This window comes from Pipistrellus hanaki, assembly GCF_964339955.1.
Source record: "Pipistrellus hanaki genome assembly, chromosome: 5".
Taxonomy (NCBI): Eukaryota; Metazoa; Chordata; class Mammalia; order Chiroptera; family Vespertilionidae; genus Pipistrellus; species Pipistrellus hanaki.
The window spans coordinates 37,971,558-38,043,646 of NC_140507.1; the positions used below are offsets into that span (position 1 = coordinate 37,971,558).

Below are 72,089 nucleotides of genomic sequence, written 5' to 3' on the forward strand. Positions count from 1 at the left end.
AACTAACTATAGGGAAAGTTACACAAATGGCTGGAAAGTCTAAAATACAGGCTTCTTTAAAATAAAGTATTGTTACTTTTATTTATGTTAGTTTATATTTATATGTACTTGTACACAGATGCTACAGGGAAGTATGTAATGTGGGTTATATGAAAGAGTCTTAGCCAATTTCTAGCAACTTTTCTGTGATTATTTCAAATTGCTTAGTTGTTGTATCCAATGCCTGATTTAACACTGCAGTGTATGTATAAACTAAGAGCATAATCTGTTTTAATAACTGCATATAGGTGATTTTTCATTATCATAACTTTTCATTCTGTTTGTTTCCTTTATGTCAAGGGAAATCCTGTGTTGGATAAACTAGAGGACTATTTGCAAGGAAAAACATGAAAACATTTGTTTCCTTTCATAGTTTTCATATTCCTCTCTCCAATTTTGTTTACACTAGTAGTTTGGGGAACTGTCTTTAAATGAGGCTTTCTCCTACTTAGAAAACCTTGTTCCACTCCCATGCCCTCCGAAATCATGCAACCTCAGTAATGAGTTTTGATTGTAGTGTAAACAAGACAATAATTCTGATTTTTCCCATCATTTTCATCACCTGGGCATCAAAGAAAAGCACTCGGTTACCCATTCCCACTTCCGGAAGAAGCTCAGTGGCTGTGCATGCTAATGCCAAGGCCAGATCAGCAAGAACTGGCTCCTCTCCAGGTTATTTGGAGAGATGTGCAGGAAGGTGTGGCCGACATCTGCCCACAAGATGGCTCCTTTGGAAAGGGTTAAAGGCAGGCTATCAGTCTCCTGCCACTGTTCCCAGCATTTGCATCAGTCGTGGGAAGTGATGTCACACACCTGCAGTGCACATGCAAACTGTAAACACTTCACGGACAGTGAATGTGGGTCTCCCACCCAAAACCATGCCCGGCTGCTCACACGGGGCTCCTGGGCTGCCAAGCTTGCTAGTCTTCATAGCACTGAGAAAATGGATGGTTGTATGCTAACAATAGTTAAGTCAGTTCGAGTTTTATACCACCAAGCTGGTGGCGCAAAACTTGCTTTTTACTGATTGCTTCTTGCTGTTACTAGAATGACAGAGCTGGGGTAGAAGAAATATTAAGGATTATGCAACACAGCACTCTTGTTTTGCAAATAATTAAATCACAGCCTTACTATATCTTTCTTTCCCTTCAGAGTCAAAGGCTCTGGGATTTAAAGCACTTTTCCATTTCCAGAGCTTAACAGATCCTCACATTAAACAAATGAATGGGTGGGTAGATAAATGGAAGGATGGATGGATGGATGGATGGATGGATGAATGGGTAGGTAGATGGATGGATGGATGGATGACTTAAAACCATTTCACAGAGCCATTCTGGATTACTTAAAACAGTAGATGTGGGCGATATATTCAATTTTTCTAAAGTTGAATTAATTTATACATTAAATGAAAATAAAAATAGTATCTTGTTCAAAGGATTGTTGTGCATGTTTCTTGAAATAATAGTGCTTTACAAAAGTTTCATACAAATCCAGGCACATAGTAAGGATTCCATGTATATTAGCTTGCTGTTATTTTGCTAGTGGTTGTATATCACCCTCCATGTCTCCTTGTTACTTCACTCAACCAACCTCTTGGTTCATGCCACGTAGGCGTCAAGGGCTTTACCCCTCGCCTATGGTCTTTCTCTCCTCCTATCTACTGTCAGTCTGTGTGACATCAATTCATCAAGCCCTGTCTTCACACTCTGGTCTTTCATCTTTAGTGACTTGCACTTTTTTTCTTTCAGTGATGTGTCCCATGGCCATACACAGACATTCTCTCTGGAATCAGACTTCTTGGATATGAATTCTAGCTAAATAGAATGAATTTGCTAAATAGAATGATAAAGACACTTACCTGGCAGTGTTTGTCACTCTATATCAGGGGTCTTCAAACTACGGCCCGCGGGCCACATGCGGCCTTCAGAGGAGTCTGATCCAGCCCGCCAGGTTTTTTGGGCAGTGAGCGCAGCCGAGGTGTTACAGTAGGAATTAGTAGTTCATATAGTCCGGCCCTCCAGCTCTCTGAGGCACCGTGATCTGGCCCCCACTTTAAAAAGTTTGAGGACCCCTGCTCTATATATTAAAAGCCTAATATACTAGGTGTCCTGTTGTCCAGTCATCCGTTCAACAAATGAAAGCATAATATGCTAATGATATGCTAAGACCACTCAACCACCAGCTATTATGTGCACTGACCACCAAGGGGCAGATACTTCAACTGGTAGGTTAACTTGCTGCTGGGGTCCAGCTGACCAGGACTGAACAAGATGGGCCAGACATACTCTGGAGCCTTCCCATGGTTCCTCCCTGGCTGGTCAACTTCCCACGTCCCCCTCTGGCCCTGATCATGCACCAGTGGGGCCCCTCAGCCTGGCCTGTGCCCTCTTGCAATCCAGGACCCCTTGGGAGATGTCAGAGAGCTGGTTTTGGCCCAATCCCACAGGCATAAAAGGCTGATATGCAAATCGACTAAATGGTGGAATGACAGGTCACTATGATGTGCACTGACCACCACAGGGCAGGTGCTCAATGCAGGAGCTGCCCCCTGGTGGTCAGTGCGCTCCCATAGGGTGGGTGCCGCTCAGCCAGAAGCCAGGCTCATGGCTGGTGAATGCAGCAGTGGTGGCAGAAGCTTCTCTCACCCCTACAGTAGTCAGACATCCCCCGAGGGCTCCCAGACTGCAAGAGGCCGCAGGCCGGCTGAAGGAACTTCCCCCCCTAACCCCCCCCACCCCCGCTAAGTGCAGTAATTTAATGCACTGGGCATCTAGTATAATAATAATAATAATCAATTATTGTTAGATCTTATTATTCTCAGCACCCAAATGATACCACTATTTGAAATACTAAACCCCAATACTAATAGGTAATGCATGAATGTTTCAGTTATTCCAATCCTTCACTACTGTAAATAAGCCATAGCAAAAACCATAGACTGAAAACAAATTACTAAAAGTAAGCAAATGGTTTCAAAATATAATCTTGGGTACCTCAAAAATAGCAATGATGATAATAAGAACAGTTTACATATATTAATAATATATATAGTGTAGTTAGAATAATATCTGGCCCAAAAGTGTACCAAAGTAAGTATATCGTGTGAGTTATGAGCATTTGCTAGGTACAGGCACAATTTGAAGTGCTTTCCACGATGTGTTCTGCATGTAGAAATGAGAAAATGGAGGTTCAGAGAAACTCAGTAACTTACCCAAGTTACACATCTAGCATACTGCAGAAACGGGATTCAAACCCACAGACTCAAGGCCCCATTGACAAGGCCCCATTGACAATTCGGTTCATACATGACAGAGGTGGGATTTAGAGCCAGCTCATCTGATACCATTTTTTCTCTCTCTCTCTCTCTCCATAAATTACTAATATTGCAAAATATATGCACACATACATTTGTTCAATCATATATTCATATCAAACCATTTAATTTAGAGAACAGACTGACAACTGTCAGAAGAGATGGAGAGAGGAGGACTGAGTAAAATAGATGAAGGGATTAAGCAAAGAAAAAAATTACTCATAGACACAGACAACAGTATGGTGATTACCAAACGGGAGGAGGGGTGGGAGAGGCAGAAGAGGGTAAAAGGGGGATAAATGGTGATGGAAGGAGGCTTGACTTGAGGTGGTGAAAAAAATACTATTTAATTCCAACAAATTTGCTTTTGGCTAAACTTTATGTTTGTTTCAGCCCCAAGATCCCTGTCCTTCAGGGCCAGCTCTAGCCTCTACACGCAGGGACCTTTCATATAAATTCTTCCCTGGCTTGCACAGTTGGGGCCCTCAGCCTCAGCATGTCTTTCCTGTCCTAAAGAATCGCTCAGTTCACTGTGGGTGAAGAGCTTTTTCCAGACCTAATTGAGCCACTAATGGCAACAAGCATTTTTCTGAGTGCCACTCTGCCTCCATGGAGTCAGCTCATTTTCAACGATCAGTCTGATGACAACTATGGAGGAGCAGGTTGTTCGCCACCATGGGGCAGAGCCCTGAGCTGTACAAGGTCCAGCTTGTAGATGAGAACTTCAAAGGCATTCCTTCTGGAGTTCCGGGCAGGCGCTGTCCCCAGGTACATCTTTGCTAAGGCCATCTGGCATTCATTTTTTTAGATTCCCCTCCTGAGTTCTCACCAGGACCACAAAGGAAAGGAAGTAGTAATTTTCTGTGGCCACCACAGTTCCTAAGGTGGAGTCACCTGATAGTTTTATAGAAGTAAGTAACCGTTTCCTGCTGGGTTACAAGTCTGTTAGCTGAGCTGTGTGCTGGGCTCTGGAGTGAGAAGTCAGACAGTGGATGAGGGGAGGCAGCAATTCAGTGGCTACCTGGGGTCTTCTGATTTCCTGAAGAGGGGGCATTCTCAGCTCTCTAATTCAGCAGTAATCATTAATGATAATCTTATTGAACACACTGTCATTCTTTATCAGCTTTTTCCTCTATTGCAGGACAGCATCCACCATTATAAAGGGGGAGGTTTACTTACACAAAACATTTCTTTTTGTGTCAACAATAAAGGAGGTAAAGGGGATGGAAAGTAATTAAAAGTATATATGATTTTCAAGGATCTAGTAAGTATGGGAATTCATTCTTTCAACAGTATTTCAATGTACTGAATTGTATTCATAGTGTATTTTTTCATTAAAATATGAATTTTTATCATTCACTAGCTCAGTGGTCTTGAGCAATTCTCTTAATTCTTTTTGATTTTTCAGTTTTCTCTACCTGATCTCAAAAAAAATCACCCAGCTGAGAGACTTCAATAAAGTTATCTTGATTTCACCTGCATTCAACATATTCCAAAATTTGTTTGGATTATTTGGAATCAAGTGCTAAATCAAATGGATCAAAACTATCATCAGATTGCACAAAACATTGGAAAGCAAAATGATATTAAAACATCAAAGTAATTCTCTCTTCAGCGTAATTTTTTTGCTTCCTGGAGCATGGTTGCCAATAGTTAAAAAGAAACTGAGATCTGCCATCTCTCATTCTTCCAGTGTTTAAGGAGATTCCCAGTTATCATTGGCAATCCTGAACCCCTGCTCTGCCCACTCACATTAAAGGCCTGCCCCCAGGGTGGTTGAAATACAAATACACAGTCCTTCTGCCCAGTCCCAAAACAAACAGAAAACTTTATTATATTTTTACTACTTTTATAATACCCTGCTTAACAGAGCATGACACACACACAAAAGATGCATTCACATCAGCCTCATACAATGCCTGTTATATGCCAGCCCAAGGCCTACATTTGGATAAAGGACATTTCACAAATCCCTTGACTTGAGTGTTCTATTGGCTCTTCCACCATAGTCACTATTTCTAATTCTTCTCGGTCCACAGGTCTGCTCGAATGTGGCAAAAACCACAGAAATGTCAAAAACAAGTGCTGGGAATAAGGACTGCAAAGTCCCAACTGCATGTAGGAAAGAAAAAACATGTGCATGGAATTGTCATCTAGCATGTAAAATATATTAATCCTCAATCTGTAGTGTTTGTATTCCAGAGGAATTAAAGGCTGTGAATTAAAATAATGCATCAATGAGAGATCAAAAATGCATCATTTTTGGTTCAGCCTGTCATCTGCGGTGAATCAGATTTTTTTTAAAGCATAAAAATGAAATAGTAGCTCAGAAAAGCAGAAGACAGCAATAGTTTCCTGACTTCTTAAACCTTATTAAAACATACAATTTTTTTTTTTTACTCTGCACAATTGTTCTAACAACTTTCAAGAAGTTAATATTCTCACTTGGCTTTTACATGTGCAAAGTTGTAGTACCAAATTTCTAAAATAACTTACAAATTGTGTACATTGATAAAAACTCATATTTATATTAACAAGCAACAACAGGTGTAATGTGGTACTCTATAGTTTGATTATATTCTAGAGGAGTAAGTTCTAATCCTTTATCTCATGAATCTTTAATGATCTATGTACTTCTCTACTGTCTCCTCCTTACACCCACTTTAATTTTATTTAATCTTCTCAGCAATGGGGGGAAATAAGTATTGTTACTGTCAGTTTATAATTTGGGGGAGGAGGGAAGCAAGTCAGGTTAGGGGAGGTTAAGTGACTGATTCAAAGTCTCATGATAGAATCAGTAACTAAATACAGGCCGGTTTGACTCCAACACATAGTAGATTACAGAAAAACAAAACGGTAAGTCAGCTAAGAATCTCCACTGCCTAAAATAGTAAAGCTGATTCAACTTCATCAGGACCCATCAATTTAGAGAGGTTGCCCAATGCCAGCGCTTGTACCAGAGAATGTGTTAATTAATGTCCCCTGCAGAGTTTCAGACTGAAAACAAGTCTGAACAAACAACAGAAGCCATCAACATCACTGCCCTTACAGAGGAACCTGTGGCACACAGCCCATCCTATGAAGTATGACATTCGATGTCCCTCAAATCTCTATTTTCATTATTTATTTAAGTTTTTTTTCCAAAAGCTTAAGTTTTATTCAATCTAAACTTCTGAAATAAGATGACACACTTTTCTTAATATCCTCCCCTTTGTTCTTTCTCTTCTTTTTTTCCTATCTTTATAATGCCTAGTTTTCATTGTTTTACATGTATTAACCATTCAGTATCACTAAAATCTCTTCAGGTTTTACATAACAGAAAGCATTAGTCTTTGATTTTAAATATTTCATTATATGGTAAGCATAGGGAGACAAAAAATAAAGGCCTTCAGAATTACCAATTATATTTACAGGATCCTCTGTAAGTAACAGTATTAGCTACTAATTCCGGAAAGCCTCTTGCATGCCAGGTCTCACTTTATTTCAGCTGCAAACTTTTGAGCTATTATCACAAATAAATGTGGAGGAAAAAGAACAGCTTCAGAAGTATTTAAATAACCTAATCAAAACATACCCATAGCTGGTGAGAGGACAGGGTCTCCAACTCAAATCTCTCTGACTTGTAGATTTTATTTATTTTTGTCTGCCAGAGTCAGACAGGCCCAGATTCAAATTCCAGTTCTCCCCCCTAAAGCAGTGTTCAAATTGTTCAGAAGGGCAATAAATTAATTCAAAAAATATTTGCTATAGATATGAATGCACATGACCTGTTCTGATACACCTGAAAATGCCTACTTACTGGAGAAGAGACTTCTGAAGTGCAGTAAGGTTGGGAGAAGACTGTACCAAATTGGATCAGTGCTAGCTTTGAAAACCATATGTAGTAAAACACGCTTCAGCACAGCAATTATATAATTACTATGAAAGATACAGTTAATGCACTCCAACTGCGCAAACTCCACTAGTAAGGCATTCCTAAAAGAACAGGCTATATGTTTCATTCAAACAGAGACAGGGTCTCTCCCTCTAATTCTGTGAGGTGTTTCTCCATCTAGCATCCTCTGTAGAATCACTGAATCATCAAGGAATCCCTAAAACTATCACCATTAAGTACAAATGGCTGGTGCCCTGCCCTGAACCCCAACTAATTAGAACTGCATGTGCAGAGGGTGTGTGTTTGTCCTAGTGGGTGACCACAGTGACCTTTCACGTCTGCAGATTTGGCAATGCATCTTGGGTTGGGCCATTCTGGAAAATATGCTTGATGTCCCCAATCAAGAGCTGATGTATCTGATTCAGAATGTCAGAATGTCAACATCGCCTCCTCTTCATGGCATTATTTTTATTTGTTTTTGCATTCTCTTCCTAATGTGTCATTACTGAGTCACCTACAATATGTATGTACGCATACGCCCATTTCCAATGATCTGACTCAGCTCATTGGCAGTATCTTCTCAACCGGGGTCTGGGAGTAGGAGAACAAGAGACAGGTGGCAACACTCACACAGCACCTGCCCAGGCGATGGCTCAAGCAGTTATTTTTCCCTCACTCTACAGAAAGTAAACGTATTCCATTTCCTACTTTTAAATTTATGGGGCTTTTCTTATTTTCTATTTTATACTAGAGGCCTGGTACATGAATTTGTACACAGGTGGGGTCTGGCTGGCACTGCCCCTGATCAGGGTAAGGGGAGGGTGACGGAGACAAGGCCAGCTGGGGAGAGGGACCACGGGCAATTGGCCAGTCAGCCCCATCCCCTGGTCAAACTCCCAGTTGAGCTCCCGATTGAACTCCCAGTAGAGGGGGAAATTTTCATATTAGCCTTTTATTACATAGAATAGGAGTTTTCAGACAGAGAGACAAATCCCTGTTATATTAACCACTGCACTTTGCATTTCGCATTCTCAAACCCAGCCCTCACCATCTTATCATAACCTTTGCAGGTACTGAGCAAAGGGCTACTTGGTCCATCTCTATCTCCCTGCTCATGTGGTAGCTTAATTCTAAGCTGGCATACCCAACTGCTTATAATAAGGTAGTTTTCTTTTTAAGGGACTCAAATGCTTCTCCCACCTAACAACCGAATGTCAGCTTTATCATTGTAACAAGATAAATCCATAAATGGGAGGTAAAATATGGGTGGGCAAAATAAGTCTCACATTTGTTTGTATGGAAAAAGACGTGCAAGAATAATACATGTTTCCTGTACTCACAACTGTAAACCTGCTTTTGCCCACCTCTGGATTCATGTCATTCTGGAAAAAGAAGAGGAAAAAATAGGCTTTTTTCCTAGCCCAGAACAATACAGATGTGTTTCAAAGTCAGCCTTTCAGGTATGAGTAAACTTTATTTATGTGTCAGTCTCATATGGCTACAAAGGATAAAGCCAACAATGACTGGAAAGAATCAATCGACCTAAGGCTGGAAAAGAACACAAAATAGCTCCTGTCTTTACTTGGGTGCCACTGGACCTGTGCCTACATTGTCTTATGTAAAATGAAAACACAAAATGGATAGAAAGAACTTAAGTTACATAAGATCAATAAATGATCACAGAGTAGTTCACAGCATAACTATGAAGAGCTGCCCACAGCATTCATTCAAAGTAAAAATGGCTGAGATGGCTGGCTGATTACCTAAGTCTGTATTATGTTTTAGGCCCTACCATGGCTTGATAACCACACTAGAATTAGAGCCCCAAATCTGCCTGAACTATGAAAATGCCTCTACGCCACAACCTACAGTAATTTTGTGGCTAAAGGAAGCATATGTTTTAATGAAAATAAAAAAGAATAAAACACCACAACGGATTTTAAAAGATCTCTTGCCCATCCAGAATCCCTCAACACAATTTGGGTAAATAATTATCTGTAGAAGGATGTGAACAAGAACAGAAATAAAAAGAGTGTGAGACTTAAACTTATCTCTTGTTATGAGAAATCACAGATTCTGAAACAGCAGCAGCTGTTCTATTTACAAGTGCATAATCAAGTCACCTATACTACAGCTGAGGGCATTTGGCAAGAGATGTTTGCTAGGATTTAATGCTAACCCTGAAATTCTCCCTGAGTCAAAAAGAGTTATTCCCAATCAAAGATTCTTAGTTTGGGGTCTATGAATAGGCTTCCGGGTAGCACATAAAATTATACAATAAATTGTGTGAGGATATGGATTTTTATGAATTTTCCCATGTAAAGAGTATGTAGATTTTATTAGATCTGCAAAGTGACTTATGAATAAAATAAAATAAAATAAAATAAAATAAAATAAAATAAAATAAAATAAAATAAAATAAAATAAAATAATATAAAATGTTAAGAACCACCATTTCTGGTCCTGTACAAAAGAAACCATATTATTTGTTCTAGCTTTTTTTGTTTAAGGGTCTCCCTTTAATAAGTCCAACAAGGCCACAAGAGAAACATAAGCCATTATTTGAACATTACCAAAAGTCACTAATGACCAATGACTTTTTACATAATCAGTAGATTAAATTAAAAAAATGGGTATGAAGCACAGGGCTGATACGTAGAAATATTTAGTGTTAGATAGCATGCATGCAATAGTTAAAGACATCGTTAACCTGCAGTAGGATAGGTCTCATCAAGAAAGTCACACCAGGAGAGCAAATAGACCAAAAGCAATAGGCCAGAGTAACCACACAATTCAAATGAGTAACCAACAGGTAGCAATGTCAGTGCTAGAGTGGGTTGGACAGCAGACAAGAGGCAGCACTTCAGGTCAGAAAAGGTGCAGAGTCCCATTTCAAAGAGGGGCAGCTTTGAGCAGTGGGCCCTGGCCTTCACCAGCGTCCAGGTGTAGCATCTATCTGACCGCTCTAAAGGAAACTGATGGCCCTCAGGTGATGAATGTACTGAGGGGCAAAGCACAGCATCAGACTGTATCCACCTAAAAGAATGACTCGATGCTAATAGACCAGGGAGTGGACTCATAAGAACTGCTTTGGCAGGAGCCAAAGTTGGCATAGGCATTGGAGACGAAGTTGGACCTACAGGTAGGTGTTAAGTAGTCCCAGCTGCCAGAAGTAGAAGCCAAGTACATCATTATTCTATAAACATTTACAAATGGATCCCTACTGCCAAAAAGTAACAATAATAAAAGATCTACACCATTGCCTTAGAGATTTCTACTAGTCTCCCATCTCAAAATACCCACCAGTCTACCTATTCTCCATTAGAAAGCATTCATTTTGGAGCTGATTCTTGCTCTGTCTGCCCCTCTGGGCCTTATGTTTTTGGACTGTTTCTTGCTAAGCCTCTATCAACTGACTTGGAAGTTGGATCACACTTCATCTTTGCACCAATCCCTCCGAGACTGCCCTCTCGCTTTTTGGCCCTGACTATCAAGACCTCAATGTGGCTAGAGGTCCAGATTCTAACTCATCTGGGAGCAGAAGTAAAAAGGCACCCAGGAAAGGGCATTGGATTTGGAGGCCGACAAACTGGACCTGAGTCCAAGCCCGGCCATTAATGAGCAGTGTAGCTGTGGACAGTAACAGCTAACATTATTGAGCTCTTATTCATTAAATAAAATCACACTTCGCCTTCACAAAACCCTGAAGTAAGTTATATTATTACCTGCTTTTCACGGTGAAAGAGCCTGAGGCACAGAGAGGTTAGTTATGTTCCCCAAAGTAACAAGGCTAGGACATCAGCGGAATTATTCCTCAGTCTCAGGCAGTTCAGACTTCTAACCGACATGCTAACTTACGTCACCAACACTTAGCTTTGGACACAGAAACAGTTATAAAGCCAACCTTCATGGGGTGCGGGATTGTGTGCCTAAAACACCAAAAAGTATAAAAAGCAAAAATGTGATAGGGGCTCTATGTGTTATAGAAATATAAAGCATTTCTCTTTATTATTGTCTTCTCTGTATCAGTTTTAATTTTTTTTCAGTTTTTGCTACCCAGATTTATAACTAAAATCATAGTTATTTTTCCTTATTCTACCTTTAAAGAAATAATTTGTAATTAAAATATACCTCTTTTTTTTCATCTTTATAGTAGAAAGTTCTCCTTTCCATAGGTCCTCCTTTTTCCCCCCCACAAACCTCTTCCAGCCTGCCCCTCCCCCCAGGCCCTCACCACCCCATTGTCAGTGTCCATGGGTTATGCATATATGCATACAATTCCTTTGGTTGATCTCTTCCCACCCACCCTCCCCTGCCTTCCCTCTGAGGTTCAACAGTCTGTACATGCTTCTGTGACTCTGAGTCTATTTTTGATCATCAGTTTATTTGGTTCATTAGATTCCACATATGAGTGAGATCAAGTGATTACTTATCTTTTTTTCCTCCCATATCACTTGCTCTGGCACATTTAGAGATAGGGCGTGATTATATCTAATCCCCCAATACCTTTGAGAGGAATATTCTTTCCTGACTCGTGACTGTGGTTGTTTGAAAAAATATATTGTTATAATAGAGCATCCCATACAACATTTCTGCTTAACCCCAGTCTTTCATTTTTTTCCATGTTCCTAAAATGTCCTTTTGATGTCTTAAGCCTTATGTTAATACCATTCTTAGTGGAGAGGCTGTCAGCCTCCTTGACATATCTCTGGCTCCACACTCCTACTCTCCAGCATTAGGTCTGCAAACTGCAACCTCCACTCCTTCCTGCCCCCGATTCCATTTTTTCCACGGAGTGCTTTTACCCCGGGTTTTTAACTTTTTTCACTTCAGAGGATCATTCTCTTCCCACCAGTTTTTAAAAGTAGAATAAAAACTACCACTCTGAGAGAGTTCCCAAAGGCACTATTTCTGTTGAGTGAGGTTTCTAAGTGTCATAGAAATACAATTTGAGGGTTCTTTCTATGTGTTATAGAAATATAAAGCATTTCTGGCCAGCAGTGGCCAATGGGGCACAAAATGGAGGACCACTCGTATACGCCTGGGAAGAGAAGTACCAGAGAAGACAGGTCCAACTGTTTACAAGGGTCAGGGCTCTCAGGGGAATAGGAATGAATGTTCAAGGGCATACACTGGAATCACAGTCATAAATTATAACCACTGTGAGCAAAAGCCAAAAAGATGTCCAAACATAAAACCACCTACTCTGCTGGACAGGCTCAGACACAACCAAAGTAAAGGAACAAAGGATAGCTCTAAGGCAAACAAATTAGTTATGAAAATAAAGGTAATTAAACTCCTTTTATTAAAAAAAAAAAGAAAAGAAAAGAAAAGAAAAAAAAAAGAAAAAAAGAACAAAGGACTGACAGTACCGTATTTTCCGGCGTATAAGACGACTTTTGAAATGAAAAAAAAGTCAACCAAAAATGGCCAGAGTCAGAGAGGCAGTCTATTAAAAAAAAAAGAACTGGTGTTGCCTCGGAAGTGGGGGGTAGTCTTATACAGTGAATATAGGCCTAAACCTATGTTTTAACTGTAAAATTAGGGGTTCGTCTTATACGCCAGAAAATACGGTAAGTTGCTCTTCTTAAACCCCATCACAGAAAGAATGTACCAAATACTCTTACTACCCTACCTTCTACTTTATGTTTCTAATATTATATATTCCTTCCTTTCTGACATTCTTATTGACAGTTACTATAGTTTTATGTGGCCCTTCTTTATGTATATTAAGCACCCACTCTTTTTCTTACATTGTTATCAGGTGAAAATATCTAAACAACTACATTCAGCCTACATTTTAACCAGCCTTTACCTGCTTTATAATTACCTTCACTTAAACTTTTTCTGGTAGGGAACTTCAAAGTACTCACAGAATGACAGGTTAATACCAGTTCTGTCATGTTCATTTTTTTTTTCTCCCCTCCCCATAAGTAAGGGGGAAGTTGTTGGGATCCTTTAAAAGGTAAATAAAGTTTTCACAATAATATAACTAGCATAGCACTATAATTGTGCAAAAAATCACAACATAAATATTAATGAGCTAGAGGCCCAATGCACAAAGTTTGTACAAGGGGCTCAGCCCTTGCAGGCCTGGCTGCCTCTTGCAGGCCTGGCTGGCCCTCGCAGCTCCAGCTTCATCCTGAAGGTCATCTGGATGGCCGTCCGGAAGGTTGTCTGGATGGTCATGCTGCTATTCAGCCTAATTAGCATATTAGCTCTTTATTATATAGTATTGTGTAATTTCTCCTGGGTCTCTACCCACTAGATCAGGAAAAGAATTTTCCAGCACGCTGGAAGTCTATCTCTTCCCAATTACCACCCTGTACTTCTCCATAGTCTGAATTCTCATACTATAAATTAGTAGTGCCCACTTTTGAACTTTATGTGGATTCTTGTATATATTCTTAAGAGAATGGCTTCTCTCATTTACATTATGTTTTTTAGATTTATCCATGTTGATACCTGTAGGATTAGTTATTCATTGTATGCTAGTCTACCTCATGAATATACATACTGCATTAATTTATCCATTCTGGACAAATGGGGTGTTTCCATGTTTTTGCTATTATGAATAATACCACTATGGAAAATTTTAACTCGTCTTTTGGTGTATATATCCCCATTGAGTCCATATTTAGCAGGGGAATTGCTAGGTCATAGGGAGGTGTCTTTAATTTTAATGGATACTTTGAATTTCCAAAAAGTTGCACCAGCAGCACTAAGGGTTCCCATTGCTCTACATCCTCACCAACAGTAGGCATTTTCAGCCTTATATTCATATGTTTGCCATCCTGATAGGTGCTAGAGGTATCTCAGTACGGTTTTAATTTGCATTTCCCAGTTTACTAAGAGTTATTCCTTAACTCTTTGCTCCTTGTATTTTTATATAAATTTTGTAACCAAATTGTCAATGTTCACCTAACTGAAGTAAAACTAATTACACTGATTGTATGGTCTTTATTTTTTCAGCAGATAATCGGGCATATAATTTCTCCATGAAAACTCTTTCTTACATATTCCTGCTGGAGGCAGTCACAGGGCAGCCACATGTACCTCCTTCTCTCACACAGCCCTTCTCTGCACGCCCCTCCCTGTGGGTCCCTGTGCTCTGCTCCACTCCCTCCCGTTGTCTCTCAAACCACACCAGAGAGAATGCAGGATCCAGGTTGGATGCTATGGCCCTCTAGTTTCTAGTCCACCTCCTTTTTTTCTTTGAAAAATATATTTGGTTAAAACGCCTGACTTCATTTTGTTGGTTGTTTCACCTTCCGCCCATGAAAACAGCAGCCAAAAAATTGTTCAGACAAAACTCAAAAGTCTCTCTGAACTCAGAAACAAGAGCATTAGTGCCAGAATCACTTCCCCTCTTCCACAACATGAGTGTTCCTTGAACTAAGATGCCTGCTTCTTATCTGCAGCCTTTGACTGAAACTTCAGCATAAGTCACATCCTTTCTCCGAGAGCAGGAGAGAAAAAGATTGCCTTGAGAATCAGAACATCTTAGGTTCAAAGCCAGGCTTGACATTTAGTAGCTGTGCTTCTGGCAAATAGTTTGACGAGCAAAGGTAACACTATATTTTAAACTTCTAAAATAGTGCCTAGCGCTTAGGAATTTCTTGTCAACTGCTGCCTTCTATTTCAGTACAATTCTCTTTCTTACAGCTTATTTTATAGAAACTATCACCTCTGTATTTGGGGGCTATGACTAAATTTCTGTTTTCATTCTTAATCCTACCATGCTTCTCCCTTCTTTTCTATTGTCACAAGATAAAATCTCAGCATTTAATACTCTCATTGTTGCTCAATAATCTCATTATTCTCTAATAGTCTTAGCTCTAGTTATAAACTTCTTGTAGCGTTTGTTCATAAATTTTCCATTTTTTTAAACCTTTGTTATTTCTGTTCATAAGTTCTGTTACTTTCGTACAGCTAGATAATTTTGCAGATCATTATGATTGAGGCATCCTATGCATCCAGTGTTTGAAGGTTTGTCAACTCCCTCTGAGCCTGTCAGTCAGTCCTCCGTTACTGCTTCTTCTGGACTTCCCACTCCCACAAGCCACATCTGCATTTCTTGTCACCTCCTCAATGCAGCAGCTTATTCACCACCAGCCACCTCACCCGCTGAAGCCAAAGATGGACAAGAGTCACTCTATTGGAAGTTAATGTAGGGTGAACGTGTCCTCTTTAGCAAAATATCTCTCCTGATGCAGCCCACTTAGTGCTACATTGACCATATTTATCAGAAACGGACGAGTGAAAACAGCTCCTTTCATTTTATCCTGCATCCCGGAGCATATCTCCGTAATGGGTACCACAATACACATAGAAGAACCCCCTTCTCTGGATGACTGGGCTGCAGTTGTGTCAGCTCAGCAGGCTGACTTCTTCTTCCCTTAGGACGGGTTCTTTCCCACAAGAATCCTAAATTCATCTTACAAAGAAGCCCCTGGCAGGCAGGTTTCACCAGTTCCCAGAGAGACTCACACGTATGTAAATTACCTACAATCAAGAATGAACTCAACCCAAGCTCCTGTAGTACTGTCAAGTGTACAAAAAAAAAAAAAATACCCTTCTACATATATTTTATATACTCTGAGACTAGGAATGTTCTTAGGAATGTTCTTTCTCATTTGTTTCTCCTAAAATACAGTTGGATTCCCCTCCCTCACTGCCCTTCTTGTTATATATGAGGAAGGTGACATGACCTTTAATAATTTTTCCTTTCACATTTCATTTGGAATCATACACATGTACTTATCTGATCTTCTCTCTTCACCAGAATATAAATCTTCCAAACATGATTTCATTTTTAAAACATCCATATTGTGGTTTAAATAAAGAAAATTCCTACCCTGTAAAACTTTCTTCCCTTACTGATCAGCAAAAACAGCCACAACCCAGGTCTTTCGTAGACAATATATTTCCCTTTTGGTATTCAATCTTATTCCTTGAACCAAGTCACACCCCCATGTCTCTCACCTCAAATCCCCAAGGTCTCTTAAAGTCCTCTGTGCTTTTAAAGCACAAGAACACAGCATGCTCAGAACACAGGGTGTTACAGAGATCAGGAAGTTCTAAAGCTTTAGAATACACGTGAGGCAACGGAGACCAAAAGTTTAAGAGACTTGCTCAAGGTCATACAGGTGGAAACACCATCACCAGCACCATTTTATTTTCTTTCTTATTTTTTATATGCAGGAATAATATCACATCCCCCACAAAATGTGTTGCTATCACAGTAGTTAAATTTAAAGAGTACATTCATTCCTCTTACTATTGTTTGGTTTTTACTCAGGACATGGTTATAACAAGCACATTTATTTGTAGGGAAAATCTGGTATACCTGATGTAATACCAAGCTTAAGATTAAGGAGCCTTAAGAAAACTTGGGAGAATACACAAATATTTCTCCCACTTGGCCCCATCTCTCTGGCTAGAATTCTAAGGCAGTGATGAAGGCAGCGGGTCTTCTCGTCTTTCCATTAGGCTGAGACTGGAAATCCACACTGATGGATGAGAGACCTAAAGTGCTTCTCATCCCTTCTCATAACAAAAGTAGCACTGAAATCCACTATGTGAATTTTCTCATTATACAAATTGACCCAAGGTTCCACTACAAACTACTTAGAACTATTCACATTGCTGCTTTCTTCTTTTTATCACATGGTCATAGACATATTGATAAGACTTGGTTGTCCTGATAATACTTTACACAATGTGTTAAATGCATTTATTAAAAAGAGAGTAACATTCATTGTCCTCCTTTAATTTATAGTTAGGAAGTTGATCAAAGCATGATCATGGTGTCACCCTGATGGTTAGTAACAGAACTAAGACGAGGACAGAGATTCCAAATTCACACCCTAATGCCTCAATTCGTTAGAAACAATCGCTTTGATATACTTTTTATCTCAAGCTTATTTATTGCCAAATTACCTATGTTGTCAAGGATTACATGAAAATTCTTGCTGATGAAAGGGATTTGTTCACAGTTTTCAAACCAAGGACTTTGTCAAGTTTCTTAATTAAGAATCACTTCATGGCATTTTTACTTGCTCTGGTTATTAAGTCATTGTTATGTATTCTGCCAAACATCACCTACCTCACTCTTAGTTACAAGAGTACAAAATGACAATAATAACATATTCATAGCAAGCCAGAAAATATAGATTGGATCATTCTATAATATTGAAAAAAAATGAGGGGTGAAGGAAAGAGCAGGGCCATGCATTCCAACATATATGAGCAATTCTTTCAAAGACAAACCTCAAATGTAGACTAAATAAGCAAACCTTTTAGTTTATTCTAACAATATGAGGAAGGAAATACTTTTATCCATTTAGTGCCACCAAGTTCTGCATTTTACATTGTACAGTTACAATTATTGCTATTGAATCATGAGTCTCCAGAACAAGCTATAGGTTCATTTTAAGGAGTCTTTTAAATCAGTCAAGCATTAAACAAACACCTCAGCTTTAAGGAAAAAAGCACAGTTATCCAATTATCTCTTCTGTGACTTTGATTTCTTTGGATAACTGGTTTTATGAGGAAATACACGCAAAACTAGGCTTACTTAATAATGCAGATGTAAATCTAATTCTGAAAGTGCAACCCAAAAATTAAATGCTTAAACATATGCAAAATCTAGACATCATTCAATACAAGCAAAGAGGAGCAAATTCTTAACTCATTCAGTGGCTCTAGATCAGAAAGATGGCACAGTCTAATGGAATGAGCTAAAGCCCAGTGTTTTAAAACTACCTGCATTGTAATCACTGTCATTATGAGCAATTCACTTAAACTTACAACATGGTAGAGAATTCTGAAATTAATCAATATTAAACATGTAATTAGCAATAATCTGATTGCACCTAACTGATAGGTAGAATAAATGAAAGTATTATAAGTTAATTTGAGAAATATTAACATAAATGGAGTCTCAGAGTCCAGGATACGTAAATACAAAATACCTCTAAGCAACAAGTAGAAAAGTAGGAAAAGATGAATTGGGTCTCTAAATGCCTTTGAGCTTTGCTATATGTCATGTAGTTCACTAGTGAGTTCTATCAAAAATATAAGGAAGAAATAATAACAATTCTTCACAGATTCTTCCAGAAATAGAAAAAAAAAAAAGGAAGGTAAGACTTTTCAACTCATTTTAAAAGGTAGTATCACTTTGACCAAAACCAGAGAAAGATATTACAATAAAACTATCTATTATTGCCCATTATTATCATGGATGCAAAAACAAAACAAAAGAAGAATACTAGCAAATAAAATCCAGCAGCATATAAAATGATTACATCATAACCAACAAGTGTTTATGCTAGTAATGCAAGGTTGGTTCAACATTGGAAACTCAATCAATGACACTCATCATATAAACAGACTAACTATAACCAAACAAAATAAATAATGATCTCAATAGAAGAAAAAGGAGCATTTTTATAAATACATTACCCATTCATGATAAAAAAAAAAAACTAACAAAATTAGAAATAAAGAAAACTTCCTCAATTTAATAAAGAACACCTATGCAACCTAAAGCTAACATTGTACTTAATAGAAAAACTGAATGCTTCCCCTTTAAGATAAAACAAAACAAAACACATACACATAAATGATCCTGGAACAATTGAAAATCTATATACAATAAAATTAAAAAATAAAAAGTAAATAACATCAACCCATCTCTTGCACCAAGTACAAAAACTAAAAATAAACTATAGAAGAAAACACTGGAGAAAATATTTTCAACCTTGGATTAAGCAAAAACTTCTTAAAACACAGAGAACATCTATATACTATATGAAAGGCTAATATGTTAAGTGCCCTTCCAACCAGTAGCTATGACTCATACTGGCCACCAAGAGGCAAATGCTCAATGCAGGAGCTGCTGGGCTGCAGTGTCTTGGCAGTGGTGGTTCCCGGATGATGCACCCTGGAACCATATTCCTCGTGGGGCCGGGCAATTCCACCTTCAGCCGTGGGTTATGTTGTTGCTGGAGCACTGAAAGCCCCGAATCTGGTTTACTGCACACTTGCATTTGCATTCCACACCCTGTATCACAGCAGCTTCGCAGAGTGCCTCTCACACTCCGGGACCCCTCAGGGGATGTCGGAGAGCCAATTTCAGCCCGATTCCTGAAGGCCAGGCCAAGGGACCCCACCTGCCCAAGGGACCCTATTCACTCCGCAGACATCCTTCAGCCACAGCACCACCCTAGGTGTGGACAGCCGGGGAGGGACTGCAGAAGTTGGCTCCAGGGTGTGTCTGACCCATCTCGCCCAGTCCCGCCCTGCTGGCCACTTTTCAACATGCATGAATCTGTGCACTGGTATATTATAAAAGGGAAAAAATCAATCAATTAGACTTCATCAAAATTAAAAGCTTCTACCCTTTAAAATATTGCTAACAGCAATAAAAAGAGAAGTCACAAGCTAGGAGAAAAATATTTGCCAAGTTGCCCGGCTGGCATGGCTCAGTGCTCAACCTATGAACCAGGAGGTCACGTTTGATTCCCCGTCAGGGCACATGCCCAGGTTGCCGTCTCCCTCCCCAGTGTGAGGCATGCAGGAGGCAGCCAATCAATAATTTTCTCTCATCATTGATGTTTCTCTCTCTCTTTCTCTCTCTCTTCCTCTCCCTTTCTTTCTGAAATCAATAATAATATATTTTAAAAATATTTGCAAAGTATATACAGTCATGCCTCATTTTATTGGGTTTCCCTCTATTGTGGCTGATAAATATTGTTGTGTGTTTTGGGTTTTTTTTTTACGAAATAAAGGTCTGTGACAGCCTTGCATCAAGCAAGTCTATCAGCGTCATTTTTCTAACACTATTTGCTCACTTCATGTCTCTGTGTCACATTTTGGTGAATCTCATTATATTTCAAACTTTTTTATTATCATATTTGTGATGGTAATCTGTGATCAGTAATTTTTTAATTGACTTTTAAAATTCTAATCAGTCAGCAGCCATAAGAATCGAGGCAAGAGCCTCCACCATCAAAATATTATAAGTTCAGCTGAAGGCTCAGATGGTGGTTAGCATTTGTTAGCAATAAAGCATTTTTAATTTAGGGTACGCACATTTTTAGATATAATGGTATTGCACACTTAATATGCTACATTATAGTATACACATAACTTTTATATGCACTGGAAAACCAAGACATTTGTGTGGCTTGCTTTACTGAGATATGTACTTTATTGCAGTGGTTCAGAACTGAACCCGCAATATGTCCAAGGCATCTCCTGTGTCTGATAGGGACTAGTACCCAGAATGCTTTGTAAATCTCTCAAAAACTCAATAATAAGAAAACGTACAACTCAATAAAAAGGGGGCATGAGATTTTAACAGATACTTTACCAAAGAATCTATCATCTACAAATGGCAAATAAGCACATGAAAAGATGCTCCGTATCATTCATCATTAGAGAATTGAAAGGAAAAAAAAACAACGTGATACCACTACAAAAATATTAGAGTGGCAAATATTTAAAATGACAATATCAGAAGCTGGCAAGGATGAAAAGAAACTAGAGCTCTTATAATTTTCTGGTATGAATGTAAAAACGATACAGCCACTTTGAAATAGTGTATAGTTTCTCAAAAAAATTACTAGTAATCACACATTTACCATATGACCAAAAATTCCACTGCTAGATATTTAGCTAAGAGCACTGCAAACATATGTCCATCAAAGAACCTGTATGCAAGCCCTTAAAGCTGCATCATTCATAACTGCCAAAAACTGAGAACAACTCCAATGTCATCAACTGGTAAACAGATAACTAAGCTATGCATGTTTATATAATGAAATACTATACTACTCACCAATCAAAAGAGTGAGCTGATACATGTATCAGCGTTGCTTGCCAAGGTGTAGGTTGGGGTGAGGGGAGGTTGATTACAAATGAACATAAGACAACTTTTAGAATCAATAGAAATGTTCTCTATCTTGATTGTGGTGGTGGTTACATAACCAGAGTATTAAATAATGAGATCCATAGTCCATTGATTACATTAGGAATTCAATGGGAGAAAGAGAGAGGGAAAGGGAGAGGGAGAGGGAAATGGAGAAGAAGAAGGAAAGGGAGAGGGAGAGTCTACTTTCCATCAAATTCCAGGTAATAATTATAGAAGGGATAGTAGAATTAGAAAATCATAATTTGGCACCAATCTTATAATAACTTATACAGACAAAGGTAATCAAAAGATGCCAAAACTGCTGAGTAAAGATTTAATAAGGAATAGAATACTTACCTGAAGTCAAAGTATCTCCCACATAATGCTTACTAATTTGTTGTTAATAAGTACAAAATAGTGGTTAATGAACTTTAGAGAGGTAGACTGTAAATTAACATTATTAATATAAGCACAAATGGACATTACTTGTTTCCTAATATAAAGTATAGTGAAGAAAACAGCATCCTTTTTGTAACATTACTGCCAAAAAAAGAGAAAAAGTGTATTCTGAATCTAAGCATGAGGAAACATTAGCTAAAAACTGAGAGATAATCTACAAAATAATTAGCTAATACACCTCTAAAATATCTAAGTCAAGAAACAAAGTAAGGCTGACAAGTTGTTGCCCATTGAAGAAAATTTTAAAAATATGGCAATTAAATGAAACTCTTGTCCTTGAACTGATTCTTCCACCAGAAGTTTTGTTTTTCCCATAGTATGCTTTCCTCCTTCCCCTCCCCATCCCTACCACTCCTTCTCCTCCTCCTCCCCTTTACTTCCTTTTGTCTACTGCTATAAATCAGTGGTTCTCAATTTTCCTAATGCCTTTAATACAGTTCCTCATGTTGTGGTGACCCCCCAACCATAAAATTATTTTCGTTGCTACTTCATAACTGTCATTTTGCTACTGTTAATGAATGATAATGTAAAGATCTGTGTCTTCTGATGGTCTTAGGTGACCCTGCTAGCAATTCTCAACCTGTGGGTCATGATCCACAGGTTGAGAACCACTGCTGTAGAGCCTAAGACCATAGGAAAACACAGATATTTACATTACAATTAATAACAGTAGCAAAATTACAGTTATAAAGTAGCAAAAATTATATTATTGAAACAATCACTGAAATTTAAATGAGGTTTTGGCGGTTATATAGTATTCTTGAACCAATATTAACTTTCTGATTTTGATGTGTGTGTGTGTGTGTGTGTGTGTGTGTGTGTGTACTGATTATGAAAGAGGAGGATATAAACACAAATATTTAGGGATAACAAAGCATCACATCTGCAATATACAATCAACTGGAAAGAAAAGATAAATAATAGATTGATATATATATACATACATACATACATACATACATAAAAGAGGCAACTGTGTTAAATGGTAACAACTGGGGAATTAGGATGACGGCTAAACAAGATTTTTTTGTACCATCTTTGCAACTTTTCAGAGAGTTTGAGAAGTATTTCACAATAAAATGTTTAAATACAACAGCAGTATTTATCTCCCCCTCCTCAATTTTCTGTGTATGTCTTAAATTCCACAGAGATATAAATGAGCAATTAGGAAAACCCATTATTGTATTGTTCCCTTACATTCTCCTATTGTGTTTGTGTTTTTGGTGTTTTTTTGTTTGTTTGTTTGTTTTTTTGTTTTTTTGTGTGTGTATGTGTGTGTGTGTGTGTGTGTGTGTGTTTTGTTTTGTTTTTTCAATTTTAAAGAAAGGCCTAAAACCTTCAATATGATGTGAAAAAAACACTTTCTTGAAAACCATGAATATTGTCCAACTGTACTTTCTCATTTCTATGACTAGTACTGGCTCTTTCCTTCAATGTGGTCTCAGTTCAGAGTTGCAAATACATTCAGCTTTGTGACTTTCTCATAAAATCTATTAATTAAGGTTTCAAAAAAAAAAAAAAGCACACACAACAAAAATATGCACTCCTGAAGAAAGTCTTCTGACCTGACACCACATAGCATTGGGATAAAAGATATTTTTCTGGTAAAACATCTGAAAACCCACAGTCATGTAATGATGCATATGTGCCTGTTGGAACTGAAAGTATGAGCCTAGCTTGTATGAGGTTTGTGGGTATATAATTACCAGTATTAAATTATGTGTTTGACGTTAACTTACTGCCATATTTATTACTGCTATTAGAATTGCTGACTACAACATGTGACATGTTCTTCTTACGATAAATTGTGGCCCTTCCTTATCTAAAATAAAGCACTCGACTTTCTCTTTGCATGGCTCTGTGAATGAGGTCTAATAAACTGTGTAGACATTTTAGTGGTGGAAGCATGATAGGAGAAAACGCTGGTGCTGATTACCTCTGACACTAACATAAGAACACAAGGTTAAAATGTTATTTAATATCTACAGAAGCTGATTAAGTAGATAAAATAGCTCTGGCTATAAAACCCAGAGTATTACTTTATTCTAATATAATACCCATAACCCAACACAATAACTCCAATCAAAAGTAAAAGAAACAGCCTGGTCGGTTTGGCTCAGTGGACAGAGAGTCCAACTGAAGGCTTCCGGGTTGGATTCCAATCAAGGGCACCTACCTTGGTTGCCAGCTCCTCCCTGGTTCAGGCTCTGGTCTGGGAGCATGCAGGAGGCAACCAATCGATGTGTTTCTCTCACGTCAATATTTCTCTCTGCCCTTTCCCTTCTCTCTAAGAATCAATGGGGGGGAAAAAATATCTTTAGGTGAGGATTAAAAAAAAAAAGTAGAAGAAACTGAGAACATCGAATTATGAAGCTTGAGTTTTTCTTTTGTTTTCCTGTTATTTGCCTAATTTAGGGGTGTCGAACTCAATCAGAGAAGGGGCCAAAATCTAAAATCCAGCCTAAATCGCGGGCCGAATGGTTTACTGAACAGTCATAAACTGACAATGTCATAAACTGACAGCGGAGTGCAGTGATGACAGCGCGGTGCGGGCCACATTGCAAGGCCTGGCGGGCTGGATTTGGCCCGCGGGCCTTGTGTTTGACACATGTGGCCTAATTCATTCAAATGTGAAATAGCTCATACCATAGGCAGTAAATAAAGGTCTCTATAAACGTACAGTTCCTTCTGTTCACAGTGCATTGTGTTTGCTTTCATGCCGGGTGTCCTTTAAATCCAGCCACAGTCTCATGGTAAGTGCTGGGTAGTCTCAGGGGTGAGAAAAGAGTCGTGGATCCTACTACTAAGCATTTCCTAGTGCATGTCATACCTGCCCAGGCCTTCCATCTCAGTCACCACACTGTCCCTGCTGGAAGGCCGTGGGGTGCCCATTAAACAAAAAGACTCTGCGGTAGTTTTGAGGCAACCACTTTCTCAAATCCTCTCATTTTGTTTCTGTTAAAAAAATACTCTGTGGCAGAGCAGGGCTGTGCTCTTTGCTCCAGGAGGGTGAAATGCATTAAAGGCAACAAAAGCAACACATACTTGAGAAGGCAACCATGGCCCACAGGGAGAACAGTCCTAATGATTCTGTAGGAAGAGGAATTATACATCTGCACAATCAGATTAAAAGCTTTGTGTCAGTAGGATGTGCCTTCAAGGCCAGAAAGTGTAATCTTTCTCATTTCCAGTCCCGCCTGAAAGAGGCCTCTGTGAGTTCCCAGGTTGTACCTCTCCATGAAGGAGGCTTTGCCATCTCATTGCAAACTAGGTTTTCATTCATCTGGAAAATATATCTGCATTCCAAATGCAAATCAAAGGGGAAAGCACAGTCACGACAGAGAACAAAAAATGTGGTGTACACAAAATTTTTTTTTAAATTAGCAGTACTGCCACATCTCCCAGGATTCCTGTAAGACCATCAGGCCAGTCCTCAGCCACTGTTCCTGGGCAGTAATTGGCCTCTATGTGCAAGGTTTTCAATCATATCTCACTCTAAAGGCTGAGGTTTAGGAGCACTGCCTAATCCAGGAGCTGATCCTTTCAAAGGTTATTTTAAAACAATCTGGCTGGCGTGATCAGTGGTTGAGCATCAGCCTATGAACCAGAAAGTCACAGTTCAATTCCTAGTCAGGGCACATGCCTAGGTTACAGGCTTGATCCTCAGTAGGAACTGTGCAGGAGGCAGCCGAAGAATAAGTTTCTAACTATTCCTTCCTCTCTGAAATCCATGAAAATATATTTAAAGAGCACACACACACACACACACACACACAAAAAAAAAAAAAAAAAAAAAAAAAAAACCCTTAACTACTGTTCCCAGTTGAACTATATATAGAGATACGGTGCTTGATGTAGGGGAATAAGATGAACAATTATAGCCTTAAGCAAAAGAAGTTAATGTGATAATTAATTTGATTTTATTTAGCTTTCTGATAGCATAGGAATACTTTGACACAAGTTCAATTGTACCAGACTCACAAAAAGTTCTGTATCAGATGTTTTATTTCTCTATGTTCTGATGAGCCATGGAGTTCTTGAAACCTAGATGTTGCTATTGGGAACTGAGCTAAGCCAATTTGCTCTTTGTACACTTTTAGGTACTTTTTGGTAGAAAATCATAGTCAGCAAAGAGATAGCTACAGTAGGAGAGGAGAGACAGCTACTCCCCACAACTTCCTGGGTTCTAACTAAAGCAAGTTTCAAACCAGATTCTGCCCCACATAGACATCCATTAAATAAGTAGATAGAAGGATTCCTTCAACATGTTGTAAGCACTTGATGAAGTCTCAGCTCTGTCCTTTAAGAGGTCCTTGCATGGAAGGTTCATTCAAGCCAGGACTGGCTAGATGGTTTGCAGAACCCAGTGCAAGGTAAAAATGTCCTCAAAATTTATAAAAATTTCAAGATGGCAATAGCAAAGCATTAAATCACATGGGGGTCCCTTCTAAGCGCAGGTCACAGGACCAGCAGCCAGTGATGCACTCAGGACAGACACAGATTCCAGAGCCAAGAGCCTGACTACAGCAAGCACCAGGCAACAATAGATTTCCCTAAATCAATGGCTGGACAAATAATTGATTTGAAGTCAAGCTGTAAATCGGTTATATAAATGATATTTTCATTCAGACCAATGGCTCCACTGAGGTAAAAAGTAGTTGTCTATGGATGAAAGAAAAAACAGACAGGAAATGTGCCTCCTGCTGTACACTGTGACCCAGAGAGCAGATGACTCCACAGAGAGGAATTACTTGTTGTTGCTTCACAAAATAATTCTTGCTTACAAATCCAGAGTCAGCACCACAGCTTCCCGTCTTTCTGTTCTGAGATTTTCTGATCCGTAAATTCTCCCCAAACTGATTTTGCCTGAGTTGATGTTGCGTGAGACCTGCTATTTTGTTTTGTTTTTACATTCCACACTGTGCATCTGACTTTGTGGCATCCTAACCTGCTGCTTGCTCTCACACCAAATGTCCCACTGTAGGCCAGGAACCCAGTGTTTCCACCAGGCAGTTTTTCCCTTCACGTAACCAGAAGTCACATGAGGCATACGTCTTAGCAGGATTCAGTATATTCCACATAAACCTTAAAATTGCATTGTAGAAAAAATAATGTAGCTCTATTGTGCACAAGCCAGAATGTCCATCGTGTGATACAATACAATGGTAGTCGGCCTTAGAAATAAAAAGAGCCTGAGCAGGATATGTAAGGTGGTATAGCACTTGCAATGGAAATAATTATAATAGATAAGATTTTTTTTAATCACATATGAGCATCTATTCCAACACTGCCAGCAGTATGGGAGAGCAGCAGGTCATCCACAAAAATCTGCTCTGCAGCCCCCCATAAGCCAGCTGCTTACATAGGGTAGACAAAGATTTCATGGGAAAGTAAGCAAGGTGGGCTCGGGAGAAGCTGGGGTGGGACTCCATCATTTGGGCAACAAGATTGTTGATCTTTCCATGATATTAGTTAATTCTTGACTAGGAATGGACTGCATTCCAAGGTTGACTCCCAGGTCCAAGGTTGACTCCCAGGTCCCAGGGGCACACAACTCAGCCAGGTTAGAATGTCCTTTGTCTTAGGTGAGACTAAGGGGATTGCTGGGGCTGTGGCTGGGACTCAAAACAGGAAAATACCTGGCAGCACCCAGAGGAATCTCTCACTTACATCCTTTCGTGGTTGCCAGAATATGTAACCAGACAATCAATGGGTCCGTGCTGCCTGTCACTACTTGAGCCAATTAACAGAGACAGGGTTGAATCATATATGCATGCTTATTCCAATAAAGCCAGCAGTATTGGAGAGCAGCAGGTCAACCACAAAAATCTGTTCTCAATAGATAAGATTTATTGAGTACTACTCTGCTAGGCACTCTGCTGAGGATATAACATACATTACCTTTTAGTCTTCAAAATAATCCTAGAAAAATATGCTAAAATAGTCTTAGCATCTTCATTTCATAAATAAGGAAACTGAAGCCTAGAAAGCTTAAGAAAAGTGTCCAGAGTCACACATCTAGTTTGTGGGAAGGCCTGAACTTGAAAGCGTCTGTGTCTAGAGGCCATGTCCCTACAGTTCTGCAGTCTCTCAGCTGTGTGGAAAGACCAAGGAATGTTGCTTAGATAGTTTTCACCCAATGGTGAGCAATGGAAAGCGGAGAAAGGTTAAATATGACTTCAAAGTTAGGTGACAAGAAGTAGTATCATGGAAAGGAATAAAGAGAGTTTGGGTGATGTTGAGTTTAAGTTCCATTAGAAGAGCCAAGTAGATAGCAAATAAACATTTAGAAATAAAGGTCCAGAGCTCAGAGGGGCAGACCTGGAATACACATTTGGGAGTCGTCTTCACAGAGGTGAAGATACTCAAGTAAATTAACAAAGAGGGGTGGTCAGAAGATGTACAACCTTAGTAAATGCTTCCATTTAGGTGGTTGGAATAATGGAAGGAAATGAGGCCATGCTGTGCTTAAGTGGACAGAAAACTTCAGGAAGCAGAGCCCATACTCCATAAAACAGAAAAAGAAAAACTGAGATTAGTCAACTGTGCTTGAGATTTAGAAGGTGCATCAGGAACTTCAAGACAGTGGTTTCCTTTTAGTGTAAATATTTTTATAAACAATTTGGAAAAAAGCAAATAGAAGATGTATTAATCAAATGCATAGATATAATAATGATAAAAATTAATATCAATAAGTGACTCAACATTGAAAAAAATATTTAGCGCCGAAACCAGTTTGGCTCAGTGGTAGAGCGTCAGTCTGTGGACTGAAAGGTCCCAGGTTCGATTCCGGACAAGGACATGTACATTGGTTGCAGGCACATCTCCAGTAGGGGGTGTGCAAGAGACAGCTGGTCGATGTTTCTCTCTCATCGATGTTTCTAGCTCTCTACCTCTTTCCCTTCCTCACTGTAAAAAATCAATAAAATATATTTTTTTAAAGAAGGAAAAAAAGAAAAAAATATTTAGCATGCAATAGGGATAGCTAAAATTAGCATGATGAATTTAGTAGTAAGTAAAATATTGCATATAGCCCAAAAAATAAACTTCCCATAAAATGTTATCTGAAGGTGAATAATCTATAATGCATGTACTAGTGAAAATTAGGTAGATGAAAATTTTTTATTTCCCATATGCATTTACTCAGGGAAGCAATGTATGGTAGGTACAATTTTATATCCTGCTTTTTTCACTTAACATTATATAATTAACAATTTACATGCTGTATAATTATATTTAGGTTTTATTTGCTATATAACTAATTAATGCAACCTAATTTACCTGCTGATTCCTCTAATTTTAAAGATTACTTTTTTTTTAATTTTATATTTTAGATGCAGAATTACACTATCTTTGTAAAACAAACTGGTATAATTTTAATAATTTCTATTCATCAGGATAATTTATATTTTATATGTGTATTTTGTTATATTATTTTGTTTTATGCAGAAAGATTATCTGATTAATCAAATATAAAATGTAATCACCTGTAAAACAATATATAGCAAGAATCTAATTTGGAAATTATCTCTTGATAATATTTCTAAATTTATTCTGTATTTGTTGGTCTTATATTTGAAGTCTCATACTTCTTATTTAAAATTTTGATGTTTCATATTTTTTCCAGACTTTTTTAAATTTCATTTTTATATTCCAGATTTATTAGACTAGAATTACATACATATTGCAGGAGTTGGTAAATTTTTTATAAAACTCCAAGTAATAAATATTTTAGGTTTTTTTTTAACTATATATCATCTCTGTAATTAATACCCAAATCCTGCCTCAGACCACAGCTGTCCCTCGCAATAAGGTTTTAATGAAATAGACCAAAGGAAAAATTGGCTAAGGAAAAAGAGAAGAAAAAAAACACACCTTTATTATTAGTTGGCCATTGAGCCCTAAACCCAAGTGAAAACTATACTAGTAAGCTAGAATTTTCTATGTATTACACTAGAGGTTTAAAGGGCCTCTGGATCCAAACTGGAACCTCAGGTCTTTCTCTCTCTGGCCAGCCAGAGAGAGGAAGAGACAGAGAAATGCTAAGTCCCGAAGTGGCCCTGTGTCTGGTGAAGACCTGGCAAGAGACCTACATGGGAAGCCATTTGCCTAGAGATGGTATCATAGACTTTGAAACTAGGTGAAATGACCCAGTCACTGGGAAAATAGAAAAAACATATGAGGACTGAGTTCTGGGGAGATGAAGAAGTACTACCTAACTGGAGGAGTGTCCGAAAGGATAAAAATAGAAAGTATACGCTAGCCTTACAGCCAAAAGAGAAATATACTTCCAGGTGTACATGTGTTATTTAAATTTTATTATTGGGTCCAATAAGATGAAGCCGAGAAAAGCCCCTTGCGTTTAGCAACCTGGAGGTCATTGCGGACTTTGATTACCCAATGCAGATGGTAGAAGCCACAGCTTCGCCACCAACTAGCTATGTGGCCGTGGGCAGTCGTTGATGTTTGGTCTCTCAGAACCTCAGTCCAGAGATGGTGATGATGATGACAATAATTACTAATTCAAAGTGTTGGCATGCAAATTAAATGAGATAACATATATTAAGTGCTTAAAGTAGGGTCTATCTCATTATAAGCTTAAAAATCTTAGCTGACTGTTAGTCCTGAAAAAGTAAGCAGAGGCCAAAGGCAAACCACTATTCCTTGCTCATATTTTTCACATGGAAACTGAGATACTCCATAGCTGTTTCCCCACATACAACCAACTAGTCTTCATTTTCCCAACTCTTCTGTCCTTTTCTCCTCCCTAAGTCTTAAAAGTTATTCTCTCTAGTAAAGTTCTTCATTTACAAAATCAAAATTACAGCGTTTCCATGAGGCAAAGCAGCACAATGTTTTCTAAGTAGTTCCAATTGCTTTTTAAGTAAATATATGTTGGTACAAGAAATGAAGAAGCTGAACATCTCCTTTTCATCAGAAGCTCAAAGCCCAAGGTCCTATTACCAGCTAAGTGGTTTTCAATTATTACCACATACATATGCACAGAGCAAATATGCATATGCAATAACAACAAAATACGTAGCCTCCCCATTTATTGTTCCTAATAAAACTGTGTGCTGAAATGCTCTTATCTGCCCACAATATGTCTATGGTAAAAGCTGATGACCTAATTTTAAAAAAAGAAAAACCTTAATTCCCATTTGACATCTTTCATAGTAGTAATCCCTGTGCTGACAGGTGGCTGGTAATTTCAAAAGTAATTATGAAGATACTATCTGCAGATGTTTGGGAATGTATTACAAATTCTCATAAATGGGTGCCATAGGAATATGTGGGCTAACATCAGTTTTATTATAAAGAAGCACATTCTCCTGAGGAACATCTGGAAGACCTTGTGTGTGAAAGAGTTCGAGGTGGGTGACAGGGAGCGTGCAGAGAACGTTGGCTTCATGACGGCAGCAGGACACTGATTTGGCGCAAGGACTCTAAGTCTTCACCCTACGTCACTCCCTCTTGGGCTCAACTTCAGGACAAAAGCCAGATGGAAATTCCTCCCTTTTCTTTTTTCAACAAAAGGAACAAACTAGGATAATATATCATGATTATAACTGCTAACAAAAGTCAATGCATGTTACACGGATATATTTTCTTTTCCTACAAGTGTTCTTTAAATGAAATGTTCTGCATGTAGCTGGAATGTAACTGATGGTTATTCAACTTCTCAAACTATGACAGTCTCAGGAAAGGACAAGTGTTGTTTGTCAGCAGCTGCATTTTACTAAAGAAATTAAAATAATGCCTAATTACAGAAGGAGCTCAAGGCCTTGTTCAAAGGCAGCTTACTACTAGTTCTAATTCTATTTGGTATTATTTCTTAAATAATGAAATACATCAGCATAAAATAGCTCTGTCATGGTTAAATCTTTCACTGTTAATGATAACATGAGCCACATAAAATGTGTCACCAATGCATCACATGCATACTTTGTCCTCCATTGATCTATGTTTTTTGAACTAGCCCTCATTTACTTTTGTAGAGTAAAAGAGATTTGTCTATAAAAGTTCCCTGACGTCTATTAATAAGAATTATGTATCTGAAATAAAATATTTATACATTTATTTGTTGACTTACAATAATCATGTCCCTGGCTAACAATAGTTTTTACAATTTCAAGTCAAAAATTGCTAACTCAAATAGTTTGGTCACTCATAACTGCCAGCTCTCTTTCAGAGATATTGAGTGTCATAAATTACATTTCTATGAATCTCTGCAAAGCGCTTTTACACACCTTTTGTTATGTAGGTTCCAAAATGATCCAGTGAAATAGGCAGGGTTGATTACTCTGGTTTTATCACCTATGAAACTAAAGCACAGGAAAATAAAACAACTTTTTGGATTATATGCCTAATACACACCCAAACCAGGACACATGAACTGAGATCTGGTTCCTAGCAGGTCACTTTTGACTATTCATGAAGCTTCTGTAACAAAGACAAAAATGGTCACGTTTTAAAAGACAGAGTTTGCCTTCAAAATGTCCAGCTCTTTTCACAGTTATTCATATTGGTTTCTGTGTATTGAAGAATTAACCTTACTCAAAGAAAGGTCTGCTTTTGGCCTCTTCAACTGGGAAGTGATATCCAGGAAGAACGTCTTGTTGAGCACCTGACATTCTAAGACTGTGAGCTATGATGGGGGCTTTGGGCCAGGTAGTAACTGCATTACCTCTAGGAAGGATGGAGATTAAAGGTCAGCCATGTGGGAAGTCAACCATGGAGCCCCAATGAAACTCTGGACCCTAAGGCTCCAATGAGCTTCCTTGATTAGTAATTCTGTGCGTTGTTGCACCGCATTTCTGGGAAATTAATGCTGCCTGTGATTCCCCAGGAAGAGCACCACTGGAACCTCCATGCTTGGAACCCTCCTGCACTCTGTCCCACATACTTCTTCCCTTGCTGATCTTAATTGGTCTCCTTTGTCTGTAATAAACCACAACTGTTGAGTATAACAGTTAGGGGAGTTGTGTCAGTCCCAGCAAATCACTGAATCTGAAAGAGGTCCTGGGAACCCCCAAACTTGCAATTGGTGTCAGGACTATGCTCTCTGATCATGTGGACTATGCTCTCTAACTTTGCATTTGGCTAAATTCTCACTTTATAGGACTGTAATATTTCTCCATAGGATCAATTGGTTATGCCTTACCTTAAAAAAAATCCATTTAATTCCATCAGGAAAATGTCATTTATTATGAAAATAGCTTTGTGAGAATTACCAAGACTTTAATTATACCAATATGGAGAAGAATCATTTAGGTGTAATATATAATGTTTTCTTTTTCATTAGTTGTCAAATTTTTTTGCTAGAAACAAAACTATAATATAATTTCCAGTGTATAATGGCTCTTTTCTCTCTGTTACAACTAAATAAAGCTAATAAAGCCATCTGTCATTTCTACTTTCTAAGCATTAAATTGATTTTTTTGGATAAAAAAATTTGGCAGCAGAGTCAAAAAAATTAGTAAAAGAACATCCTGTAGTAAGTCCCTAAAAACACTGAGGAAGTGCTATGTATAACAAATCCAACTTGGACAGTGCCTGAGTCAGTAATTTATATATTACTTGAGCATGAAAGTCCCAAATCTATATGACACATACTCCCTCCCACATTGATCCACTATCTTCAACATCACTTAAAGCAAATACAAAAGGACCAACCAGGCAAGACTCCTGGACTGAAAAAGGAAGCTCAGCATTGGTAGCATGTGTACCCCCTTATTGTATACAAACAGGTTCAAGTCAACCTGCTATAGTCATAGTGGAGGGTATAAGATTTTACATTCATGAGCACAAACGTTTCTCTTTATAGGCCTTTTGCTTTACAGGCTCATGAATCTGTGAGAAACAACAGACTTTATGGGGATTTTCCATGGGGAAATATTCATGAATCTTAGTAATGGCTCAGTTATCATTTCTCCAACATCATACTGAGTCTCATTGTATGGTCCTCAAGGTTGGCAACTTCCTATTGGAAATGCAGACGAAGAAACTGGTACCAAAGGCCTTCAGGTCTTTGATTAAAAAATAATTTCTGCCAAATTCTTTCTTACAAAATTTTTATCTTCTGCTCTCCTCTTTCCCATTTTTTTTTTCCATGTAGCAAATTCCTGCATCTTGCATAAGACTCGGGTCAAATATTACATCCTCTCTGAAGTCTGACAAAACCCTGGCTCCTTCCAGGAGGGCATCACACCACTGTCCTCTAGTACTTAGTGATTTGATTCATCAGCATTTACATCTCTGTATTATAGTTATTTATGGTACCTTTAGTATTAAATTCCTACTTATAATAAGACAAAACTGACCACATAAACAAAGACATTTTTATTCCATCCTCAAGTTGTTCCACCATCATCTGAATAGTACTTATTATAATCTAGATGGCATAACTGATGTAATCACCTGAAAACAATATGGCCAGCATATGAGGAAGGAAAAAGTGGGTAACATATTCAATGGGAATAATCATATCACACAATAGTTCTTACAGAACTCAAGAATTGGATTCTTAGATTATGTGAATATTAAAAACACAGTCCTATTTCACAGACGCATGGAAGCATTGAGCCATTGGCTTTCACTGAGAGAGGGGACTGGAAAACAAGGAGGCAAACTGCATACAAATATTCACAAAGTGAATTAAGCTTCCCTGATTTTACAGATAAAGAAACTAAAGCCCAGAGACACTGAATGACCTATAAAAGATCACCCTTCTTATGGACTCTGGTTCCCATTACTGAAACGCAACCGACATAAACTGGAAGGTCCATTTAACATTTTATCCTGCCATTTCCCATCAGAACCAGCTACTCATAGTAGGTGTTCAGGAAAGGCCTCTCTGGAAAAAAAGGTGACATTAAAACAGAGATGTGAAATACATGAGGAGAGAGTCATGCGGATGCCTGGAAAATACAAACACAATGTCCCTGAGACTGTAGTATGATCAGTGTGTTCAGGAGACAACAAGGAGGCAAGCCTGAGGATGGTGAGAGAGGAGGAAGTGGCAAATGGCTAATGAGGCTAGGTCTTGTGGTGAGAACAGAGGGAATAGGCTCAGTGAATGCTCATACATCATTTAAGAATTGTTTTCCAGAGTCTTATGGATCACCTGGACACAAGCTGCACCGGTTTTCAGAGGTAGGTGTTTTAGAGACCCGTCTCTTCAGTAAGAGTCTTAAAATGTGGGGCACTGGGTGTGGTAGTGTCCAAATCTTTTTATCCTTAAGGAGAAGCTAGGAGTTGTGGGTTCATGCTTGATCCTATGGTTCAATGTAAGGGCTGGGATTTATGGCCAGAATATGTTTCAGCTTTTCTTACCCATTTTGATGTGGGTGTTTGTCTGAAGTGTAGGAAGGAAAGAAGCTCATGAGCCTCTCATGTCTCCATCTTACTAAAATATACGGAATTACATTTTTAAAACTCAAAGGTAAAACTTTCAGTTTTTATTTTGAAAGCCCTTCCTAACCCTGCTGAACTGTCAGCCAATCTTTCCCTATGAGTTAATGAAAGAAAATAACACATCTGTCTGAGATTGACTGGTGGATCAACCAATCAGGCTTTTTAATTCAAAGAGAGAAAATCACTTTCATGTAATTTTTCCTAAGCAATTGACCAAAAATAATCATCTTAGATTCTGAAATTACTATAGAATGTGACTGCTATATTCCAAGATTCTATACCAGAGTAGGGCGATTTTTTTTCTGCAAAGCATCAGATAGCAAATATTTTGGGCTTTATTGGCCATACAAACTCTGCTTTTATTAACTACTCAACTGTATCATTGTAGCATGAAAGAAGCTATGGGAAATATATAAAATAGTGGACATGGTTGTATTCCAATAAGACTTTAATTACAGAAATGGGCAGAAGGACAAATTTCACCCATGAGCTTTAGTTTACTGACCATTGTGCTAGGCAGCTCCTAGAACAATGTAGATGCTGAATAAATATTTATTAAGTGAACTTGTGTAGTCAGCATGGACTGTCATTACAAACCCCACAGGCTGAGTGGCTTAAACAGCAGAAATGTATGTTCTCACAGTTGTAGAGGCTAGGAGTCCAAAATCAATTGTTCAGGCCAATTCGGCATCTGATGAAGGCTCTCTTCCTGCCTTGCAGAAAGTCTTCTCACCTGGCTTTTCCTCAGTGAGCACAGAAGGAGAACTTTGGTGTTTCTTCCTCTTCTTAAAAAGGCACCAGCCCTATTGATTAGGGGCCCATCCATATGACCTCATTTAAACTTTATCACCCACACATAGACCTTCTTTCCACATACAGTCACCCTGGAGACTGGAGGCTTCAACATAGGAATCTGATGGAAGGACACAATTTAATACATAGCATTCCATACCAGGCCCCTCAGAATTCATGTCTTTGTCATATGCAAAATACATTAATTTCATCTTAACAGCCCAAAAGTCTTAATTCATTCCAGCATCAACACTAAAGTTCAAAGTCTCATCTAAATATTATCTAAATCTGGAGATATGATTCATCTCAAAGCAGAATTCCTCTCCAAAATCCCTGTGAAGCCAAACAAGGTTGTTGCTTCCCAAATACAAAGGTGTGACAGGCAAAGAATAGATATTTTCATTCAAAAAGGTAGATGTCCAAAGGTAGGAGTGATGTTTCCCAAGCAAGTTCAAAACCCAGCTGAGCAAATCCTCCTTTGTTAAATGCTCTGCCCTCCAGGCCCACTGGGATGGAAGCATCAAGCCCACAGCTCTGCCTAAGACCACTCCTGACACACTGGGCCAGACAACCTGGTCTACCAAGACTGAAAAAGAAATATAGAGGGAACCAGCCCTACCTGTTGAGCATGAGGTAGAAGGGGGAACCCGATGACCTCTGAATTACCTTTTGAGTCATTATTCCCTTTATTTGAATGATAAAGTTTGCCTCAAAATGGCTTAATCATCCTGTCCTGTAGAATGTAAGAGTCCTCCACCCTTCATTTTGCCCCATCTCTGTCCCCTTACAAGTCAGACTGTCCAGGTTTCTATTTGTATAATCCCATAAACTCTTTTTCTTCTTCTTTATTTTGCATACTTTAATTTCAGAACAAAATAATAAAAATTAAAAAACCACAATACATAACACATCCAAAACTGTAAAACATGAGAAGAGAGAGGGCTTGAGGCCATTGTAACCTGCCTTAGGGAAAGACTCTCCCCCCAAACCCCGAGGGCGATGAGGATGCCTCTTGTATGGAAGAAGTAGACTAGGAGTTTCTACTTGCAGACATTGCATCCCATAATCTCTTTACCAAGTGATAGTCCAGCCACACCCTTGGTGTTCTCTTCTAAACACACCTTCTCAATTTTATGCAATATGGACAAGTTGAAATTTTTCCAAATCTCTAAGTTCTGGTCCTTTTAAGTTACCAATTCTTTCTTCAATTTGCCTCTCTCCTCTTGGATTTTACTGTGTAAGCAGTCAGAAGGATGCAGACGGCACCTTCAACAATTTGCTTTGAAATGCCCTCAACTAAATAACCACTTTCATGGTTGGTGACTTCTACTTACTATGAAATACTAGAACACAGTTCAGCCAAGCTATTTTCTGCTTTATAACAAGAAATGCCTTTCCTCCAATTAACTGCCAATAACCTGTTCCTCAGTTCTGAGACCTCACCAGAATGACCTTTAACAGCCATATATCTACCAATATTCTGTTCTCCTTCTGGAGGCTGAATCCCAAATCAAGGTTCCAGCCAATTCCGTTTCTGGAGAGAGTTCTCTTCCTGGCTTGCAGATAGGAGCTTTCTCTCCATGCTCACATGTCTTTCCTCAATGTGCACAGAGAGAGCCCTGGTGTCTCTTCTTATAATTAAGGCACGGCTCTGTTGGATTGGAGCTCAACCTACGATCTCATCACACCTTCACCACCTCCTCACAGATGATTCTAAATATAGTCACATTGGGGTTTAGCACTTCAGTGTAAGGATTTTTGGGGACACAATTCAGTCCATAGTAGAACTGAATAGCAGGACCAGAAATCTGCTTTAATTATGGCTCTTAACTCCTAACTTATCTTTGCAAAGCACTTGAGAGTTTACAAGTCTTTTTCCTGGGCCTTATCATACTTTCTTCAATGCATACAAAGACTTGGAACATAAAAAAGAGAAAACTGTCTAGAACACTATAACAAAGAAATTTCTCCCAACCCCGCTCTCCTTACGGAATTAGCTTTTGAATACGAGCATGAATAGGATAAAGAACTGATTTATCTGATGGATTACTTTATCTGTCTGTCCCATGCAACTGCTTCATTATGGTGTCTTAAACTTGTCAAAGAAAAGCCTAATACATTGCAGCAAGCACATTCTTGGCTGACAGTGAGGTAAAGTTTAGCTCTGCAGGTCTTGCTATTAATAATTGTGGTATTGTTGATGTTAGATGCAAGTCCAAGAGATATCTAAACTTCTCTTCATCCACATAAAACTTGGCCAGGCCTTTTTTAAATTTTTTAAATTTATTTATTTTTGCATGTGAGAGACTTACAATTCATGGCGTTATCAAACAGATCATTAGAAAGGCTTTCGAACTGGGATTTTCTTTTTCTGAACTATTTCAGGACAGATAGCCAGCTGGAATCTATTGGTGGTTTCTGTGTATGTAAGTTAAGGGAGGGGGGGAAGAGGGGGTTTGAAACAGGGAGATGGAGTATCATGGCCTCAACTTCCACATGTGTTTCACAAAACATAATTGGTTTATTCTGGAATAACATTTGCAAACTAATGTAAAATTGCCTATAAGACAGAATAGGTCAGAGAAAGCAATTTCATTGTTCTTATTTTCATTGACATCTATAAAAGGTCAACATTTTTTAGGATTTCATCCCAACTTTGTTCTCATAGCAGGTATTTTTCACTACTTTGAAAAACATGCCTTAAGACAATTAATATTGCAATATTCCATCCATTGCAAAATTATTTCCATAAATAGAGTAATATCTGTCTCAACATACCCATCAGATAAAACTAATTATATTTGAGTTTTTTAAATGTACACTTTAAAAAGGACTCAAAAAACAATATTGTGGACTTAATTTTTACTCTCCCTTTCAAGGAAACTGATCCATGCTATTTCTCCTTGGCTTGGTTTTTTTTAAAACTATTTAAACATTTTCTAATACCATAGCCATGTAGGACCACAACAAAGCTCGCTGAAGCCTTCAGATCACCTCCCGAAAGAAAGAGGCCTGAGAGAGCAGGACTTTGTTCTGGAAACTGGGCCATGAAGCTGACATTAAGGAAGATAATCAGAAGTCTAAATACAAGTGACCAATGTATCTATCATAACTAACTGGGCTCAATTCCAAGGAAACATCTTTATATACTGGGGTAGAGCCTACCAATTGGTCTGTGAAAACAAGAATTTCCAGGCAGTGGCAATACTCTGGGTCAAGTGAACAGGCAAGTAGGGTTTGAATCTCAGGTGATCTCTTTCGTTACTAACAAGCCTTTCACAGTCACTTGGGGGATCTTGAGGAGTAGGGAATCAGAGATCAGGCACAGGACTTCCCAGGCAGGGTTTCAAAATCGAATAATAATTAAGTTCCAGTAATTAAGATCTTATATTCTTTGTTAAAAGGTTTCCTAACTGTCCAAACTCACCTGACACGTTTACATTTGAACAATGTGTTTCTTAGCAATACTCAACATGTACGTATAATCTTACTGTTTTCAAAGAACCTGCACATACATATCTTAGTCTTCACACCAGACCTGAAACAGGGTGTAACAGTATTTTCACACTCACCTTATCAAATGGGGACCGAGAACTGCAGAGCCGCAGAGCCAGGACCCACTTGGGCCTTCCCTGCTCTTTTCCAGTGTGCTGTACATGGAGCCTAGACGGAAGCAGATGATGTCAAGCTCCTCCTTCCTGATCTTTTCCATATGTTTGTGAGGGAATGTGGATGGAAGCAACCCACTGTCTTGGCTGTGCACTGGCCCTTGTCATCACCCAGTTCCTTCTCCTAAACGTCAGTGTTCTGCTCAGAAGAAAATCGCCCGTCCGATTGCCATTTCACTCCCACTAAACCCACTGGAACTCCACGGAGAACTCAGTCCCGAGTCCTCCCCATTTAGCTCTCTCCACGTCTTTATAATTAGCATCCTCATGTTCTATCACTTTTGTCCTCCTGCCACATTTACCGACAAGGCCCTTGTCATAGATCAATCCAGCTGTCTACCTCCAGGCGAGGTTTCAGAGAGACTCTGAGTTGATGTTATAAAATTTTGTCTCTTTCTCTAAGTAGGTCACTTTCCCATTTTTGTAATGTGCTCTAAACTTTTACCACCATCCCAATGCCCTTACCTCACTTCTGCTCTGCTCATTTCCTCCGCTGATGTATCTAACCTCATCAGGATCTTCAAACAAATACCCTCTTCTCCAGAGATTTCATGGTCTTACAGCATCATTTGCTCACTCAGTCTTGCTTTTCTTGCCCACCTTGGCCTTGAATCTCATGTCCTGCCATATTCCCTTAGTGATCCTTATACAATCTTCCTTTCCACTCTACTCAACCTATCCTTTAATGCCAGCTACTTCCCAAAATTTAAAAAAACAAAACCAAAAAAAAAAAAAAAAAAGCAAGTAAAAAGAATTCTGGACATTCACCCTTTCAAAAAAAAACTCCACAAATAAGTTTCTTAAAAGAGCTATACTTTCCATCTCTACTTCCCCTCTTTTCATCCTCTGTAGTTCATCTACTTCACATAAATCTCTACAGAGTAGACAAATAGACAAAATGTGCCCTTCAAAACTTGTCTATTTCTGCTTCACTTTCTCAGAAAACAACTATAACGTGAAATGTGCCATTTTTAAAAGTTTTGCTATATGACTGATTCTTTCTCTTTTTTTTGTGGGGGAGTCTTTGAAAAAATTACCTTCAGGTTTAATTTGGTCGTTATAAATGTATTACCCATTATTCTAATTACAAGTTATATTTTCAAGGAACAGTGAATGGAACAAAACCATATGGATTAATAAAGCATTTCTACTAAAGACAGTTTGCATTCTATTAAAATTTCACAAAAATGAACTATGTTTCGAACCAGAGTTCACTTCATGGTTTGTGTTTTAACGAGAAAGTCAGCCTTTTGTGGGGACACAGAGGTTGTTGTTGTTTTTCAATGCGCGTGTGGTTTTACTTACAAACCTAAAAAAAAAGTAGCTCTTTATATTCAAGCTTTTGGTAATTCTTCCACTCAAGTCCCCAGCGCATTGATTTTACATTGAATGGCTGTGAAGCAGTTCACTATTCAGAGTTTACTCTTCCGTGCCCGGAATGCCTATGTCTCCTACTTGCTTGGAGTCTGAGTTCATTTAGACATGGTCTCGCTTCTATCAGGCTGGAGGCCAAAGACCTGAGATAATTGCATGACTGCTTCAGGAATGTTTTTATAGTTCCTCATCCAGTTTAAGATGGAGCAAAGGAGGGCATGTCGGAGGGCTCCATGGGGATATTATTGGTGTGTCCGGGCATGGCTTATTATGCGGGAATGGGGCATTTACATTTAATTATGGAGCAGTTGTTCGAATGTGGAAAATGTTTATTTGAATGTACACAGATTATGCAGTACTGCCCTTACCCTTAAATGCAAAACATGGCTTTCTCTCTCTGTGGTATTTTGGAATTTCACCCTGTTTTGAGGCAAAAACAATGTTTAACTGCCTTTCTCCAGGCTCAGGAAAGCCTTTCCGGCGCCAGTTGTTTCCCAATAGGGAATCCCTTCACAGTAAATTGCATCACTTACTCTCATTGTGGTGACGATGGGGTCTCAAAACCAAACCAAACCAGCCATGATGTGGGCTGTGAACACGGAAGGTGCAGAACCCAAGGGCTGCTAACTCCAAGCGTAAGCGGCCCTTCAAACTCACCAGGACACAACCTAGGATCTATTTCTGGTTTCCAACCCACTGGGATACATAGAATACATGTTTCTATAATGAGAAGATGCTGAGGAGAGGGCAGATTTTGTTTTTAACAACCAAGGATCAAGAGGGAGCTTATTTGTTTCTCTCTTCCTTGCGGACACATGGTTATATTATTCTGAGGCTGATTATCCAATTGTGGACTCTACTAGCCACTGATTTCTCCTGATTTCCCCTCTGGCTCCCAGCCTTATAGACAACACATTGCTCATTAGCAACCCCACCCAAAGCTGAGCAGGAGAAATAGAATCTGCTGAAACGCAGCCTTCTCTGCTCCTTGTTAGTAGTTCCCATTGAAGAGGATATGGAAACTGCTCATTAAACCGAGGCTCCTGGACTATGAGTAGATGTCAATTATCTATGTCCCTCTCAATACCATGGATAATTGAGAGTTAGTCACACTGTTGCCGGAGGAGTGGGTGGGTAGAATTCCTCTGTCACTAGTGGGAGTGGGGTTCTTGCCATATCTTCAGAAAGGGAATTTCCTAAGACTCGCACCAGAGAATGAGTGATTTTTATTTGTATGGAATTATATTTCTTGGTTTGTAAAGTCCCGTGGTCTTTAAACCAGTTCTGGAAAATATGTAGCTGGGGCTCCAACAGAGCTAAAAGCAGAGACAATGTCCAGAGTTTTCGTTCTATGGTGAAGCTGAGTCTGAAGTAACGTTAGGCCAGATTTAGTGATCATTGTGTGCCCCCCCACCTCCACCCTATAACAGGAGTCCCCAGAAAGCAAAAGGACCTAGAATGCAACAGAGCAAGCGCAAAGAGAGAGAACTTTCTTTGTTCATGAGTTAAGCATCTCATATTGCGTGCCCTTGCAGTGGCCATGCCTATTCTGGCCACTGATTTGCTCTCAGGTGTGACTTACCAATAAGTATCTTCCCACATCACCCAGATTTTACTGGGCATGTGTCTAAACTGCCCTTAACCAGTCCTTTTCCCCATCAATCTGGGAGGAACAGACTTGGAGAGCATTAAATTGTAGCTTTACGGCAAAGCTGTATAAATGACATGTCTATATTATCTCACTTTCTCTTTACTCTTTTCCTCATAATAATAACCAGGTTATTAACAGTTACCAACACTACCAGACACTTAGATCACAATAATCTATTTCTTGTTTAGGTTTGTCTCTGTTTTCTTCACATCCCTTAGACTACAATACTATTTCCTATATGTCTGGGATTTTTATTATCGTGCCTGAAACCTTCCTTGAAAGTATTTCAAAGGTGGCAGTCATCTCCTTAAGCAACTGAAGTAGCAACAAAATATTAGACAGATGGCCATGCATATTATACTTACCCTGTGAGTAATAAAAATAAATAAAATCCTTGAGTCCTGCATGAAAGGTAGATTCCAGGTGTCACTTACTTTCTTCACACAAAACACATTAGATGATACAATCTGAGAAAGAGAAAAAATGTAAGAAGCCTGTCAGATCTTTAGAATTTAATAGGCTTTAACTATTCTGAATTAGATGTGAATGTTTTGAGACCATTAAGTTGGATTATTTTTCTTCTTTGTTATATATGAGCTATATTGGATTTTAATTTTAATTTTAAACATGAGGAATTCAAAGTCAGTGAAATTAAACTGAAATCTTATCTGTGGACCAGGCTAGAGTTTTATATACACATACATTAGACCATTATGCTTCATCATGATGTTTTAATTAAGGAGAAAAAAAGGGGGATTGGGGAGGAATCTAGAGTGATATATATTGTAAATAGAGCAAAAGTTCAATAGAAAGAGAAAAAAGAAAATTGAAAGAAAAGATATTTCTATGAACATGAAAGGCATAGATCTAGAAATTTACTCTATTGTTAAAAATCAACAGTAATGAGCTAACATTATAAAATTGTCATGAGTCTGATTCAGATGTAACCTCTGTTGTCATCCCAAATAACAGTGAAGGAAAAGAAAAAGAAAAAGAAAAAGAAAAAGAAAAAGAAAAAAAAACAAGAAGAAAAAAAAAAACTAAGGATTAAAACTGATAAGGAGCAAAGTGATTATTTGTTCATTCATTCAAAAACCATCAATCTAACATCGAAACACGAGGACTGAAGAAGCTCTCCTCTGCTTGCAAAGAGCTCCAGAAAAATAAAATGAAATGTGGGCCATGCTGAAATGCAAACATTATATCGACAATCCTTGGGCTAGAAGGTGGCAATGAGCAGTCACCAAAACTACCTAATTTTCCCAAGAATCCTCAACTATTCCTTCTAAAATTAATGGTGTCAAATCATTAGACATAAAACCCTCCTTTTGCACATATATATATATATATATATATATATATATATATATATATATATATATATTAGAGGCCCAATGTATGAAAATTTGTGCAATAGTAGGTCTTCCCCCAGCTGCCTGCACTGGCTTCCCTCTGGCACCTGGGACCTAGACTGCTTCCCTCCTCTGGCCACTGGGAGACATCCAGTCTAATTAGCATATTACCCTTTTATTATTATAGATAGATAATAGATAGATAGATAGATAGATAGATAGATGATTGATAGATGATAGATAGCTGATAGATAGATAGATGATTGATAGATGATAGATAGATAGATAGATAGATGATTGATAGATGATAGATAGATAGATAGATAGATGATTGATAGATGATAGATAGATAGATAAATAGATAGATGATTGATAGATAGATAGATAGATAGATAGATAGATAGATAGATATAGATAGATTATTGATTTAAGAGAGGAAGAGAGAGGGACAGAGAGATAGAAACATCAATGATGAAAGAGAATCACTGATTGGCTGTCTCCTACACATTCCCTACTGGGGATCGAGCCCACAGCCTGGACATGTACACCTGACCAGAATCAAGCCCAGGACCCTTCAGTCCCCAGGCCGATGCTCAATCCACTGAACCCAACCAGCTAGGGCCTCTCCTTTTGCTTTATACCCATTATAACTCAATCACTAAAGAGACAGTATCATTAGAAAACAGAACTTTTTTAATGCCCAAGGATTCACTGCCACAAGGGTAAATAGCTAATACCCAGAATCGTTGACCTTAAGTCGATTTTATTCCTTTCAGTAACATTTTATTGACCACCTACTATGTACTAGTGAAATCCCTTAGCTAAAACACTCCCTTCAAACCATAGTGTTTATGCTCCTAAAAAACCTCATTGGAGCATTCACAGGATAGGAACCGAAGACCTTATGAAAAATTAAATCAGGAAGACCTACTTACAGCACAATCTATGAAAATGCTGTTTTACCTTTTTCTAACATTACCATGGTTGTCTCACTCTTGGCAAAAATTTGGAGCATTGTCATCCCTCACCTATCCACTTGCTTATAATCTCAAAAACAAAGTCTTTATTAATTAAGGACTTCCCAACATTCATTTAAGAAACATTTTCACTGAATAGCACATAGTATTATTTAACATAAAACACCAAGTGGCAATGCCCTAGGGGCAAAAATAAAATAATAAATTTTTACAACCTACAGGATAAATGGGACTGACTATATAGAGAACGAAATGCAGCTGATCAATATCATAGTCGCAGGCCATCTGTGTTTATCAGGCATGTGTCATAAGGCTAGTCCAAACTGAGACATGCTTTAAGTGTAAAATACCCCCCACATTTCAAATGCTTAATATGAAAAAAAGAATGCAAACAATATCATCGATAATTTTTAGGTTTATTGTAAGTTGAAATGGTATTTTTGATATATTGAGTAAAATAAAACATTGTTAAAATTAATTTCATCTATTTATTTTTAGTATTTTTAAAGTAACTACCAGAAAATTTAAAATTACACATGTGGCTTGCATTATTGTTCTATTGGAAAGTCCTGTACAGAGAGGACCAGGCAGAAGAATGTAGGTCCATCCTATGAGAGACACCTGGCATTGGCCAGGGACTGCAACAATTTTAGTTTTGAAGCTTACTGTTGCCTGCCATTCCTGGATCCTTGGTCAAATATACTTTCATTTATAAAAAAATATATATTATAAAATTATAAATCATAAATTTCTGGTATATGCCCTAGTTCATAGTAAGGGAGAAAATCGGTTAAAGCCCTACCCACAATTAAAAGTGGAGAAACAGAATAAAGAACCTGCTTCTGAATTAACCCCTTGGATTTAGGCAGTCGGTCATTAGCAAGTCGAAATTTCATGCCTAATTTTATACATATTATATAGTATAACAATAACTCATGTTGGTAGCTGAGATTTAAATCAACTCTTTCTTAAACCATATTCCAAGGGTTTTGGTAGCAATGAGTTAATCTGTTCTCTCAGCTGTACATCATATACACTAAGAATGCACAGTGAACTCTTCTGTGGTTTTTACATGACGATTTTTACTAAATTTGGCTTCCTTGCTGCAACACCCTAAATTAAACAAAATAAGATGATGAATTTTGTTTTCTGGATTAAATTAAAACTTCTAAATTAAGTTGTAATATAAAAATAAAACTACAGAAAAAGCTGACTCTATCCAAAATACAGTATCAGAGAATCTGCCCAAAGTCTAGCTAGATGACATCAGAGGATACAAATGGCTGGTTCCTACGAATAGACCACTAAAAAATTTTTATAATTTTGAATTAGTTGCCAACTTTTAAAAATCACGCAAATTTACATTAAAATCATGCTTCTCATTTGTCTAGGAAAGCAGAATCAGAAGGATTGCTATCAACTGACAATGCACCCTTTGGCTCATCTGAGATCCCGCTACTTCCCAGTGACTCCCACTTCATTTTTCTTACTCACTGTTCCCTATGTGCATTTGAGTTTGCAATCCTTGAGCAAGGAAATTTTTGGTGAGTGCATAATAACTATTTATGTCAACATTATAGGATGACCAGCATTACTCAGGTCATATAAACTATTACCCGGGACACATAAACTATTACCCAGGACACATTACCCAAAACATTGTTACCCAGGACACTATTACCCATGACACATTATCCATAAACTACTACCCATGACACATTACCCCAGATACATAAACTCATGCCAGTTCTTCAATATAAATAATCACACATTCACACGCACGCGCACACACACACACACACACACACACACACAAAATGAAGGTACACATTTTGTTAAGGTGGCTGGTTTATAGAAGCACCACCATTGAAACAAGGATTTGAGTACAAGTTATATACTTGAGTTATGTAAATGATCCCAGCAAACAACAATAGTAAGTCAGTAAGACAGAAAGAGACATTAATATAAAGGGTTGATGTGCAGGATAACACCCTTCATTCAAAAGGCTCTGGTCTAAAATATGGGTCAAGTTGAGAATGTGAGTGAAGGACTGAATTTTTCCTGTGGCAGTAGTTAACATTATTCCTGTGCTACCCCATAGTTTGTCAATCTGCCTGTTTGTCCGTTTTATTATACAGTTTAGCAGTGTCTTGCTGGATGTCCATCTACCTCACTCCTATGAACAGTATGGCATACTAGCTATTTCCACACATCCCTAAGGGTCAGGTCTCCTGATTGCCACCCTAGCCTTCTTGCCAACCGGTCCATCATAGTATTTATGCCCGCCTTGCCTCTGACAGTTAAGTGTCAGCACCTGGCTTTGCCATTCTGGAATCCAATCACCTTCACTACTATTAGAGTGCTCAATCCCACAGTAGTATCTCTTATCAACCCTAGTCTACACTTCCCCCACTAACATTCCTCATCATTGAGAGATTTCCCAGAGAAAACTCCAGGAAAAGCAAGTTTCACCTAAATTCTTACCCCTCTTCGTCCTGTGCCCAATTTAAAAATCACTTCTATGGAAAACCATACTTCGGACTGATAATAATAACTTTAGTTAATTATGTAATATATTGATAGATAGATATATTCATCACAAAAAAAATTTAAACATAAATAAACATGTACCATAACTATTAAGCACTTCCTATCTACCAGGCACCGAATGCAGAATTGGGATCATGCCACTTAATCCTCACTATAACCACTACAAAAGACAATATTTTTATCTCCATTTTAGTGACAAGAAAACTGAGCCTTAACAGGTTGGGACTGGGATTCAGTGGTTGGGAAACTGAGTTTCATAGGTCGAACAAATATTTGGTGAAGGGAGTGAAATGTGGAAGAGAGGAGATGGATAACATGGGAAGAGAAGGCAGGAAGGGTTGGGGGGCAGGGGGGGGGGCCGGAGGAGGTGCAGATCCACTCCATTCTCCACTCTGGGAAAGCTCTAGTGCAGCTTCCAAATCAAGAGCTGCTGTGCATCCCCTCTCACCACCTCGACCTCAAGCTCTGCCCGTGACACGAGGGAAACACGTGCACATTTCACACTCGTAACCAAGTCCAGTTGAGTGGGTAAGCATCAGATGGTTCTGTGAAAGAGACCAGAGCCATCGCTGCCTTTGCTCTCTCTCAGCTTAGACAATGCACCTTCAGGCCTTACCTCTGAGCCCCATGTCCCTGGCTCTCAGACTAAACATGCTGATTGCCAATAAAAACAAACATCTTTACTGACAACCAAGTTCTGCCTGGATGATTTGCGTTTAAAATAGAAAACTACAAAGCATACTCTGTCCCTAAAGGAATTTGCTCCTATTCTGCCGTTTCTTCATGCCGAGGAGAGAATCTGGTGATATGTGAAATAGCTAGTTGTGCTCTGGCTCAAGTGTACCACTGGGGTAACTGCATGGATAAATTTAGGGACAAAGAAAAATCTTGAAAGGAGAAGAATCAAAAGTGAAAATCCTGTTTCAACTCTACACTGATCAGTCTTTCAAAAAAAAAAAAAACTGCTAGAGAATGAGCATGTTGTCACTCTCTAGACATGTGGCTCTGAAATTACTAACAGATACCGAATTCCAGGCTTGATCTCGTTTCTTGTCTGGCTTTGCTTTTAAGTCTATACATTGATGCTGAGGATTCAAGCTGCTTCCCCAGCTCATAACAAGCCCCTTTCAGAGACGGGTTCCCCATGCTCCTGCTGCCCGTATCAATGAGGAGCATAAGTTTCGAATCAAACTTCAAAAGAATAATTTTCTTGGGACATTATCCTGTAATGGGTTTCTAATACAGTCTTCATTGGGGGTTTCATCTCTCTATAGAAAGTGATCTAGTGAGAGAAAACGTATAGAGTCCTGGAGAAAAGAGGCCAAAGGAGCCTAAATTGGAGCTAGATTTGGTATTTCCCTCATGCTGGATTGGGTCTGGGAGGCGGGGACGGACAGCTGAATGCTGGTGGTGTTGCTATACATATGGGTCTGATTCCAAAGGCACAAGTTTAATCTTACTCACCTTTGGAAAACTGAGCTTTAGACTTAGGTTCCCTGACGTATGAGGCCATGACCCCGTTCAGTCTGATCCCACATGGTGCATGCAACATGATCCCCATGGAAATACTTCAAAACCACAATTGATTGGAATTCTCAAGGAAGGAGATGTTCTAGGTCATTGGGTTTTTCTGGTCAAGTCACAATTCCGTAGAAAAAAATCCTTTCTATTTCAACCCTCAGGATCAAAAAAATGTTTTAAAAAGGCATTTGTCTATTTTCCTTATTAACTGCAGAACAGAAAATATAATTCCATCTCTATTTGATGATCAGATACTTATGGTCCCTAAGGTCAAACTTTGGGGATCAGCTACTTTGGTGCTATTAAGAAGTAAAGGCAGGTAGGGAACCAAGATGACAACATAGGTAAATGCCTGTACTCGCCGCCTCCCACAACCACATCAAAATTACAACTAAAATACAGAACCACCACCATCCAGAACTGCTAGAAAGCTGTCTGAATGGAAGTGCCACAACTAGAAAAATAAGCAAGAAAGCACACTGAGACTGATAGGAGGTAAAGAGGTGGAGACCAGTCTGGTCCTCATCCACCTGTGCAGCTTTTGTAATCAGGAGAGAGATCTTCTCTGGGGAGGCCACCTTTGAGGAGCAAGGAGTCCCAGCCCCACACCAGAAGCCCATCTCAAGATCCCAGGGCTGGGAAAAGAAGTTCCCATAACTACAGGCTGTGAAAACCAGTGCAGACAGGGGCTCTGTGACCAGGGGCTGCTGGAGATCCAGTTGTTCCTCTTAAAAGGCCAGCACCATGAACTGAACTTACAAAGTCCCACTTCCTCTGAACTCCAGAACCAAGGTGAGGCTCTGGGGGACACATTTGTCTGGCATTGGGACAGGAACTTGGGGGCAGTTTTCTCCCAGATGGAGGTATTTGCAGGGATCATTACTGTGCTAAGACCTCCCTGGTCACAGGCCTGACTGGCAGCCATTTCTGTTTGCTCCACCCTGGTGATTCCCTAAGACCCCACTTCATCTAATTTACAGCCCCACCCAAACTTCCTATAGCAGCTTTTGCACAAGAATAGCCTGTCATGGCTCAAGCTAAATTCTCTCAAATAAGCTGCAGCTAGGTCAGGGAGCCCCAAACCTGTAATGAGAGGCCCAAGACCTGGCATCAGAACCATCACCAGCATACCTTGCTTCATAGCTGGGCCTCGTCTGGGCACTTCCAAATGCAATACAAAGAGGAGGAATCTGAAGATCTCTCTGTAGCTCCTGCTGGGTGGCCCCAGGCAGTGGCTGACTTTGTACCTTCTGGGAGACCCAAGAGCCAATGTACCCAGTGATCAGTCCCAGACCATACCAGATTACAACTCTACACATCCATAAGTGACATACTCAAGGGGCTGGAGGTCAATTTCTCCCAGTGACACAAACAGCAATCAAGTCTCAACTACAACAAGACCGTGCTCAGGTGACTGGGGAGGCTGAGCCACTAGGATACCTACACAAAGGCTCTCTACCAACTCAAGGTGACATAATAGCTCTACCCAATACATAGAAACAAGCACAGGGAAGCATTCAAACTGCAGAGACAAAGAAACATGTCATATAGAGTTCAAAACCACAGTTATAAGGTTACTCAATAATCTTCTAAAAACCTCCAAGTGACTTAGTGAGACTTTCAAAGATCTTAGTGATAATGCCAAACACCTGGAAAAGGACCAGTCAGAAATTATGATACACTGACTGAAATAAAGAATGATATACAGGGATTCAACAGTAGAGGATTTGGGGAATCAAATCAACAATTTGAAATATGAGGAAGAAAAAACATCCAACTAGAAGAGCAAAAAGAAAAAAGAATCCAAAAATATGAAGATAGTATAAGGAGCCTCTGGGACAACTTCAAGTGTACCAACCATTTGCATCATAGGGATGCCAGAAGAAGAGAGAGAGAGCAAGATATTAAAAACCTTTTTGAATAAATAATGTCAGAAAACTTCCCCTACCTGGTGAAAGGAATAGATTTAAAAGCCCAGGGAGCACAGAGAGTCCCAATCAAGAGGAACCCAAAGAGGACCACATCATAATTAAAATGCCAAGGGCTAAAGACAAAGAGAGAATCTTAAAAGATAGTAAGAGAAAAGCAGTTAGTTACCTACAAGGGAATGCCCATACAACTGTCAGCTGATTTCTCAACAGAAACTATGCAGGCCAGAAAAGAATGGCAATAAATATTCAAAGTGATGAATAGCAAGGACCTACAACCAAGATTACTCTACCCAGCAAAACTATCATTTAGAATTGAAGGTCAGATAAAGAGCTTCACAGACAAGAAAAAGCTAAAGGAGCTCATCATCACCAAACCAGTAGTATATGAAAAGTTGAAGAGTATTCCTTAAGAAGAGGAAGAAGAAAGAGATAAAGATAAAAAAAAATATTAACAACAAAATGGCAACAAATACATACCTATCAGCAATTGAATCTTAAAATCAAAATAAATGAATAAGAAATGAACAGAATAAATTGCTGAATAAAATAAAATAAAAGGCATGAAAATGGAACAGATTTATGATTCTCAGACAGAAGGGGGGTGGGGGGGGCAGGAAGAGGTTAAACAAAAATCCTATATGCATATATACATTACCTATGGACATAAATAATAGGGTGGCAAAGGCCTAAGGCAGGGCAGGAACAGGGAACAGGGGGGGCAATGACAGGGGGGACATCTGTAATAATCTCAACAATAAATATTTAAAAAGTAAATAAAAATAAAACTTTAAAAAAAGAAATAGAGGCAGAGCTTCCCTGACATCAGGTTACAGTTTATGAGGGTTTCACATAAAGTCATCATCAATAGGCATTTATTGTCCTTTCACCTATATATCAAATTACAAGGTTAAAAAATCTAATAATGGGTGATTCTGATTATTTAAGAATTTGAATATTTATATTATCTTGCATAGCCTTTCGGGGGGGGGGGGGGGGGGGATATCTTCCATTTTGACCTGAGAAAGAGCCCATTTCTAACTAGACTCATGGTTCACATAGATATCACGAAACCTATTTAAAAAAATAAAGTGAAATAATATAAATTCAATTGAAAGCAACCTACAGTTACACTTCCAGACCTAAGTTGCTGTTGTTTTGGTAAAATGAGACCGCTATGATACAGTGGGAGTACTGTTTAAATTGAAAAGCCTTCAAAGGTTATTTCTGCTTCAGTTCAAAAGGCAAAGACCTCTCGGTAATCTCAGGAGGAAGTTTTTGTACTCAAATCCTCCTGAGTGGCATAGCTCTGGAGCAATGACAGATACATCAGCCAAAGTCACGCGCACTAAGACCAAGAATGAGCAGCAAGACTAACCACAGCAATGGGGACTTTGAGTGCCAGCAGGCACAGAAGAATCTTAGCTGGCAGTTTCTTATGCCCCTGTTCTCCAAAGGTTGTGTTTTTCCTGGCAAGAGAGGAGGCGGGAGGTGCATTTCCTAACTTGACAACGGTCTCGTGCTTTCTGAGTAAGAAGAGCACTAATGAACACAGAGCACCCTTCTCCTTTCCATCAGCTTCTTGTTTGCCAGCATCCCAGCGTTTACGGATTCTCATGTTTGTAACAAATACCCTCCCCATGACCAATGCTAAGTTGACCTATCCCTCACTGATGACCATCCAGAGTTTGATGCCAGGCAGCAAGGCCTGGGGTAGAGAGGAGAGATGGAAAACTGCCCAGGGAAGGAAGGAGAGGAGATGAAGGGTAGACACAATGGATCCATGTCAACAGTACTAAACCTAAGCACATCTGTCTGCCTATTTTTAGTAAAACTTTGCCAAGTACAAGACCAAAAAACAAACAAACAAAAATGTGTTTCCAATTGATTCTGCCCATATGCTACCCACAATGCAGTCTTTAAGGAACACCTGCCTATTTGTCTGGATGATACAAGAGTATGCAGGTAACATTAGCTCAGGTGGTTGGAGTGGCATCCCAATATGTCAAGGTTGCGGGTTCAATCTCCAGTCAGGGCCCAAACAAGAATCAACCAATGAGTGCATAAAGAAGTGGAACAACAAATCAATGTCTCTATTTCATACACACCTTCCTCTCTCAAAAAAAAAAAAAAATAAGAGTAAGATGAATAGTAAAATTTTATTTTACTGTTTCCATGTGAACCCACCAAGACCTAAACTTTCAGCAGGTCAACAAAATGATCCTCGTATCTAAAGCTGGATCTCTCTTTTATTTCCAGCTCTCCTGCAAGGAGCCCAGTACTTTGGACTTTATCAACAGAACCTTGGAAGGACAAGGAACAAGGAGCTGCAGCCAGGAGAGGAATGCAGGGCTTCGGACACATTGTGTATACAACAGTGCTGCTTAAACCACTAAGATTTCCATTCCATTGATCCTAATTTATTTCAGATTGCTCAATGGGGCTGCTAATCAAAGCCAGCAAATACACACCAAGACAAGCCAAAGGGGGAAATGACCTCCCTTTACCCATGTCAGCTGTCAAGAGGGTGGTAAATAGTCAGAATGAATAAACACATCACTGCTGATGCTTTAATTCTATAATTAGAAAAATATTCAGTTAAATGCCAGACCCAAATTTGTAGAGTATTTGTGAAGTACAGTCCGAAAATCAGTTTCAGATATTAATAGCCAGATCCCTGTGTTAAGGGAAACACTGCTTTTGACCCATTTTTTAAATATTTGCTTAGTCAGAAAGGGCTAAATGAAGGGTCTGGAAGAGTAGAAGACTTCTTAGGAATAAAGAATAGCTATTTTTTAACAATAGGCTTAAAATACAAAGATGAGCACAAAAATCAGTTCACCTAAAAAGAGAAGATTGATACTTTTTCAAGCTGTTATAAACTTTAAGTTTACAATTTAACTGTAGGTTTAAACTACACATAAAGAACAACAGATCCACACTTCTGTCCTAATTTATGAAAAAATCAGAATAGTTAAGGCTAAAGAAAAGAACCTTTTTTACTAACGACCTGGATATATTTTAAACATAATCCTAAGTAAAATTTTTAAATGTAATAAGTAGAACAAGATCTATAGCAGGATATCATTTATGTAATTGTAATAATACATGTACACAAAACGACAAGAAGCATTTAATAAGAGTGTACTCCGAAATCAAAGAACACAGTGAATGCATTAGAGTAACTATCTGTGCAAGTGAGGGAGGCAGTAAGAATGGAGAATAGAGACAGAGATATAACACATTAACAAAGAAGAAAGAGAGAGAGAGAGAGAGAGAGAGAGAGAGAGAGAGAGAGAGAGAGAGAGAGAGAGAGAGAGAGGCCCAGCGATATTAAATGGTTACAAGCAGAGTGTTCGTGTGATCTTCCTGGGTCTCGGGCTCTCACTGTCTGCGGTAACCCACTTCACTGTGAAGCCTAGGCTACTCCTCCTTCACTTCGCCTCCAGCTGCTCTTTGCAATTTTGGCACAGCATTCAAAGAGCACCTGGTCCAGGGCTCCATCCTGGAAAAAAAAAGTGCTGGAGGCCCTTGAGAACCTCATCAGTGAGGCCTGCTGGGCCATCAGCTCGAGCAGCGTGAGCCTGCAGAGCAGGAACGCGTCCCACGTCTCTTTGGTGTTTCAGTGTGAACTTTATCAACAGAACCTTGGAAGGACAAGGGACAAGGAGATCACTCTGCGGTCTGAGGGCTTCCACATGTACCGCTGGGACAGCAACCTGGCCATGGGTGTGAAGCTCCAAGGTACTAACATCAGCTGGCAACGAAGGCATCATTACCGCAAGGGCTGAAGATCATGCGGACACATTGGCACTCGTACCTGAAGCTCCAAACCAAGCAAAGGTTTCAGACTATGAAGTGAAGTTAATGGATTTGGATGTTGAACGACTTATAAATTCCAGAACAGGAGTATAGCTGTGTAGGAATGATGCCTTCTGGTGAAATTGCGGTATATGCCTGATCTCAGTCATATTGGATATGTTGTTGTCATTTCCTGTGCAAAACATGGAGTGAAATTCTCTACCAGTGGGGAACTTCAAAATGGAAGTATTAAGTCTAATGTTGGTAAAGAAGATGAAGCTGTTGCCCCAGAGATGAATGAGCCAGTTCAGCTAACCTTTGGACCGAAATACCTGAACCTCTTTACAAAAGCTACTCCACTCTCACCCATAGTAACACTCAGTGTGTCTGCAGATGTACCCCTTCTTGTAGAGTATAAAATTGCTGATATGGGACATTTAAAGTGCTATCTGGCTCCCAAGATCGAGGATGAAGGCGTTTTTAAAATCCAAGAAAACAAAACAGATCTTTGAGAAGTGCATCTGAGATTTCCACATGCTTTTAAAAGTCTCTTTTGTCACCAAATTTGTGCCTGAGTACATATGTAGATAATGTTTTCTGTAAATAACCTATTTTCCATTCTCTGTAAGTCAAAGCACAGTTTCAAGTCAAATCTGGTGTTATTAACCTGGAACTTCTGCCTTATCTAGAAATAGTTTTTTAGGATTTTTATAGCAAAGGGTTTTGACTACTAATGCAGTTTCAATAATTGTGGGATTTTTCTTCCAATATAAATAGAAGTGGTTTGAATTTCAGATATTAAAAAAACAAAAACTTTGCATAGATCAATGACGGCACTGTGCTATGAGCTAGAAAATTTAATTATATCAGCTTTATGTACCAGAGTCCAAAAATTATAGTCACAGTCAATAAAGCTTATATGTAAATATAATTTTAAAAAAAGTTAAGAAAAAAAAGAGATGCTAAGATAGTTAAACATGAAATGTAATTATTACTATGCCTGTGATTCAGGACCCTAAAAAATTTGTTGGGAAAACAATCAAAGATAAATGCTCTTTTTTCTTCATTTCTCTCATTGATTTTAATCCCAAAATGAGAGATTAAAACCAAATCTGAGCTTTGATCTCCTTTTGTGCAAGACCATTTCTAGGAGTATGTGGAAAGAAGAGTACAGATTTTAAATACGATGAACATCAAAACTTGATGATGAATTAGATATGAAGTAAAATGTGAGGTCAAGGAATATACTCAGTTGACTTAGGGAAATGGGTGGATAAGAACTAAGAAAATGAGCCTTGGTGGGAGAGGGGGCGATGGCAATTAAATATCTCTCTATTCAGTGCATTCGTGATTTTTATAAGGCCATTTCTCCAATACCTGCCAATGACTTAAGGTCAAAGGTCAAGTCTGGTGAAGTATTTCTATATGACTCAGAGTTCCCTGATGATTTGGTTTCAACCAGAGATAAAAAGCAGGATGGTTTTTTTTTTTTTAATCTTTCCTGAATAGTATTTCTCACAACTAAGGTTTTGATGAGCACAGAGTGGGAGAGAATTTGAGGCCACATTCTTAAAAGTCATCCATCCATGTTACACAATCATCTCAAAAGCAGAGGCTTCGCAGTTGTCCACATGGTATTTTCCAAAAATGCACCAATCTGAGTCCTACCCACACCCTTAACAGTGTGATGCCCATACTCCTTCACCTGGAAGTGAGGTCCCCGCTCCCTCACTTTGAACCTGGTGACCTTTGTAACTACTTCAACCAATAGATTATGTTGAAAAAGACACCGACTTCCCAGGCTTGGTCATGAAAGGTGAAGTGGTCTCCACCTGCCTTTTCTCTCTCCCGAGATACATAACTTGGGGGATCAGAGCTAACATGTAAGAAGTCTGCCTCTCCTGAAGCTGGCATATTGAGAAAGTCACATGAAGAGACCAGGCAGACAATGATCATCCAAGGGATGCTACTATTCCAGCCCCAGACTTTGAGAGCCCTCATCCCACCACCTGACATGTGACTGAAGGAGCCTTCAAGAGATCCTTGGCCTCAGCCACAATCTTAACACAACGGCATGGTAGACCCAAGCCAACACTGCCTGGCTCGGCCCCTCATGAATTTCTGACCACAGACACTGCCATCTCAGATTTTTATTTTAAAATCATTTTTGTTGTTTTAAACCACTAAAGTTTGGGGTGAATTTTATGCAGAAATAGATAACTGATGGAGCAGTCTCTCATGGTAACTGATACAGCACCCTACATGGATGGTCAGCCCACCTTCATGCAGAGAGAGAATCTGTGATTAAGCCTCAGAGATGATGCTAAAGATTCTCATTTATTTGTTTTTGTTAATATTTACTTAGTATTTCCTCTATACTAGGCACTATTTTTCCCAACCCATGGAAACATTTATTATTTTATGGTTATTTTACTTTGGAGGAAACTAAAGCACATTTAAGTAACTGCCAGAATTCCACAAAACTACCCACAGAGGGGGCATCTTCCCAAGGTAGGATCAGACTCCAGCCCCATGCTTTAACATCATGCTCATTTGCTTTGGTCACTTTTCATGACTGAGTTCAGTTATAAACTTTTAGGGGTAAGGACAAAACTGAAATAACTATAAAAAGACAAACTTGGCTAAATAAGCCTACTGAAAATTGTGGCCCCAATAATATTGCTTTCCATTTTGTGTACCCAAGCAAAGTAGTGCTCTAATACTATAGAATAGGGGTGTCGAACTCAATCAGAGAAGGGGCCAAAATCTAAAATCCAGCCTAAATCGCGGGCCGAATGGTTTACTGAACAGTCATAAACTGACAATGTCATAAACTGACAGCGGAGTGCAGTGATGACAGCGCGGTGCGGGCCACATTGCAAGGCCTGGCGGGCTGGATTTGGCCCGCGGGCCTTGTGTTTGACACATGTGCTATAGAACAATAATCTATTACAGACCAAAAATCTAATCAGTGAGTCCAAAACGTGAATATACAATGAATCTAAGCAGATTAATATACACATCAGAACAATGACATTGACTCAGAGCAAAGGTTGTTAAGGCCATGAAGAGGCATATGCACAAAAGGGGATCGGGAGCCACAGTACAATTGTGTTTCACCTCATTTTAACACACAGTAATCAATAATGAGTGCTCAAGAAATGCTAATATTGGCGCAGAGAATGTTACTCTTCCTAACACAAAGAGGATGGAAGAAGAATCAACAACAACAAAAAATGTGTCATTTCTGTCTCATCCACAGAAAGCACTGTGTGTTAAGTCCGCTGAATGAGAATGAAAGTGCTGGCAGGAATTCAGCATTGCTCTTTAGGTCTCCAGAGGCATCATTACAGTGTGTTTTCTTTTTTAAAAATCACACTTAAACACTTGCTCTCCTATAAACTGTTAAGAAGCATCGCTGTATTTCTGTCTTGTGATGAAATAAGTGGTCACAGCATGTGTATGGTGAGTGGTGGGCGGGACTGAAGTGGGAAGTCCTCCTACAAATACACCCCACCATGGTCACCCAAAGCCTTTCTCCTGGGAACCTGGTCCAGAGCGATGTGGTCGGCGCTGTATTTTGATTCCCTCACTGCTACACACGTAATTTGCCAGCAGTTCATAAAGCATTGTTGTAGTTCATAAAATCTAAGAGACTTGTTTCTAATAGGTAGCATCCATCATTTAGATGTGAATTCTCAATGCAGTAGGAAACACATAAAGCATCATTCCCCCAAAGCTAAATGCTACATTACATTCCCCTAAGGCGCAAGGCTATTATTGCCTGCAACACTGCTGGCTGCATCCTGGAATCATCTTTTAAAGATACAAGAGTAGAATCAAATTCCTATTATATAAACCTAGGCAGTGGCAACAGATAAAAACGGATGCTGTGATTCCAAGCAATGGAGAATTTGCGAAAAAAACATGCAAGAAGAAAGAACTGGACAGGGATTGGCTGTAATTCATGCCTACCAACTTGGAAAATGATGAAAATCACAAATAGAACAAGATTTTCAATAATGCCAGCTCTGAAATGGCCCTTTTAAATACCAAGAATCCCCATGGATTATCAGCCATCTCTCCGGACTTGAACTAACACTGCCGTTGGGAAAGTGTTGCAACATGCTCCCCCTGCTCCTGTGCAGCCCTCCTTCACACCCCGGGTCTGAACCCTGCTTTTCCCCCCTGCCCCCTGTGCTGGCAGCTTCTGCCTCCCACCATCTTGAAAATTCCTTTTTTATATGTTTATATGGTCACCTAAAATGTCCATGGAATTGAAGCAGGTGTAAACATTTACATAAAAGTAAAAGATGCCAGGGACAGAACTGAATCACTACCATTCAACATATCTAAATCCTACTCATTCTCTTTCCCCAAAATACTATACCTCCTGACTTTTCTGTTATTATTATACCACTCTTTTCCTGGTCTCTCAGACTAGAAAAGTGCAAGTGAATTTTTCTTTCCATTCCTGCTTTAGTTTCCTTAAGCATAAAATAAAGAGATAACGTGTTCACAGCATTGTTAATATGCTCAACTACGGATTTGGATCTCACAATAAAATAAAAAACTGAATTTCAAACAACTGCCACGTTTCCCACTCAAGAATTTATCCATGTAAAAGGTCTCACCATGTCATATTAGCTTTATAAAACCCTATGTTCTCCACCCCCAAATCTTCCCTTCTCTCCTTCTAACCAATCAACGCAAGGTCTTTGGGGACTGCCAATTTTGAACATCCACTGGCCTTGACAACTGGCAGCTGGCATCAATCAGTTCATAAAAACCCAGCTTGTCAGCTAAAAGCAATCATATTTTTAAGCAGGACAATCTGTTAAACAGCTTAAGTCTTAACTCCATAAAAAAACAATTGCAAAAACACATTTTCGTGCTTGCTCTTCCTAAGTTCTGAGGCTACAGATGTTACAGAAACCGCCATTCTGGAAACTCTCCCAAACATCTATTATCCTTCCCTGAAAACTGGAAGGTATCTTCTGGGCTACCAGCTTCTGACAGCCGTGGGTGGGAGTGGATATCCTCAGTGTGGATGGAATCCCTGCTTCTCCCTGAGCAATTACATAGTACATTCTACCTGCTAAGCAACTGATTTGTTCATTATAAGCCAATGCTACCACAGGGCAGGTAGGCCAGCTTCCAGTGCTGGCTCTGTCCTAGGAAGAAAAGTTTATTGTATAGATTTCAAAGCAATTGCAGAGCTAATAAAAGTTACATGATCTTAGGCAAGACACGTTTTCTCAAGCTTCAATCTTCCTCTCAGTAACATGAAAGGGTTGGAATGACCAAACTCCAAATTTCTGTCCAGTTCCATAATGCTATGATTCTACTTCTTCCCATTGCTTTTACTTAGTAAGAAGCCAAAGATATGCCCTTGCCATTGCCAGCTCTTGTAATTATCAAGAGTCATCATGGGTCAGTCACCATAGAGAATCACACCATCAACAATGTTTGTTCTCTGAACATTTTTTTCAGACTTCGTTACACTCAAAAAAAGGTACAAAGGTTCCAAAAGAGATAAATATTAGTGTTTCCCATAAAACCTCCACTAGATTATCATTGCCTCTCAATATCATACCTTCATACTTCCCATAGTTTCTATCAAAGCTGGCAAACACTCACCAGACAAATGATTCTTCTCTTTGGCCTTATCCCAGGTAAACATCAATCACTGATGATGCCTCTTCAATCCCATCAAGCCAAGACCAGTCCCAACATCCTCAACTCAACCTACCAGACAGCCCCCACCAATTATTCAGAGTTAGCACGAGTAAAAATGCTCCTCTGAAACTGTGGTATCAATGGAAACCCAACTGCCATTGACATGTCTTTAACTGAATATGTTCCAAGACATCAACTCATTCTCTTTCCACAAAGTATCTCCTCCTCTCGTTACATTTCTGTTTTTATAAAGGACAATACCAATAATCCAGACATCCAAACGACATAGTATTTTTATCTCACCCTTACATCTAATCAATCAATCCTGCAAATTTTACTTCCTAATTAGTTTTCACATTTATTCTCTACATTCTAAATAACATTTTATTAGCCCCAAATCTTATCGTTTTTCTTCACCATATTACAATAGCTGTTAACTAAGCTACTTTGCTAATGGTCCTTCAAATGAGTTATTTCCTGATTTAAACCCTTCAATGAATCCTAACTGCATAGGAGTTTGGCAGCCTCTTACTCACACATCTTACATAGCAGCTCAAGGTGTCACAAGCATGTAAAAGCTGCATGGACTTTTATAGCCTCACCTTGGAAACCAGATGGAATCACCCCCACTCACTCTATTGGACAAAGCAGTCACAAACCCATCCAGATTCAAGGGACACTTGATGGGAAGAGTGTCAAAGAATTGGCAAGCGTGTTTTAAAACCGCCATACCCACCTCTGTCTTTCACATGTTGTACTCTAGAAAAAAGTGAACTAGTCGTTTCCCAATTATTCTGTTGCACAAATTCCTATCCCAGAGAGCGATATGGTGATGGTTAATTTTATGTATCAACTTGACTGGGTCACGGACGCACATTGTAGCAAAAGCTTATTTCTGTATGTGCCTGTGAGGGGATCTGGGGGAGAAATGAACACTAAAAGCGGTGGACTGAGTAAAACAGATGGCCTCCCCAATGTGGGTGGGCAATCTGTTGAGGATCTGATTAGAATAAAAAATTGAGAAAGGATGAATGAGCTCTGGCTGAGTACTTGAGCTGGGACATTGGTCTGCCCCTCACACTCTGAGATCTCTAGCTTTCAGACCCAGACTGGAACCTATAATATATCATCAGCTCTCTGACTCCCCAGACTTCTCACCACACTACTGGCTTCCCTGGGTGTCCAGGGGTAGGTGGCAGATCATGGGAATTGTCAGTCAATATCTTTTACTAAGTCTCTTCCTCTACATCTTTTATGGGTTCTTTCCTCTGAAGAATCCTGACTAATACAGATAATCTCTCTCCCTCTCTGGAAAATCCTTACTAACTTCCTTTAGTATCATCAGAATACTACTTCCACTGTGAGAGCTTTCCCAACAATGCCAGGTGAACTGGGAACTCCCTCCATGCTCCAGTAAGATCTTACCTTCTAAACCAATGCTTCTCAAAGACACCAATCACCTGGGATATTATTAAGGTTCAGATTGATTCAGCAGGTCTAGAATAGAGATGAGATTCAGATTTTCTTACAAGCTACCAGGTGATCGCTATGTTTCTGTACCAACTGCACTTCGAGTAACAAGAGGTCACTCAGAGAGCCCACTCAAGCCCAGCCAGTGTAGCTCAGTGGTTGAGGGTTGACCTATGAACCAGAAAGTCATAGTTCAATTCTGGGTCAGGGCACATACCCAGGATGTGGGCTTGATCCCCAGTGTGGAGTGTGCAGGAAACAGCTGATCAATGGTTCTCTCTCATCATTGGTGTTTCTATATCTCTCTCTCTCTTTCTTCCTTCCTCTCTGAATCAATAAAAAAAATTTTCTAAATAAAAGAGCCCATGCCACTCAAATTGCTGGACCAGTTGGAGTGCTCCATCCCATGAGAGGAGTGTGGCACAGGAGACAGGACAGAGTGGATTGGGAAAGGCTGTAGCCATCACGTCAGATCAAGCAGATTGGTAAAATGTGTGTATTTATGAGACAGGCAAAAAGGAAAATTGGGGGGTACAAGCCAATAGAAGGGAAATAAGAAAAACCAAGCCAAAAACTAGCAAAGGTTTTAGGTGAATGGGGGAATCCTAGAGCTAGTGAAATAGTATCTGAAAGCTTTCTGTAAGTTAGAGATAGGGAGGGAGTCATTAGGACTAAAATTAACATTTTCCAAAATATTTGCCTACACCTCCTTAGGGCAACTGCCTTTATATATTGGATTTTTAAAATTTGCATATCTATATCTAAATTATACTTAGAAGCTTCCTGAAAATCTGAACTGTTCCTATTTTTTAGAGAATGGTATTAAGTGTTTACATACATTTCCTGGGTTAATAGCTTAATTCTGCCATCACTTGCTCTGTAACATTAGGAAGTTGTTTTTATCTTTTTCTTTTTTGCTTTGGTTTCCTTAAACATAAAATAAAGAGATAATGTTTTCACATAGGAATGGTGAGAGGGTTAAAAGAGAATATATGTGAAATTGTTTGGGCTGACATATAAGCTTTAAATTGGTGTCTGATATTATCATAGGAAGGGAGCAGAAACTATCAGAGCCAACATTTCTATATACTTCTATTTACTATTGGGTGAATCTGGGCACCGTTCTTAACTCCTAAGCCTCAGTTATTTCAGCTGTAAAATTGACGTACTAATAGTGCCTGTCTAATAGGATTCATATGAGAATTGAGATTACCCATCCCTGATATATGCAAAAATCTTTCAGTGAAAACTAGTTATTATTGGTAGCAGGGGCAAGAAACACTAGCACATTCTGGATTTTCCATAAATATTCGTTGAATGACAAATTAATCAATATAAAAATGGTTAATATTGACCTGAATAACTCCCCCTTCCTTCAAGTGTTTAAAGTATTGCCATGGATTTAGGGAAAACATTTCTTGGGATGGATGAAAGGAGAAGGTCAAAAAGGGACCTTTTGCCCTCATATTTTCACATCCATCCTTTGGTCTGTGTTAAGCTTCTATGTAAGTTTCACGTGAAAAATAATTTCCTCCACTAGAGAATAAAATTTATCTCATATTTTCCATAATCTTGTCTTCTATAGACCATAAGAGAATAGTCTGGTTCCATACATGCAAATGGGTGTAAATATCTAAACAATAATAAAAATTCAGTGAAAGGGGGCTATAGCATCACACCATCTTTCCCGTTTGCCTGGTGCCTAAGACTGAGAATGGGATTGGCTGGGAACAAACAGGACACGAACTGGCCTGCCAGGATTAGCACAGAGCTACTACAATGGCAAAAGAATTAATGGCAACAACAGGCCTGGCTCCAGTGCACACGGTGGGAAAGCTCCTGCTGACAGAAAGACACAGGATAGGCTTCATCTCAGCATTCCCCTGCTCATGAAAAATCAAAACCACAACTCAACTGCACCCCAAAGAATTGGGGAATTTGGAAGACATTCGAATACCCACTTTTACAATAAGTGTCTGGATTAGAACCCTTGAAGGGTCACATCCTCTCCCAACTAGTGTTTGCTAAAGAAATGCATTTTTGGTGGTATTCGGTTGTTTTCCTTTACGTCGTATATATGTTGTCAGACATGGGATACATTCAAACATATTTTGTTTCATAAATCCATATAATCTTTCTTCTGACTTCTATTGAGTTTGGGAGTGTCACAAAATTTTAAATTCCAGGAGGGGGGTTTTCCACAATTTCTTCCACAAACAATTTAATTCCTCCCTCTTCTGAGAATTTGGACTGAGCAGGTAATCTGCACACCTCTCAAGAGAGATTCCTATGGCTATATATACAATATATTGCAGACATTTCCAACTTAACAAATATCCTCCCATTGGTTTGTTTAAGTTCAGAAACAAAGTATCCTTTATGTAGGTAATGAGCCCTATTCTATGCAGATGAAGATAACAGGAAATCAGATGGGTGGGACCAACCATATTTTTCAGACTATTGAGCAAGAGAAAATAAAAATCACCAGTGAATTTTAGTCCTATTTTTCCAAATAATGACACTGAAAAAAAGTTCGACCTCACTCCGTAGGATTTGAGGTTTACAATCAATACTGTGATAGATGAGGATATGGGAGGTTACATTAAAAGGTGGTAGTCAGGCCCAGCCAGTGTGGCTTCATAGTTGAGTGTCTACCTATGAACCAGAAGGTCATGGTTTGATTCCTGGTCAGGGCACATGCCTAGGTTGCAGGCTTGATCCCATGAGGGACATGCAGGAGGCAGCCAATCAGTGATTCTCTCTCTCCTCATTGATGTTTCTCTCCCTTTATCTCTCCCACTTCCTTCCTCTCTGAAATCAATTTTTAAAAAATACTTTTTTTTTTCAAATAAAAGGTGGTACTTGGCTAAGCCTATAGTATACCCCAATTCTTTCTCTTATCAACCACCCTTAACAAACAAACACAATCCTCAAAGAGTATGACAGGCCAAAGGAACTCTTTATTACTAGAAGACACTTTGATCCCCCAATCCCATTCTATAATAGAATTTCATTGAGGTTGCCCACACCTCACAAAGAACCTGATTCCCAGGTGGGTCTAAGGAACCAAGCTTCAAGGCAAAGCCCAGATCCAAACCTCACACTTCTCCATCTGCCGGAAGGGCAGACCTTCTTTCATAAGGTATAAATAGCCACGAGGACTTGTCCTGATATGGAGAGCGGGCTTTCCCATACTACATACCCCAACCTTTCTTCTGGAGTGAGGGAAGGGGCAGATGCCAAGGAAGATGTGTCCAGCCCTACATTACCTAGGCTCATGGGAAAAGAGAGAGCACCCTTTTCTTGCAGGGCTGCTATTTGGGTCACCCCAGAGCAAGCATTCTACTTAATTGTAGAATGCGGTGTGTTAGCAACTGGGTGGTCCTTGGTGTGAATGGAGAAAAGGCCTCTAAATTCCTTTGGAGGTCAAACGGGCTGACAATAATCTAATCAACTATTCTCAACTTCACATAAGGGAAAAAGCAACAAGTTACCCTTAAATCCCAATGAAAACTCACCACTAGAAGATAGGGAATCATGGAGTTTGAATGAGAGACGTTACTGATATGGGAACACAGTTGACCTTTGAACAACACGGTTTTGAACTGTGTGGGACAACGTATATGCAGATTTTTTTCAATAAATACTGTTAAGTGTGATTTCTCTTCCTTATGATTTCCTTGGTAACATTTTCTTTTCTCTAGCTTATTTTATTCTAAGGACATAGTATATAATATATATAACATACAAAATGTGTGTTAATCAAATGTTTATTAGTAAGACTTCTAGTCAACAGTAGGCTATTAACGTTTAAGTTTTGTGGGAGTCAAAAGTCATGTGGATTTTTGACTGTTTGAGGGGCTGTCAGTGCCCCAATCCCCATATTATTCAAGGGTCAACTATGCTATGTATTTGATATGGAAGCAAGAAAAAAATAGAACCATGGCTAAATACATAAAACTATATGGGCAAAAAGTATAAAATTGTTTTCCTCATATTGTTAGTTATAAATTTTTATATAGTCCCAAATCATCATTTTAAGAGAAACATCTATATATGCCTCTTTCACTGGGTGGATGAGGAGGGTGCGAATGGCTTATGAGGGTAACCATGCCCATACCATAAGGCCCAGAGATTTTACATTCACATTTTGTTAAAACCATTGTCAACACGGTGTTAAAATCCTACTAAAGATTTCTCCAGAAATTTTTATCAGTATTCATCAGCCACAGAAAACATTTCAATGGTGGAAGCATATTACTCCCATTTTAATGCAAGTTATAGAGTCCAAAAACTGGTTATTTAGGCCTCTTCCAAGACAGGCAACTCTCTAATTATAACTTGCATGGAAAACCAAAACTAACATTCTTATAGACACTTTGTACATATTATCTCATTGGATCCATGCACAATTCAGGGAATTGGGTGCTATTTTGTCCTCATGTTACAGATCAAAACCTTAGATAGATCTGGATTTAAGACAAAGCAAGATGACTCCAGTTGTGTTCATTTAGTAATCATATTATCCTGCATTCACCATGACTTGAAACCTGTAAAAAAAAAAAAAAAAAAAAAAAAAAAAAAAAAAAAAAACACTGTGTAGCACCCATGCTACTTGCATTCCAGTGTTCCTTGGCCACCTACTACGTAAATGAAGTATTCTAAAATTTATTTTTTGCTGCCCTGGCTCTTTCCCAGAGGAATGAGGGATGCATAACCTTAACTGTGTAGGTCAAGTAGCACATGCTGGTTGGCAGTTTCTTCTACCTGACCAGCAAGAGAGAGATACTTTGTACAAATTCATTTCCTCTCTCAGGATAACAACCACTTACATGTCTCCTCTAAAGCCCAGTGCATGACCCATCTGTTCCAGTTGGCCCTCCTCCTGGTTCGTGGTGGCTGCAGGCGGGAGGTGAGGAAATTCACTTGCTGGGGGAGAACCAAGCAATGCCGTATTAATTAGATTTGCATCAGTATTGTAAATACACCCAGGGGCCAGGGTGATGAGTGCGCTTTATAAATCAAGTAAACGAATAATAACTTCTAGAGATTGCTGAATGCAAAACGTTTGAAGAACAGAAACCCAATGAATCCAAACTGTGGCCAAGGGTTACCCTCGCTAATTAAAACGTACACTGAAAACATTAACCTGATTCAGAATCTAAATAAAACTCCATTTCTGGATGGCTTTCCATCTTTATGAATTTTTTTATTACAACAGAAGGTAACCACATGAAAGTCTTCCTTAATGAACTCAATATTTTTTTTTGACTTTCTGAAATAAAAAGACCCAAAAAAATGAAAAGAAACGTAAATACTGCCATATTTATAACGACTCTCCTGCACGTACCCCGTCTCAAATGCTAGGCCTTGGCTCTTGTGTTTAGGGATTGGCTGAAATTTTTGGAAACTTTTTCTGTGAAAAACAGAGAGGAAGGAAGGAAAGACTAGGAAGAAGTGAGAGAGTAAAGAAAATAAATTTTTTAAAGAAAAATGAAAGGGGGGATTTCAGATATCTGTAAAAACCAACATATTGAAATTAATATAATAAATGCCAATTCTAGGTCACCTAGCTTTGAAACTTAGCTGAGAATAAAGTGTTTATGTTTATGATTCAAAATAGCAAACAACAGAGCACTGATTAAAATTGGGGGAAATAAAGCTCAATTACTGCAGATTTTTCAGCATATTATTTTTATTTTCAACCTTTGGTTTACTTGTACTGTTTTCAGCATCAGTTTCTATTGTGTGAATACTAATCGGGCTACTGGTATTCTGCTAGTCACTGAGCACAGTTAGACTAGGTTTTAAAGAAATAAACTGTATGTGTTTTTAAACCAACAGAATTCCTGTTAATTGGAAAAAAAAATAAGTCTGAAATTGAAAATAATTTGCCTAATTTTATATTGCTTGAATTTAGGGGGGAATTCAAAAATAAAAAGTGTATTAGTGCCTAACCGGTTTGGCTCAATGGATAGAGCGTCGGCTTGGGGACTGAGAGGTCCTGGTTCTATTCCGGTCAAGGGCATGTACCTTGGTTGCGGGCATATCCCCGGTAGGGGGTGTGCAAGAGGGGTGTGCAAGAGGCAGCTGATCGATGACTCTCTCTCGTTGATGTTTCTAGCTCTCTATCTCTCTCCCTTCCTCTCTGTACAAAATCAATAAAAATATTTTTTTTAAAGTGTATTAGTATTTCCTGCTGATAGTCTGAAATTAGTTACAATAAGGAAATAAAGAAATGTGTCTAAGCACTCAGATATCAGTCCCCTCAAGTCGAGGACAAGCAGGCAGCAATCTACCCCAAACTTTGTTTCTTTGTTTACTATGGCATAGAGTATTCTTTTTTTTTTTAATCCTCACTGGAGGGTGTTTTCTCCATTGATTCTTTTTACAAGACAGGTGGGTGGTAGAGAGAAAGAGAGGAGACAGGGAGAAACATCCATGTGAGAGGGTCCACATTAATTGGTTGCCTCCCCACACTGGCCCCAACTGGATTGGGGAACCTACAACCCAGGTACATGCCCTTGACTGGAATCAAATCCGACCCTTTCATTTGAAGGCCAGTGCTCTCACCACTGAGCAACACCAGCCAGGGTGAAATATTATTCTTTTATGTGGGTTCCATAACGTGAAAAAATGTAACACTGATACAAAAAAGGGTAAGTTTTATTCGGTGTATTAGTGCATCAAAATTAATCATCTTGTGAATCCCTTTAAATTTCCCCGAGAAACACTTTGATTTTTAAAATACAGTCGTGCCTTGGTATCCATGGGAGATAGATTCTAGGACCCCTATGAATACAAAAACCCTAGGATGCTCATATAAAATGGTGCAGTATTTGCATATAATCTACGCACATCCTCCTGTACACTTTAAATCATCTCTAGGTTACTCATAATACCTAATTCAATGTCAATGCCATGTAAATAGTTGTAATACAGTATTGTTTAAGGAATAATGACAAGGGGAAAAAAGATCTGTACACCAAACACCCAACTTCTAATCAGCCTGACTACACAGTTTACATCAGCAACAACGTACCTATATTTTTAATATTAGTACTCTGTGGTTAGCTAAAGCCAATATGGAACCTGTGCATACACAGGACAGACTGTATGTGTTCTCTATTATAACTAAATTATGTGTGTGTGGTGTGTTTTCTAGCCACAACGTGATTAAATCCTTACAGAAGCTTTTGTTACTCAGCCTGATTTTATAACAGTGAATAAACACAGTAAGTCTTTGGGAGAATATAGTATCTTCATTGGCGAATGTCAATCACTGTGAAGTCATTTCCATATTGAGGGGAGGGAAAAAACCCTTTCTCTTGGTTAAAAGAGACCCTTCTTAAATCAGATGTGCGGGCCCTGGGGTGGGGGCGGGGGAATAAGGACTCAGCTTCCTCTGCAGCGCGTAGTATGGCCAGCTGACACAAATGCGTCCCGCGAACAAAGGCTCAGGACATCTGCTGTCCTGGCCCGGATCACGGAGGCACCCCACCCACCTTCTTCCACATGAGTGTCAGCATGCCGTTAAACTCCAACTTCCACATTGCTGTTCGAAAGGTTTCCACGGCACCTCCCTACAGCATGAAGCACTAACATCAGAGACAGGACTTCCATAGCATACTGCACATTTGCTCGGATTCTCTGAGAGCGTTGCATAAAAATAAATACAGCCCCCCCAAAAAAACCTAAGTTCTTTAGGTTTTATGGTGAGAACTATTTACATTCAGAAAAAATATATATTTAAATTTTTTTAATTGTCTTGGCACTGCCTCATTAATTATTATAAGAATTCTTAATGTAAAAAAATGACAAAGTAGAATAATTTATTTTTATGTAAATGCAAAACATACATTTCAGATTCTACTACTCACTATTAATAGATTTCTTTTTCTCTATTAAGAAAACAATTTAGTAATTTTTGTTTAGGACTACATTTCTACATGAAAAAGGATTGTAACAACATCCAGAGTGATCAATCATCAATAAGCTATTAAAACTCACGCTCCAAGCCAAGGTTGTTTACTTGTAACTAGCTTTTATTGAACATAACAAGGCCATAGGTTTGCATATGATACCCTTCTAAATGAAAGTAAACAGAAAAACCAGAGGAACTTTTCCCCCTGAAAAATTCACAAATGAGTGTGGACAGATCTGGGAAATTTAACGTAAGTGAACTGAATAGATGTGACTGATAACGGACTCTAGCTTATGTATGGTAGAGTCGGAGGTTTTGCCATGCCGACGACTACAATGGGCTCTTTTAACTGCATAAATTTTTATCTCATCTATTTGGTGCTAACTTTGGTCCCCTAAAACCCCTCCGTCTTAGCCTAAGGTTTGATTTTCAAGTCTAGCAAAACACTAGTATGAGCTTAGCCCAAATACATCTCCAATAATAAACCAGCATCTCATTGGGTTTCCTTTGATGTTGCTTTGCGCTGTGCACGTCTTTCTGGCAGAGTGGATGAAGGCTATTGATATAAGGTATCCAGTCAACGACATCTGTTTACAATTACAGCCTTCAAAATAAAGAGAGGATACATAACCATATCCCTGGGGGTATGGAAATTACACCATTAGAGGAGCATGGCCGGAGGCCAATAGTTTGTACAGCTATACCTAATGAACAGTGTGTTTCCATCTCCAAATGTGCATTTTAGTCATAATCACATGAAGCTATTTTTTTAGATGAACAGAAAAATTAGCCATACCTGGCACAGCCACACAACGAAAGGCTTACAAATATTAAATTGATAGAGCATAACAGTGTCTGGCACCAGGAAAGGCATGCTCAGAAGAAGGCATGCTGAGTAAAGGTGCTTGCGTGTACCCAAGCAAAATTACACCCCGCTGCGCAGGAGAGAGCGCACAAGGCAGGATTTGGGAGGTGGGGTCTCTGCTTTACACTTTGAATTGTTACCAAATAACGGTTTCAGAATCAATAAGCAAACTCCTCCAATGACCTGGATAATAGGCAATTTCCAAGTTTCAAGGGCAGCGTGGTAGTATAAATTCTATGATGTCAAGGCCAGTGATAGAAGGGTGGACTCCACATCAGATTCTGAGCTCATAAAGTTTGGGAGAAACTTAAGGGCTGCCACATGTCTTGGCTCTTGCTCAAATTCCCTCCCCTGCACGGAATCAGGGAAGAAGGGAGTGAAAACTGCTCAACAGGAGGTCACCCGCCCAACACGTGAACTGTGGGCACCAATGCTGGTACCCATTGCTGCGTCTTTTCTATATTTGTAAAACAGTAAGAAAAATCCAAATGTGGCTACAAGGAAGACAGACAAACAAGAAAAAGCTAGCAAGTCACCTCAGCTGCACTGAGACACTGAAACTCGAGGGAGGGGGATGGACATGTGCCATATGTTGTTCATTATCAGGAAGAAAATGAGAAAATGGTGTGGGAAGCAACCCCATAGTCCAGCAAGGCAGGCGACAGAAGTAACGTGCATCGTGGAAACAGGCCTTTCACAGGGAAAGCTGCCTGTCGCTGCTCAATGCAGACTTACAGGGTCTCAAGACGTCACCTAACAAGCCCATCAAAAGTATTGCCCTTGCCGAAACCGGATAGAGCATCAGTCTACAGACTGAAAGGTCCCAGGTTCGATTTCGGTCAAGGGCATGTACATTGGTTGTAGGCACATCCCCAGTAGGGGGTGTGCAGGAGGCAGCTGGTCGATGTTTCTCTCTCATCGAAATTTCTAGCTCTCTATCCCTCTCCCTTCCTTTCTGTGGAAAATCAATAAAATATATTTTAAAAAATAAAAGAAAGTATTGCCCTTGATTTTACAGTAAAAAAAAAAATCTGTATTTGTAACTCTGGTCAATGTAAACTAGGCTCATGCGAACCAGCAGAACCCACAGGCCTTCAACCGTAAGTGCGAATGAATTTATTCTCATGATCTTTATGAGTCTATCCGTTTTTAAAAGCTGCCTTAGTTCTGAACTGACAACTTCCCATTTAGGTTTAAAAAGAAACCAAGAAAGAACACTAAAAGTTTCAAAAAACAAAAAGAGTGAATATAACTTTCAATTAATAAATTAGTATAAAGTGTTAAGATTCAGAAGCTCAACAGCACATTTTAATGCTATAAAGTGAATTATGTGTCTTACTAGAATATGTATGAGAATTAAAAAAAAAAAAAAAAAGATTGTCCATACTTTTTCAAAAGAGCTTTGGAGCTCCCAAAAAGTGAAGATAATGACAATATGTTCAAAGGCACTTTGCTTGGCCTTTGAACATATTGGAAGACCTCTTTGCCTTAAGATTTATGAGGCACTAAGAGTGTGTT

At 39.0% G+C, this 72,089-nt stretch overlaps 1 pseudogene across 1 annotated transcript; it reads left to right on the forward strand.

Annotated features, from left to right (window-relative positions):
• The first annotated feature begins 4,027 nt into the window (after nt 1–4,027).
• LOC311622564 (proliferating cell nuclear antigen-like) lies at nt 4,028–55,145 on the forward strand (annotated as a pseudogene). The gene is made up of 3 exons: nt 4,028–4,120; nt 5,392–5,470; nt 54,255–55,145. The product of its transcript is annotated as a proliferating cell nuclear antigen-like (transcript).
• The last annotated feature ends 16,944 nt before the right edge of the window (nt 55,146–72,089 follow it).